General features: G+C 35.5%; 2 protein-coding genes and 1 pseudogene across 15 annotated transcripts; all 3 read left to right on the top strand.

Annotated features, from left to right (window-relative positions):
* Nucleotides 1-5,953: 5,953 nt before the first annotated feature.
* LOC147382793 (uncharacterized) lies at nucleotides 5,954-10,356 on the top strand (annotated as a pseudogene).
* Nucleotides 10,357-19,348: 8,992 nt separating this feature from the next.
* LOC147382794 (inosine triphosphate pyrophosphatase-like) lies at nucleotides 19,349-23,392 on the top strand. The gene is made up of 8 exons (XM_086427979.1): nucleotides 19,349-19,436; nucleotides 19,594-19,658; nucleotides 19,794-19,857; nucleotides 19,963-19,972; nucleotides 21,637-21,668; nucleotides 21,788-21,900; nucleotides 22,822-22,898; nucleotides 22,998-23,392. The coding sequence occupies exons 1-8, from the start codon at nucleotides 19,382-19,384 to the stop codon at nucleotides 23,116-23,118; spliced, it is 537 nt and encodes a 178-aa protein (XP_086284105.1). The 5' UTR covers nucleotides 19,349-19,381; the 3' UTR covers nucleotides 23,119-23,392.
* Nucleotides 23,393-34,707: 11,315 nt separating this feature from the next.
* Nucleotides 34,708-51,960, top strand: LOC147382795 (uncharacterized). Of its 14 annotated transcripts, none has more exons than XM_086427984.1 (8): nucleotides 34,708-34,785; nucleotides 34,922-34,985; nucleotides 41,831-41,925; nucleotides 43,988-46,642; nucleotides 47,078-50,482; nucleotides 51,041-51,108; nucleotides 51,208-51,402; nucleotides 51,504-51,960. In XM_086427984.1, the coding sequence occupies exons 5-8, from the start codon at nucleotides 50,404-50,406 to the stop codon at nucleotides 51,591-51,593; spliced, it is 432 nt and encodes a 143-aa protein (XP_086284110.1). In that variant the 5' UTR covers nucleotides 34,708-34,785; nucleotides 34,922-34,985; nucleotides 41,831-41,925; nucleotides 43,988-46,642; nucleotides 47,078-50,403; the 3' UTR covers nucleotides 51,594-51,960. The 14 variants fall into 14 exon arrangements, 11 of the variants coding, with proteins under 11 accessions (XP_086284110.1, XP_086284112.1, XP_086284119.1 ...); XM_086427986.1 differs by having other exon boundaries at nucleotides 44,000-46,642; XM_086427993.1 differs by lacking the exon at nucleotides 43,988-46,642.
* The last annotated feature ends 20,129 nt before the right edge of the window (nucleotides 51,961-72,089 follow it).

Genomic DNA, 72,089 nt, shown 5'->3' on the forward strand with positions numbered 1-72,089 from the left:
GAATTTCTAAAAATATAAAATTCTTTTTGTTAATTTAAATTCATGCAAGAACTTGTATGTTTGATATATTTAACTGTATTTTATAATAAAAATATACGTGGGTAGGATATCTTACTAGGTTATTTCCGTCAATTGAGTCCTGTGAATCACTCGGATCTCGTTTTGATCTAAGTTTTGATATTTTTTTCAATGTTATTGATAAAAATGAATTTAATAGTTGAAAAAATGATTTTAATATTCAGTGAACTCAAATTGATCTGATGAGTATCAGAAAGTGGATATTTTGTTTGAAAGATTGAAAATTATAAAAAAAAAATCGAAAAAAGGGAAAAAGAGTATGAAACGGTAAAATGTAAGACTCACACTCGATGGGTGATGTCTGTATTTTACATTATTATGTTATGTGTAGGTTGGTGAATGGATATTTAGGGATAATGTTACTGGTTACATGTTTATTTATTTTCTGTTAGTGCGAGGCGCTGTTTACTTTTCCGTTCTGTTATTTATTTTAGGCCGCTTGACTACATTTGCATGGTAGGAAACTGGATATCCATTCTCAACCTTGTATTGTTAATTTATCTTTTGTTTTCAAATGAAATATATATATATATATATATATATATATATATATATATATATATATATATATAGCTATTTTGTGAACTGTTAAAGAGTTTGTGAATGCCTGAAGGGATAATGCGTTATATCATCTGGAGTAGTGTACTATCCAGGGATGTACGGTATGGAGCACCAAGCTCATACATGGTATGGAATACGTATGAGAGTGGAGTCACAACTGAAATCCGGGTTTATTCCTTTCTATCTTTACTAGTGAATTTGTACTGTAAAGGTGGTCGTATATGAATGGTTTGTATATTTGAGAATCGCATGTACGCCTGATATGCATAGACGAAGAAGATTAGTCAGTGATCACCAACAATCTATAGTAGTCGAACGTTCTGACACATCGACAAAAGACCCATTGCTTATGGTCATGTCAAACGGCCAGCCTGAGCCAGATAAATGGTCAACCAAACGTGGTAAATGCAGCGACCGACCACAAAATCAGGAACTAAAAGCTAGTAAAGAATTGTAACATCATGTCCTGACTGGGAGCGATCCAATTGTGAATCCCAACTCTTTAATTTTACTACTCTACCATGTGTATTATGTGTATGTTGCCCTATTTTAATATATAAAATGAAATGCAAGTTTAATGTTTCCATTTGATCAATTAGATTTGTATAAAAAGAAAATGTTATAGTGAGTACTATTGGTTGATGTAATATCTGTATTAAAATGTTTAGTTACTCATTTTTGACTATATGTACTAGTTAATCGTAGTTTCTTCTGTAAAATTTTGTATATTTTAAAATGATTCAGTATGTTTATTCGTTCATGTTAGGAGAGGTTATTGACAGAAATTGTTTGCTTCCCTATTGGGTAACTATTGTTACTCACCCTTTTCTTCTCCATTTTTTTAGTTTCAAATCCGAAGCTTGGTGAGGCAGGTACAGTGCACGAGTGAGAATCATCTGGTGGGTCAAATAGATTGTCAGAGTTCATCACTTGGTGAGTATTGGGGTTATAGCCCCTAGTGGTGTCGATTATCTAAAAGTAATAGATTTTGTTCTGAACGTTAGGACTTTTGTTAGAGTGAGAAATATTTGTATAATCCTGTATTCTGATTATTCTTCTGCACTCTGATCTTTCGTACGTTATTAGATGTATATAGGCTTCCGCTAGTATTATATTTTTTATATGTATATATGCAAGATTGTATGTTGTTTATTAGGTGCACGTTGAATCGCCTTGCAATGCTAACATAAATAGAGGGGACTATGCCGAAATTTTGAGGTGCCAACTAATACCTTGAGATCTGACATGGGGATTTGTAAGCATTTGGCGGGGCGCCACATGGAGGCAAATCTTCTCACATTTTGCCTAGATTTTATGTTTCGCTCAATCATCTTACTTAGTTTTTTTCCTGAACGTGCAAAATGGAGGCAAATCTTTTCAAAATCATAAATTACACTATTGCACACACGTGCACATTCATTACATTTGCATTAGTTAAGGAGAATTTTTCAAAATTCAAAGATCTAACACCGTCAACGAAAACTTATGCTCAAGGACCTGACAAACTTTTAGTTCGGGGAGAGTTTTATCTTTAGAGATTTGAACATCCCAACGAATTGTTAAATCAAGCTACAAAATGAACTATCACTAACTTTGGCATTTAGATATCGCACTATCTACCAAAGTAGATTTGCTATCTAGTTTACTTCAACCCTCTACTAAAGAAGGGTATCTATAAACACCCCATTTTTGCATTCTCCTGCTTAATCAACTTGTCAACCCGATTGCGACGATTCCTAATGATGGATGAATATTTCAATGTTTTTTATTTATTACTAGATGTGTTTCTAAAGTTCGAATAAAATATTTCAAGCAAGCAAAGCTTTAGTAACGACGCTACGTTAGGAAAATATGACCCAAAAACATAGAAATCATCATTTTGATACTAAAAGAATCTTTACGAGAAAAAATCATAAAAAATGACCAAATTATCAAAATACCTTGACATTAAAACATCATTGGAGTCTACATTACGCTTAGAAAAACTCTTTCAAATATATAAAACAATAAACTAAAATCAAATAAACTATTTTGTCAATGTCCACAAAATTTGACAAAATTATGAAAATACCCTCATAGGGTATACGATCATTTCATGCAAAAAACCCATAAGTGACAAAAATCAATACTCTCATTAAAATCCTTACAAAAAATTAATTTTAAAACATTCCAAAACCTCAGAAAATAACTTCTCAACTCAAAAACCCTATTTAAAGGCAACACGATAAATTTTCAAACCCTAAAAATAAAAAATATGAAACTAATAATTAAAATATTAATTAACATAAAGTGAAATCATAATAAATTAAATTAAAAATTTTGAACAGATAAAATCAATTAATTAAGCCCACGGGTCAAATTTTAAATAGTGACCCATTTACTTAAGTGGGGCCTACATGATATTTATTAAAGAACCCTCTACTAGGAGTCCCAAAGAATTAAAAATACAATTTAATAAAATATCCTCCATTGGTGATTCTCCAAAAACTAAAAAATTATCATTCAACGTAAGCCAAAATTTAAAATTCAAAAATTGTAATTGAAACAACTTAGCCTTATCTCTAAGAGACCAAATCAAAACCCTAATCTCCTAAAAAGCTCTTTAAAAATGAGCCACCACCTATATTAGAAGGTCAAGAAAAAATCTAGAAAAGAGAGGTCAAAAACTCTTCCAAGACTTTTCAAAATCCTAAATCTGAAGCCCTAAGTCCCTACCTAACACCCGAACCCTATTTTTTTTACCTAAAAAATACTTAGAAATTTTCAAAACACCTTGAAAAATAAAAAAAATATTCAAATCTAGGAAGAGAAAACCTCATCTCAGAGCTCAAAAACAGATCAAACGATGGAGACAAAAGCCGAAGTTTCATATGAGGATCGCTCTCTGCCAGTTCTGAGGGAATCAACTGTCGCAATCACATAGATAAAGAAAGTAATTTTTTTTTATTTAGGTATTTTTTTATTGCAATGTAAAATTTCTAGAACAAGTAGAAACCAACGTTTGTCCGGTGAGATTGGTGCCTAACACCTTCTAATCCCGTAACGTGATCCTCGAACCCATTTTTTCGTGATTCAGTACCGTTTATCTGTTTAGAGTCAGTTTTTGATTCCTAGACCATAAAATTAGATGGCGACTCCCAGAGAAATAAAAGCGGATCCGCACCTGCGGGTCGAGGGCACTTTCACATATATCTATAAATAAAGTTATCTCATTTTTCAAATATTATCTTTCCCAATAAAAAGAAGAGAAAAATCTATTATAAAGAAGTAAGTCTATGTCTTCTAATCCTTCCAAAATGTCTAGCAGACTTTGATTTCATTGCATTAGATTCTAAAAGCATGTCACTCATGATTTTGACTAGAAGACCTTTGTACGAAATTTGACTCTTTCAAATCCTAGAGAAAAAAAATTAAAAAAATGGGATGACTTTTACGACATTTATCAAGATAAATTAATCAAAGTATTAGAGTTTATTCATTTCCTGAGGACCTACGCTTCCTCAGGCATGGTCTTGTGCATTATCTTCATTTTCCAACTATAATATATTCATTTTGTGTATCTTAAGAAAACCTATCCAGTGGCGAGGTTGAAAGAAAAAATATGAATTGTAGACCTTCATGTTCACAAACATGCCTATGTCTATGGGCTCGGAGAGCTGTTCCACTATGTTCTGAATGTCCCTGTTACATGAATATCCCCTTCACAAGATAATTCCAGACCTTCATATATAAAAGAAGATACGACCAAAGTCTCAAATCAGGATTGGATCCCAGAAAGATCCAAGACTTTGATAAATAAAAGAACCAAGCTTGATAAATAAATTTGACTAGCTTGAGTCAGTCTTGAACTTAGCCTCTCTGTCACTTTTATGCCAAGTTAATTCAAGTAACAATTGGGGGGTCGCGTGGAATCCTTATTATGGGCATGAGCTAAGTTGCCGAGCAAAATAATCACTCCGTACAATAGTTGGTCCCCTATCATTTTTATAGTTATACAAGTTCAAAATATGGGTTTTGTTTACATTAAAATTATGCATGGGCATTGCATCAAAACGAATCATTTCACCCTTTTGTATACTTTTCCAAAATTGTGGGTTTCAATATACATCAATTATTGATGTGCATATCCCACACCTTACTCACCCCTCCTACCTTTTGTTTATCATGTGGCTTTCATTCACATCAAAGTTGATGTGGTACAAGACACACAATTTATTCCACTTCCATGATTTTTAAGGTTTTGTTTAGCTTACCACAATGCACATCTAACCTGACGTTCATTGATACACCTCAAAACTTTTTTCCTCTTTAATTTGACTTTCACACTTTATGAACACAGCAATAAGATTTTTAATAGATTTGAATTTAATACAAATGAGTCTTGATCTTGATGAAAAACATCTATGGTTTATATACACTTTCCCATCAAGATGTGGGATGAGAGGTACAATCTTGAGCTCACTCTAGCATTATTCAATATAAACACCTTCTCTTACCTTCCATTACATGTGCGGTCATTGGTTCCTTCTTCTGTATGAAATTGCATCATACAAAACCTCCGACCCCATCACAGTGTGCACACCATTCCACCATTGTGTATGAAATTGCATCATTTTGCTTTGAATTATAAAACACCTTCTCTGCCACACATAACCCTTTGGGGGCATCCTGTCTTGATGGAGACAAGCCTTATCGTATCACTGCCTTTAGGCCAGCACTAATGCTTGTTGTAATGAAGCCCTGTATATATCCACTTTTTACCAACATCAAAATGGAAGTTTTTGTGTCAAACACTTGATTCCATATCTTTTCAAGTTCATATTTAATTTACAAACATAAACACTGGGTTTTTAGTGTTTCGAACTCCTTACTTTCACAAGTTAGGACTTCAAGTCCCAACTCTATTAAATTGGCATTTTACCCTTACACCTTACCAAAAGATCAAAATACCCTAAACCTTGTTAGGTTTATCTTGGGAGTTGTTACCTAGACTTGAAATCTTGTACGTAATATATAGTATAGACAATTTTACACAAAACTTCTTATTGAAGCTTACCTCGTCATTTTTACACGCATCTTCCTTCTCCATGAAACTTCGGCTGTAGGTATTTTGTTCTCTCCTTCATTTTTATGCCTTTAAGCTATTGGTATATTGGTCGTCCCCCCATTTCTACACACATAACAGTAATGAAGCTCTATTTTTACATAACGAAGCTTCTGGTATTAGTTCCAACCTCATACTTTATATCCATTTGTCTCATCTTCCACATAGTAAAAACTGTAATAATAAAAAGTAAATAATGTTATGATACACATGGCGTCTCAACATGGTACGACGATATACACATGACACTTTTATAAAGTCTGATATCATTAGACAATGTGTTGCGTTATAAATAAATTACGTTATAGTACAAAAGTAATACACTTAGTTATAAAGGCTCTTTCCAATTTTTCAATTACATCTTCTTCTTCGTACCCGTGTTTTCAATCTTTTTATGAAATCTCTTCTCCATCTGAAATCTTCATCTTCATTTTCTTCAACTATTTTGATGAAAACTTCAACGAAAATGATAGTAAGACGAGAAAAATATAATATATTTATGAACAAGTGTAATAATTAAACCTCCAAAGAAAACAATTTCACATCTGAAAAGATGTGTGACGGCTCAGCTTGGCACGATGATATATACATAACGCCTTTGTAAAGTCTTATGTCATTAGATAATGCACTATTGTAAAATACTTATTTTTAATTAAATTACATAGCTTTCATGATTTACTTTTTGGGATAAGACATTAACAATGTTGATCTAAAAAATCTTTTAGTAAGAAAAACTTTATCGGCCAACGAAGAAAATAAGCAATATCGTTATTACTCGTCAAACATGGGTCTTCCCATTACTCCGATAACGACCCTGAGTCTGATAGAAGATGATGACTTTTGTAGTCTTTAGAGTGTCAAGTACTCTACTTTATTGCATTATGAATATCCTTATTTTTCATCTAAATTAATCACATAATTACCATTATTTTATTTGATTATTAAATATTTTTTAATTGGGTATATCTTACTTTTATTAACTTTACCAATCTTAACATGATGGAGAACTAAAGTATCTACAAAGACCCAAGCCAACCAAGTTGCCATGGAAGACCCAAGATAGGGTGATTTTTTACATAGCTCTCATGATTGTATTGAATATAGGAGATACCCCTTATGTTTTCAAATTTATGTAATACCCATGGATTTTAGTCTTCTTGTAAGTACCCAAAAAAATAAAAAAAGTTAAATGGGCAAAAATTCTCTAATTTTTCTCCCACAAATCCATTAGTACACTTTGAGCTCTTTCAAATAAATGTTTTTTTTAACCCAAAAAGTCTCTCATCTTTTTCAAAAAGAATTGTGATAATATGACAGTTCTGTGAATGGAGCGTATTAAAAAAGAGTGTTAAATTATCACCACTCTTTCAAAAATTATAATCTTGTTCTTGACGTTTAAAAAGAAATTTAAGCATGGAATTGCAAGTGACAGATTTGGGGGATAAGAAAAACATTTTGGATCATTTTCTCTTAGTCTCTCAGGAGATACCTAGGCCAAAGTAGTATATGTATTACCAAAGAATTATAAGGGTAGTTATATAATTTCAATTTAAGGAACAAACACCAGTAAAAGAAGTTTTTTACACGAGAGACATGTTGTAACGCTGTTGCCGTCAAACATGGGAGACTCGTACAGTCAAACAAGAGAGACACGTTGTAAGTCCAGTCAAACATGAGAGTCACGTTGTGCTTTGTTTTCTTGATGGGGTACACATTGCTGTCTTCCATTCCATTCCATGTAATAATTTTTCACTGATAAGTCATCAAATAACATTAATTTTAATAAAGAGAAGAAGATGATGTTGAAGAAAAGGACTATCTTCTTTGTCTCTCTGTTTTTTGCTTTTGTTCTTATAATAATTCAACAAGAAGGAGCATCAGCATCAGCATCATCAGCAGCAGAAGCTTTGCTCAAATGGAAAAGGACTTTGATCTCTCACTCTCACCAACACCACCACCACCTCCAGTACTCTGTGCAATTGGACTGGAATTACATGTGACAAATACTTCCAGAGCATCATCGACTTCATGGAACTCTTGATGCATTCGACTTCTCGGCCTTCCCCAATCTCACCTCCCTAAACCTCGCCTACAATCAATTGTCTGGAGAAATCCCAACTCAAATTGGGTCTCTTTCAAAACTCATTTCTCTTTATCTGGATGACAACTATTTCACAGGTATGATCCCTTCTGAGATAGGAAACCTCTTACATCTCCAGTACTTTGATCTGAGTAGCAACAATTTCACAGGTATGATCCCTTCTGAGATAGGAAACCTTTTACATCTCCGATTTCTATCTCTTCAATTCAATAACCTAGCTGGTGCGATTCCACATGAGCTTAGTAATTTAAAAAACTTACAGATGCTCTATCTTGATGGAAACCATCTAACGAATCCAGACCCTATTCAGTTTAAGGGCATGGCATCACTGACAGAGCTCTCACTCTTTCGTAACTCATTGGGACGTGAGGTTCCCCCATTCATCTTTCACTGCCCCAAACTCCAAGAGCTGGATCTGGGAATGAACAAGATCAATGGCAAGATACCCCACGAAATTGGTCTTCTAACTAACCTCAAATCCCTTGATTTATCTAATAACCCGTTTACTAGTGGGCCCATACCATCTTCCATAGGTAACCTTAGGATGCTCAACGCCTTATATCTCTCGGATACAAGCTTGAATTCCATCATTCCCCACGAAATTGGTCTTCTAACTAACCTCACATACCTTCGTTTATCTAATAACCCGTTTACTAGTAGGCCCATACCATCTTGGATAGGTAGCCTTAGGATGCTCCACTCCCTATCTCTCTCGAATACAAGCTTGAACTCCAAAATTCCCCACGAAATTGGTCTTCTGACTAACCTCAAATACCTTGATTTATCTAATAACCCGTTTACGAGTGGGCCCATACCATCTTGGATAGGTAACCTTAGGATGCTTCGCTCCCTACATCTCTCGAATACAAGCTTGAATTCCAGAATTCCCCGCGAAATTGGTCTTCTAACCAACCTCACATACCTTGATTTATCTAATAACCCGTTTACTAGTGGGCCCATACCATCTTCCATAGGTAACCTTCGGCCGCTTTGGATGCTAGATCTCTTCAAATACAAGCTTGCATTCCAGCATTCCCAATGAGCTTGGATTTTGCACCAACCTTACTCATCTTGACCTGTCATCAACAACCTCTCTGGCCCTTTGCCTCTTTCCATGCCTCTCTAACTCAACTCCGATCTTGCAACTCAATAATAACCAACTATCTGGTCAAATCTACCCACATTTTATGTCCAATTGGACCCAACTCCTTTTGTTGCAACTCAATAACAATAACTTCACTGGAATAATTCCTCATGAGATTGGCAATTGCAAAAACTTAACATTCTTGCAACTCAATGATAATGATTTAAATGGAGAAATTCCTGGATCAATTTGCAATTTGAGTTCTCTGAAGATCTTTCAAGCCTCTCGTAATCAATTGGAAGGATTTTTTCCAAGATGTTTGACTAATCTGAGTTCTCTAGAAATTCTAGACATTGGAAACAATAAATTACATGATACCTTCCCCTTCTGGCTAGAGTCATTGCAATCATTGAAGGTCCTTATATTGAAATCCAACATATTCTATGGTCCCATTGGAAATACTCTAACCAATTCTGGTTTTCAAAACTTGCACGTCCTAGATATTTCTTCCAATAGATTTACGGGACCTTTGCCTGCAAAATACTTCCAAAGTTGGAAAGCGATGATGACACCACAACAAAATGAACTTATGGTGGGGGAAAAGTCCCCAATGTACATTGGAGAGCAACAATATGGATATTATAATCTCTCAATTATCCTCTCGTACAAATGACAAGAAAGGGTACTAGAGAAGATCTTGACCACCCTTGTCTCTGTAGATCTCTCCAACAACATATTCCAAGGTGAAATTCCAAAAGTGATAGGAGATCTCAAATCTCTTATTCTACTAAATTTGTCTCGCAATGACCTCATAGGTCCCATCCCATCCTCATTGGGGAACTTGAGACGGCTCGAGTCATTGGATCTCTCGCAAAATAAGCTTTCAGGGGATATTCCTCAGCAACTCCTTCTTCTTACATTCCTTGCATTGTTGAACCTTACACAAAACCATCTTGAAGGAAGCATACCACGAGGTAAACAATTTGATACGTTTTCAGATGCTTCTTATGAGGGTAATCCACGATTATGTGGAATCCCATTGTCAAAGCTATGTCAAGATGTCAATGCGATTTCACACCAACGACATTCCAACAACGCAAGGATTCAACATCTACAAGTGACCTTGATTGGAAAATATTTATGTTGATAGGATATGGATGTGGAGTGGTTATTGGCATTGCAATTGGATATACCATATTTTGGAATGAAAATGGATGGCTCACGAGGATGTTTGACGGGGAAAGATGCAAGCAGGTCAAAAGGTCGAAGAGGATCAATAGACTCCAAGTAAATCAAAGAGAATAAAGGTGGTCCAAAACAAACTTTAGTTTAAATATAAACGATGTTACCAATGTGTTTGATGAAAGTTTGTATAAACTATTGTAATCGGTACCATATATCTATAAATAAAGTCATCTCATTTTCAAATATTATCTTTCCCAAGAAAATGAAGAGAAAAATCTATCATAAAGAAGCAAGTCTATGTCTTCTAATCCTTCCAAAATGTCTAGTAGACTTTGATTTCATTGCATTAGATTGTAAAAGCATGTCACTCATAATTTTGACTAGAAGACCCTTGTACCAAATTTAACTCATTCAAGTCCAGAGAAAAAAATTAAAAAAAAAATTGGCATGACTTTTACGGCATTTATCAAGATAAATTAATCAAAGTATTAGAGTTTATTCTTTTTTTGAGGACCTATGCTTCCTCAGGCATGGTCCTGTGCATTGTGTTCATTTTGCAACTATAATATATTCATTTTGTGTATCTTAAGAAGACCTATCCAGTGGCGAGGTTGAAAGAAAAAAAAATGGAAAGTATGAATTGTAGAGGTTTTTTTATTCACCTCGAAATCTACAACTCCTATAAAGATACACCAATAAATTATTAAAATAATTGAAAATACAAAAAAGAACGCCAAAGAATTTTTTATGTGGTTCGCAAACATACCTATGTCCATGGGCTCGGAGAGCCATTTCACTATGTTCTGAATCTCCTTGTTACATAAATATCCCCTTCACTAGATAACTCCAAACCTAAGTCTCAAATTGGGCTTGGATCCCAGAAAGATCCAAGAATTTGATAAATAAAAAACTAAGCTTGAGCTTTTTCTATCACCTACTCTTGGAAAGAGTAGGGGCTCAGTTCCCTTAATGAACCGAGCTTAACCATAACATTTTTTTCTTGCACCCCCTTGAGAACAAAGCTCGGATCATTAAATCGATCATAACCTTTGCCTTTTGCCCTGTTCTCCCTCGAGAGTAAGGCTCAGTTCATTGAGCCAACCTTAACCCTTACTTTTTGCCTTATTCCCCCTCCAGAGCAAGGCTCGGTTTCGTTGAATCGACCTTAACCTTACTTTTTGCCTTGCTCCCCCTTGAGAGCAAGGCTCGGTTCCCTTATCGAACTAACCTGTAAAACTTGAACAAACATAAGTCAATATGATTTATTGAAAGATACTTTTAATAATACATGTTCATAAAATAATCTTGGTTTTCCTTCTAAATTTGAAAAGATATCAAGTACACTTTTTCTATCTTAATGAAATTTTAAAGAAAACAATTCTTATTAAAATCTTAATGAAAGTACATTTTTATATAACCCCGAGTCCGAGTCCTCGATTATACTTGGGCCGAGCTCCCAAAAGAAATTAATCATTATACCTCACAGTCCGAGTTTAAATTGAGCCTCTCTCCCCCCCCCCCCCCCAAGTAGATCATGATGAGTTAGAAATTGAGAAATAAGTTGAACCTCTCAACTCAACGAAGCCCTTAGACTCGATCAAGTTGTGCACTTGATTAGTCCCCAACCTCATTTCTCAAGCTGACCCAACAAAAGAAAAAAAATTAGCTTAAATTGATTAAGCCCCCATGCAATTTAAATGACTCAGCAAGGTACACTAGTTCATCAAAATCTCAAGCAATAAACTTGATTCGATGGAGTCTTGGGACTCGACATTTAAATAAAATATACCTTATTGTGTAGTAAGAGATTTTTTATTGAACTAACATTTTTATATGCAACTCGATAAGTTGGGCTCCATTAAACAACCAATTTCTAACGTTTTACCCTATCAAACTCCTAATAAATAAATTTGACTACCTTGAGTCAGTCTTGAACTTAGCCTCTCCGTCACTTTTATGCCGAGTTAATTTAAATAACAATTAGGGGGTAACGTGGAATCCCTATGTATGAAATCGCATCATACAAAACCTTCGACCCCATCACAGTGTGCACACCATTCCACCATTGTATATGACATTGCATCATTTTTCTTTGAATTATAAAACACCTTCTCTGCCACACATACCTCATTATAACCCCTTTTTTTCACTTTTGTCAGCATATCATAACCCTTTGGGGGCATCCTGTCTTGATGAAGACAAGCCTTGTTGTATCACTGCCTTTAGGCCGGCATTAATGCTTGTTGTAATTACGCCCTCTTTGTATCCACTTTTTACCAACATCAAAATGGAAGTTTGTGTCAAACACTTAGTAGGTGTTTGGATAGGACTCCTTGGTTACTTCTGACTCTTGCGGGGAGTTAGAAGTCGTTTGGATGCGTTTGGATAAACAACTTCTTCAAAGAGTTACTCCACGCAAGAGCAATAAATTACTCTTTGTGAAGAAGTCGAGAAAACCTATTTCTCAAAACTCATCTTGTGGGGAGTCAAAATTTAATGGTTCGTTTTACCAAAATACCCTTAACTTTATTAATTTTCTATGAAATATTCCTAATTCATTTGCCCTTAAATCAAATGAAAGAAACATTTATAATATTAATTTTTATTTTTTATTTTGAGTATAATGGATTTAAACACATTATATTAAATTTAATATTTAAAATTTATATTATATTATATAATATTTATAGTTAAACACATTATATTACACAAATATAAAATCTTATTTTTACATAACGAAGCTTCTGGTATTAGCTCCAACCTCCATTCTTTATATCCATTTGTCTTATCTTCAACATAGTAAAAACTGTAATAATAAAAAGTAAATAAGCTTACGATACACATGAAAACTCAATATGATACGACGATATACACACAATGTCTTTATAAAGTCTGATATCATTAGATAGTGTGTTGCGTTACAAATAAATTACGTTACGATACAAAAGTAATGCACTTAGTTATAAAGGCTCTTTCCAATTTTTTAGTTACATCTTCTTCACCGTTTGAAATCTTCTTCTTCGTATATGTGTTTTCAATCTTCTTATGAAATCTTTTCTCCGTCTGAAATCTTCATCTCCATCTTCTTCGACTATTCAGATGAAAGTTTCAACAAAAATGACAGTGACGTGAGAAAAATATAATTTATTTTGAAAAAGTGTAATAATTAAACCTCCAAAGAAAACAATTGCACATCTAAAAAGATGTGTGACGACTCAGCATGGTGAGGTGATATACACATGATGCCTTTATAATGTCTAATATCATTAGATAATGCACTGCGTCACAAATAAATTATGTTACAGTACAAAGGTAAATAAACTTTGTTATAATGGCATTTTCCCATTTTTCAATTACATCTTCTTTGTTTGAAATATTCTTTTTCTTTATATCTGTGTTTTCAATCTTCTTCTAAAACCTTTTATTTATCTGGAATTTTTTTATACATCATCTGGAATCTTCTTCTTCATCTTCTTCAACTATTCCGATGAAAGCTTCAATGAAAATGGTGGAGAGGTGAGAGAAATATATTATATTATATTATAAAAAGTGTAATAATTCCACAAGCAAAGGACGGTAGTAGTAGGTTTAGCGTCAAATAAGAGTAAAGGGCATATTGGGCATGAAAATATACTTTTTGTTGATGTTGCAACTTTTAAGGGTAAACTCCCACGCCAGAAGAGATGAGACCTAAACTCCTAACTTTTGAAAGTTAGGAGCATAAAACACTAAAAACGCCCAAAATTCTCACATCAAATATGATGTATAGATTATACATCGAATCTAACCCCTTTATACCATGTTTGCATTAATCAAAGTACACCACAAAAACAAAAACAAGTAACCTAATCAGATTGTCCTTGCATGGGGCAAGATGGATGATTTCTTGATGAGCAGGTTGTGTCTAAATAGATTATTGAGGACTTTTTTATATTTGGATTTATTATTTTCATTGAAATTTCAAAAAAGGAATTAAGTTATTCCAAAGTTTTTTATTTTTTTGATACAAATAGTCATCAAGAAGATTTGTGAATCAGAGTAGAGTAGTATATAATAGAGAAAAGTTTCAATATGAGTGGTCTTCATGTTATTTTCTTTGCAAAAAGAAAGTTTTGCAAGATCCATTACAATAAAATTTGTTGAAAGATATTGCAAGAAATCCCTCATATCTACTATATATTTTTTTCTAATAAAAAATGAGTAGTTTTAATGAAATTACTATGATGGTGCATTATGTATCGGTTAGCCCTTTATAATCTTTAGACTCAAATAAATACAAAAAAAAAAAAAGAAAAAAAAAAGTGAATTTGTTGTTAGAATTTTAAAATTATTATTAAAATATCTTTATATTAATAAAATATGTCCACGTGCACGTGAACTTCCCTAGTTTAAAAAATGCCACTTGAAGTGGTATTTTTGGTTTGTATCGGTAATTTTGACAAAATTAATACCTTTTTGTTAAATAATTATTCTCACTGATTTTTTTGTTGTTGAAAATTTCCCCTTTGTTTTACAATGGTTCAAAAGATATAACTATAGTAACACCCTTTCCTTACTAACATAGAAAGATTTTGAGCCTCACTAACGGTTGTTTTGCTCAAATGGATTACCACATCACACCACCGCCTTCCAAGTTTCATCGAAAAACTTAGATTAAAAAAAAAAAAAAAAAAAAAAAAAAAAAAAGAAAGAGAAGATTTCAAAAAACAATTTCTTTTGAACTAGATACAAAGTTTTGAAAATGGACAGCTACCGAACTTCCACGCAGTTCCCAAACTTAAAAATGAAATTCAGTTGTAAAAAATAACTTCTTCTTTTAAATTTTTTTTTACTAAAGCCATAGAATTTCGTTTTCTACAACCTGGAAGCACTGATCATGTTTTTGGATGCCAAGAGGTGAGTCGAAGGACTCTTAATAAGGGTGAAATCCTTACTAATTTAATAAGGCTAGGTTGGCTCACAAATAGACTAAAATGGTCTGTTTGATTGTAGGGGAATTCATTTTTAAGAAAATATGGATTCTTGGGAGATATTTAATATTTAAAATTTTAATATATTTTTAGGGTCTATGTTTTTGTCAATATTAGAGGTATCCCCTGTGTTTTCAAGCTGATGACATGCCCCCCTTGACCTAGGTTTTGTGTTTGAAACTAATCAAAAATTACTTAAATGCCATTGTCTTCCATCTCTAAATGATTTACTCCCCTAGACCTAGACCAGTCATGTTCAATTTAGATTTTCTCATCAAAATCAATCATATTCAATAGTTAATGTCTTTTACCCTTTTTGTAAAGCTTAAGATTCTTTTTTCTTGAACATTCAAGTTATAAGAATAAAACATGATATTTTGAAGATCAATGGAATTTTTCGTAAAAAATCAAGGCAATCCAATCAAACGATGTTGAATAGCTTAAAAAACAATGATTTTAGGGTTTAAGAACTTGAAAATTGAAGTTTTTAAAAAGGAGTATTGGATAAGTAGAAAATAAATCGAATTTTGGGTTGAAAAATCAGGGTATCCACATGGCATTGAAGAAGAGATTGAATAGATAAAAAATAGTTAGCCTTAAAGGTTAATAGCTTTTAGATTGAAGATTTTTCGCTTTCTTCCTCAAACCTAAGAATGTATCTTCTTCAACCTTCAAACCCTAAGAATAAGATAGGATTTTGGGAGGAGAAAGACAAATTCTTGGGTAGATAAATTAAGGAATTTTTGCAATTTATTGAAGAAATGGATTGAAAACATAGGGGTATCTCTAATATCGACCAAAGTGTGGGGAGGATGTCTAAATCACCCCTTTTTTATTCATTTGCGTCTTAACTTGAGTTGTCAACTTCCACTCGAATTATTGAATTCACTAGTTTTAAAAACTATTATATTTTAAGTGGGTGGGAGCAACTATCAACGAATATTAGTAGGACTTCCTCGCGAGGTGGGATGGGAATCCATTAGTTACGGATAGTTTGATTTTTTACTATTGAGGTTTGCATAATAATATGACCAATAATAATAATACATATCTCAATTTTACTCACATTCAAAGAACGACTTCATATGATTAACAATCATAATCTTAAAAAATATGAAGGTTGAATTAATGGATTCTTTATCATTGCTACTTGCAAGATATTGTGTAATTTCTTCTCTTTTGACTTCACGCTTGATTGATCGTTGTGATTGATGTTTTGCTTTGTTTATAGGGAATGACTTTGATCTATTTGTTCTATTTTTTTTTTTTTTTTTTTTTTTTTTTTTTTGAGGTTGGTGCAGCTTTTCTATTACTATGTTTCATGTTTTATCGATTGAAAAATAGAACAATATTCTCTCAAGAAAGGTTTGCAAGACTTTATCTTTCAATTTTAGTAGTTTTAGGCATCTTTTAGCAGATCCTACCCATCTCCTTGGATGTGGAGCATACGACCATGATATTTAATTAGTGGTCCAATGTATCTTCACTTATTCTTTTAAGAAAAAATTACTTAAAGGACCTTGGCAGAGGGACTTTTTTCTATATAAACTTCTCTTAATAGTTCATTTAGTAAAACTTTTCTTTCTAATGAGTCCTTGAACCTCACTCCTTGCAGTTGAAATGTCGAATGTGTCCTAACCATTCGATCTCATCATTTTCATCCAAAAAATTGGATTTTAGGCATCCAATTGAGTTTAGGAGACTCCATTTTGATGTTAGGGATTTGAAAAGGAATAAGAAGTCATTTTCAAGAATTTTGTAGAAGTAGGTAGAAAATTAAGATTTTTTTAATTTTTTTTTATGAAAGTTAATCAAATATGGTTCTTTTTTGTTTGAAATCATCTAGACAAGTCGTTATGTCAAGTTTTTAGTCGATCATTTCATGTATTTTAGTCAAAAAATCTCGAAAAAATGAAAACAAGGGATTTTTATACCGTACTTCGTCAATTTTTAAAATTGTCAATCTCAACAATAAAAAGCAGTGACCTCGACAATAAATAATAAGTGCTGAGCTTGACATCAATACCAACTGGTGAGTTCGACAATAAAAATGTTGACCTCAACAATAAATAAAAAGTGGTGACCTTGACAACATTGATGGGCCATTAAGAAAAAAATGTTTACTAAATGGACTATCAAGCTACCACCTAGAATTCAAGGACTATTAAAAAAGAAAATCCTTCGCAAAGGTCCTTTAAGTAATTTTTTCTTTTTTTAATCAATCCATTCTGGTGGGTTTACTCATCTTTTTATGGGCCAATCCACGTAAATGAGTGTACGAGTCTAAGACCTGGTATTCATCCCTTGGACATGTACAAACCATGGATTTTATTTGTGGAAACCCAAGTTTAAGTCATGAATGGTCTATTCAAAGCCTATGGGTCCCATTAATATATGTGATCTATCATCAATACTTCAAACTTTCTCGTTATTCGCAAAGGGTATAGAAAACTTTTTACAATTTTGATATCTAAACAATCTTGATGACTGACATTTCCTACATATATATATATTCAATGGTTAACTTTTTGGCAAAACATTTTTCAAAACATGGGTTAGAAGTTTTGGAATAGGCTGATTTTTGGTGAGGATGATCTCTACGGTGAGGAGATCATCAGCACAAAAAATCAACGCATTCCAAAACTTCTAACCCCATAAAAAATGGTCTACAAGAAATGGATGGTCCACGATTTTTCAACTTGAAAACATGGGGCTAGAAGTTTTGGAATGGGCTGATTTTTGATGAGGATGATCTCCTCACCATAGAGATCATCCCCACCAAAAATCAGCCAATTCCCAAACTTCTAACACATGTAGGACAAAAATGGTTGGCTAAAATGTTGGCCAAAATGTTTGGTGCTGAACGGGACCCTATATATGTATATACACATACACATGAGTTTGCTTGGCTTTGGGGTTAAGCTTAAAGGGGTAAAATAGGAAAAATAATGAAATTGGATATGTCTTCGTGGTTTCAAAACTCGTCTGAGACTGAGACGTATCACTCGAGTCGTCTCGGTATTAGGCATGGACGAGATGGATGGATAAATCAATTTTTTGGACGAGATATTGAACCAATGGGGATTTTTCATTTTTTTGAACGAGACATCTCAAACATATCAAAAAACTCGCTTGAGATGACTTGGTATCTAGCATGGATGAGATGAGACGTGAAAGCGAGTTTTAAAACCATGGATGTATTATGAAAAAAGGGAAAGAAGAGGAAAGCCAATAACATTGGATGGGTAACATTGAAAAAAAGGTAGAAGAAGAAATATAATAAAATGGGAAGTTATATTGACATGCCACTCACTTCTAAGGACGTGCCAAAGTTAAAAACAAAACTTCAAAATTTTGATTTTAACATGGAGTGTCCAAAATAATATTTTAATTTTTAGAGGTGCCCTTAACAATACAAGGGCCTTAGAATTGTTTGGCATTTTAATAAAATTTTAGAGGTATTTTTGAAAAGAGGAATAAGAGAGAAGGTAAAAAACCGTAAAACTTCTCCTTATGGGTATAAATCTTGAGACAAAGAGAGTGGGATCAACCGTTGTTAAAACTTCTCCTTACATGGTGAGTGATTTTTTTATACTTATTTATAAATCAATTGTATTATACAAAAGATTGATCTTGGATCAAGGATGTTAACCCATTTATGTTCAGAATTTGCTTCAACCCAATGAAAACCATTACTACTTCGTCTAGTCAAAATGGGACAGCTTTGAGTCTTGGAACCAAATTTTGCATGGGGTAGCGTTATAAGCACTCCAATTATTACTAAGGGCACCTCACACCATAGCCAAATTGTCTTGTCTTTAAGAGTTAATAGTGTCTGAATGAGCTGATTTTTCATGTTGAGTTGATCATCCTCACTAAAAATCAGTCCATTGCAAAACTTCTAACCCCATCAAAATAAGTTGAAGAACCGTAAATTATCCAATTCTTTTGTAAATCATTTTAATGGGATAAAAAGTTTCGGAATAGGTTGACTTTTGGTGAGCATGATTTACTCACAAAAAAATTGCTCATTCAGAATGTTTTAACCCATATAAGAAAACAAAAATTGGCCATGGTGTGGGGGGCGCCCTTGATAATAATTGGGGTGTCTTTTAACCCTACCCCATGGGAAATTTGAGTTAACTCGGATGAGTAAACTCAAAACCATGCCAAAGTACAAACCCTATAAGGTTTATTCTGTTTTTAAGATTATCATGTGTGACGTTGGGTTTCATTTTACAAATCGAACAAGTGTTCTTAGTGATTCTGATTTTGTATTTTCTTTTTTAGAGTCGATAATGGCTGCAACGAGGGGATTGGTGGCGTTGGCGCGTCCAGTGACCTTCGTTACTGGTAACCCTAAAAAGCTGGAGGAAGTTCGCTCCATTTTAGGCCAATCCATACCCTTCCACTCTCTTAAACTCGACCGTAATCTCTCTCTCTCTCTCTCTCTCTCTCTCTCTCTGTGTTTGTGTGTAACAAATTTTCTTATTATATTTTTCTCTTACAGTTCCAGAATTACAAGGAGAGCCTGAAGAAATCAGCAAAGAAAAAGCTCGATTAGCTGCAATTCAGGTACCTTTTTTAAATATAAAAAAACTTTTTAATTAAGATTTAAGACTTGTTTTTGTTTAAATTTTGAATTTTTTGAATTTTTTTTTCCATAATTTTTTAAAAGAATGTTTTTTTTTCCCCCCCATTTTCTGGAAGGTAAATGGGCCTGTACTGGTTGAAGATACTTGCCTCTGTTTTAATGCCCTTAAAGGTCTCCCAGGTATCTTTCAAATCATTAATCCACAATTTATATGCTAATATTAGTTTTTTTATTTTGATTTTGTATAATAATCTTTGGGTTCTGTTTTAAATGATTGCAATGCAGGACCTTACATGTAAGTTCTCTTTCCGTCTTGTTCTTCAGTATGAGGTGAAATTATCTTTTTGTTTGTTTGTTTGCAATTTATTTATTTTTGGTTCAAGAAGGAAATAAGCAAGAAATAATAGATTGTTGGTCCATAACTTACTATTTTGTGGCCTAGAATTTTTTTTTTTTTTTTTTTTTAGCATGTGATACCCAACCCATATGAAACTTGCAGATTATGGTTCCATTTCTTTGTTTCTTACTCACAATTAATCTCCATGTAGACTGTTCTTGAACCCTTTGACCCATAAGTGATTTTTTCATTTAGAATTTTTTTCTCTAATTTATAGATGTAAGAAGATTTCATTAAAGAATCAAATAATGTACATAGGCCTTAGATGTCGAGAAGAGCTACTAAAGCAATAGAAAAAAGAGAAAAGCAAGCATAACTATTGCTCAAATGTGAAAAGCATGCTTAGCAATTAGGCTAATACCCATTTTGAGGCACACCTCATCTTTTAGCAAGTTGGAGTTGTTTTGTGGTTCACGTGTCTTAATGATGTGGAATAGTACCCGTAAATGTGGTCGGTGCTTCAAATGTAACACCAATCATGTTTTATTGGTTCCGTTCTAAAACATTCCATTTTGCTACCATATTCATTATTACCTTTGTTGCTGTTTTTAAAGTTAAACTTTTGCTTAGAAGAGACGGCAACATAACTTAGTCTCACTTTGGAGAATATACCTATTGGGGATACACATGTGATCCAGCTCAAATGAAGTTGTGATCCTGCAAAACATGGTGCTAGGGTATTCATCTGAGATGCTTCTATAGGATGCCAATAATTACTATCATTAGATTGAAGGATGAATTTTAGGAGATCTCATGTTCTATTTTCTCGAAATGCCCCCTAATTTTAGCGAAACAATGTATTAGGCTAATAATTCCCAATTACATGATTCAACAAAATCTTTCATGATCTTCAATATTCTAGTCCCAGATCGGTTGATCATCAAATGAACTGAACTTGAGTCTACTATTCATATCACCCAAGTTCCTTTTCTTCTACTTTGCTTCTCATACTACTAAGCTTATCATTCATGTTTTTTTTTTTTTCTTCCAAAGAATCAAAGTAAGAGGTCTGTTCCCAAGTTACAAATAGAGGATTGGAAGACTACAATTTTTGAGTATATAGGTTAATTTTTACTGTAATTGTGGTTAGTGAAGTTTTTAGCACTCTTTTTTCCTGGAAGAAATTGTAGAGTTCTTTAGGAGATAGCATCCTAGTCTAAATTTCTCCTCTCCATCACTTTTCCTAAATTAATTGTGCATGTTTTATATCATTATCTAGTTCTAGTTGGTTTTCACCATATGACCAGTCAGATGCCCAATTAGTTGTTTTCTTGTCGATGAATTAATTCTATAATAATCATGCCTGAAGTATCCAATGGAACTGAATAAATGGATTCAGTCCTGGTTCTCCTGTAGAATCACAAACATTGAAAAGTTGCACATTAGCCATACCAATATGATCAGTATATATATATATATATATATATATATATATATATATATATATATATGTATTTTCATATCTTCACCACTTTTCAGATACTTGTTAACATGTACTAATGTTTTCATTAATTTGCTGTCTCCAATGGCCACTATTCAACTGGAAATATGAAATAGACCAGCAAGTGGTTTTTGCAGAAGATTGGCCATGAAGGTTGTACTTTACAATCTCTCTCTATTTTCTTTTTTAATCTTTTTTTTTTTTTCCGATTCTTTATCATCTGAAAATCTCCAAACTGCTACTTACTCTGATGCTTCCATGTCCCTTTTCAGGTCTGAATAATTTACTGATGGCTTATGAGGACAAATCAGCTTATGCTTTGTGTGTATTTTCCCTAGCTCTTGGGCCAAACGAGGAGCCAGTAACATTTCTTGGAAAAACTCTGGTATGTTGTTCTAATATGCTTTCTACCCTGTACGAAATATCCGATTTTATCATTTTAATATTCTGATAAGGAATGCTATTATTCTGTTTGAGCTGTGTGCAATTGACAAACAGCTTAGGTTCAAATTCATTGGCTGGTACTATATTGTTTAAACATAGTAAAACTCATGAAATAAAAAATGACTAATGATAATCTGACGCTCTTTTTTCAGACTCCCCCTGAGCTGGTAGTTACAGAACCATAAATCTTTTTATTGTGTATCCTGAAGCAAAGGATCTACGGTTCTGAGATGGGGGTGTCTGAAAAAAGAGCGTCAGATTAGCATCTCATAAAAAATACCAAGTTTGGATGAGCTGCAACTTACTTGCGGCGTGAAAACCAATCACTTTGTTGGGCTCATGGTTCTTTCCCTGTATGTATATGGGTAACACACTTATCTTTGTACCTCTGAAAATGGACCCGTACAAATATGTTGATGACACTAAATATACCTAAATTGATATTAATTCCCTCCTAATTTTGCTTCAAACTGAAGTGGATGCTGACACTTGAAATGCTTTTCTGATGATTTTTGATGGTAGTCTTTGCCCTAGATTCTTAAATAAGCTGTGGCATAGTGACATAGTACTTAACAAATATGACCTTATAATTGTGATCCTCTAGGCCTCTCGACATCCTTGATGTACTCAATTGGTTTGTTTGCACCTTATCTATACATTAAACATTAATGGAAAATCTGTGTGTAATCTTTCCTACTGTCTTCTACTTATCATGAATTGGAACTTCTATCAACCATTTATTCTCTACAATGCTACAATATCAATGGATAAAAGAAGAAATGAAAAGCACGTACCACACAACTTTATAAATTCATTAGTGTTCAAGCTAGTTGTTCTAACATGTTTGTGGCTGTTGTTTTAGGGGAAGATAGTTCCTTCAAGGGGGCCCACTGATTTTGGATGGGATTCTATCTTTCAACCCGATGGCTATGAGCAGACGTAAATCATTCTTTCTAATAACATTGGCTACGTCCATTTCTCCCTTCTATGCTTGGTGTCATAAAATCTCAGTTACATTGGGTTTAATGTGTCTTGCAGTTATGCAGAAATGCCCAAGGAAGAAAAGAACAAGATTTCCCACCGTTCTAAGGCTCTTGCCATGGTGAAGTCCCACTTTGCTGAGGTGGTGTATGCGTTGGAGACACATCCATCTATCTGACGAGAGAGAATTATATACAGAATATACGCAATGACATGGTGGAACAAAGAGAAACTCGAATTCCTAACCAACATTCAAGCAAGAGATTAAGAAACTGGTGCAATTTTATGTTCAATGGAATTTTGTACTTCCTAAGTTCTATTTTTCCTCTTAATTATTTGAGTACATTGGCAAGTTGGTTGGAATCATTATCAGAAGGAAGTAAATGTAGAAGTAAAGTTGTCAACATCTATTCCTAATATTGGAGAGTATGATTGTGTATTTTTCTTGATAATCATTTTCCTTCCTAAAGCAATTTTCCACTCTGGGAGGTAATGCATTTTTCCATCTCAACCCATTTGAAAATGATCTTTTCCATCTCAACCCATTTGAAAATGATCTTTTGACAGTGGAAAGAACTATTTTTAAGCTTTATAATAATAATAATTATTATTATTTAAGTTCATAGAATTTTGTCCTCTACATCCCTATGGCGTCGGATCATGTTTTTAGACTCCACAAGGTGAGCTCAACGACCCTTAGTAAGATTCAAATCTTACAAAGTTAATAAGGCTAGCTTTACACTTTTCATAATGGAGGATTTCACATTCGCCGGGGGATGATTTTCCTCCTTATATTAATCCCTCATGATTAACCCGACTCCCAAAACTAAAAATTCAACTATCTTCTTAGGACGGAGGAATTTTCTTTCCCAATACACTCGTGTTCCAATAACCATTTTTCTAAGGAATTCATTTCCCTTAAAAATGAATTCTCTACCATCGTTATGCTTGTTCTGCAAATGAATTTTCTTGCTGGTTACTTACGGTGTTTGAGAAACGACAACCAGATTCAAATGTTTCGAGTCTGGGTTTAAATTAATCTGGAACGCTGCTGCCCATATACTTTCATATTGTTTGTGTTGTGTGTGTGGGGATCTCAACCGTAATATTACTATTTGTGCAGATTAATGCTTATATTTCTTAATTACTAGGTGTTTTACAGCATACCAATCGACATTTTAAAACAATATTATTCTTATTATTAGTTTATAAAGGAGGGATTGTCTACTTAATTTCCCGTTACAAAATATTTAGCTCGACATTGAGAAGATTTCAGAGGTACTATGAAATGGAAGGCTGGACATTGAGAAGTACTTAGAACATAAGTACTTTTTGAAGTACTGTCTGGAGTAGGTGGATAACTGTTGTGTGTTTGGATGCAGATTTTGAAAAGTACTGTCAGAAATACTTTTGATAGAGTTTGGTGTTTGAAAATTATTTTGGATTCTATTAAAATGATCAAAATGCCCTTATAAGTATCAGTTACTATTTTTAACATTATAACTCAACAAATTATTCTTCAAAAGAAATAAAAGTTATTGTTTATATCCATAAAAACTAATATAAACACTCAAAAATTATAAACAAATAGAAGATATTGTGAGCAAATATATATAAGCACTAAAAATATGAAGAAACTTTCACCACATCAATAGATAGTAAATTTGTGTGTAAGTGGTCATATCAATCTTGCAATAAGAAAATTTCAACTATGGTTGGAATGCTTATGGATAAATCATTGAGTAAGCAATTGGGGGAGCTAGAACTCCAAATTCAAATGCTACACTAAAAGGCTACCACCATATCAATGGATAATAATAAAATATTATTTAATTGCATTTTTGAGGGTATGCTTGTAATTTTCAAAATTTATGAAGGGCACACTTGTCCTAAATGCTACACCAAAAAACTACCATCACATCAATGGATATTAATATAGTATTACTGTAATTACATTTTTAAGGGTATGTTTGTAATTTTTAAAATTTATGAGGGATATACTTGTCCCAAATGTTACACCAAAAGACTATCACCATATCAATCTCGTCATTTTGACAATATTTTGTGGCTCCACACAAGAGTAATTTAGAGAAGTAGCACCATCGGTACTCCGTGAAAAAGCACTAAAATGACTCCATAGTAAAGTAGCTCTTTCCAGGAGTTATTTATCCAAACACCTTTAAAGTGCTTTTGACTCCGCAAAAGTCAGAAGTACTTAGAAAAGTCAATCCACACAGGCCCTTAGTTTGAGAAAAGATCATATACTATCATGTCCGTATATCAAAATTTCTTCACAATTGAATCTGTCAACAAATCAAAAAGGAAATAATAAAAAAAAAAAACCAAACAAAAAAGAAGCTATAATAAATAAAACTGAATTCTACAAATAAAGAATATATATATATATAGGGTGGCGTTCAAGGGCCAACTTTTTGGCAAAACATTTTTCAAAACATGGGTTAGAGGTTTTGGAATGGGCTGATTTTTTGTGAGGATAATTTCTACGGTGAGGAGATCATCCTCACCAAAAAGCAGCCCATTCCAAAACTTCTAACCCATGTTTACAAATTGAAAAATCGTGGACCATCCATTTTTTATAAACTGTTTTTGATGGGGTTAGAAGTTTTGGAATGGGCTGATTTTTGGTGATGATGATCTCCTCATCGTAGAGATCATCCTCACCAAAAATCAGCCCATTCCAATACTTCTAACTCATGTTTTGAAAAATGTTTTGCCAAAAAGTTTGCCATTGAACGCTACCCATATATATATATATAAATACTGAAAGAGATTGGTTTGAGAATTGTAATTTTTTTCATCAATTTATTTGATAAATTTCTATGTTATGTAGAGAAGTGGTCCTAATTACACCTAGAATATATGTTTGCGAAACACAAATATATCGTACCATGTTTGCAATATTGCAATACTATCTTGCATCTTAATTTCTTACCAATCATCTTACCGTACCTTCAATTATAAAGAAAAAATAAATCAAATCATTCAAACATACCTTACACTCTATCATAGTCAAAATGGTGAGAGTTATTTCTTATTGGAGAATGAAAAGTAATCGATGCTTTTATTCTTTCTATTGATGATGCATTTATACAAACTAAATCCCTTGATAATAAGGATGGATACGATGAATAAAAAAATCAAATTTGGTTCACAACAGATTTGGATCAGATTTGGTCAAAATTAGATTCAGATAAAATACTAGATTCCATTCTCCAATACTCCCTCTCAAGTTGGCGTGTGAATGTCAAGAATACCTAACTTGGACTTAAGCTAAAGAAATTGATCCTTGCCAAGAGCTTTAGTGAATGTGTCAGCCCTTTGATTATTTGTCGAAACATAAGTATTATGTATTTGACCTTGTTGGATTTTATCACAAACCAAGTGACAATCTAATTCAATGTGTTTCGTTTTCTCATGAAACATAAGTACTATGCATTGTGTTCGTTTTGCAACTGTAATATATTCATTTTGTGTATCTTAAGAAGACCTATCCAATGGCGAGATTGAAAGAAAAAAATGAAAAATATGAATTGTAGAGGTTTTTTTTTATTCACCTCGAGATCTACAACTCCTATCAAGATATGCCAATAAATCATTAAAATATTTGAAAATAAAAAAAAGAACGTCAAATAATTTTTTAAGTGGTTCGCAAACTTGCCTACGTCCATAGGCTCGAAGAGCCGTTTCACTATGTTCTGAATCTCCCTGTTACATGAATATCCCCTTCACCAGATAAATCCAAACCTTCATATATAAAATAACATCCGACCAAAGTCTCAAATCGGGCTTGGATCCCAGAAAGATCAAAGAATTTGATAAATAAAATAACTAAGCTTGAACTTTTTACTTCATCTACTCTTGGAAAGAGTAGGGGCTTAGTTCCCTTAACAAACCGTGCTTAACCTTAACATTTTTTTCCTACACCCCCTTGAGAACAAAGCTTGGATCATTAAATCGATCTTAATCTTTGCCTTTTGCTCTATTTTCCCTCGAGAGTAAAGCTCAGTTCATTGAGCCAACCTTAACCCTTGCCTTTTGCCCTATTCGCCCTCCAGAGTAAGGCTTGGTTCGTTGAACCGACCTTAACCGTACTTTTTACCTTGCTCCCCCTCGAGAGCAAGGCTTGGTTCCCTTATCGAACTAATCTAAAAAACTTGAACAAACAGAGGTCAATATGATTTATTGAAAGATACTTTTAATAGCACATGTTCATAAAATAATCTTGGTTTTCCTTCTAAATTTGAAAAGATATCAAGTACACTTTTTCTACCTTAATGAAATTTTTAAAGAAAACAATTCTTATTAAAAATACATTTTTATGTTACCCTGAGTTCGAGTCCTCGATTATACTTGGGCCAAGCTCCCAATAGAAATTAATCATTATACCTCACAGTCCAAGCTTAAATTGAGCCTCTCCCCCCCCCCCCCCCCCCAAGAAGATCACGATGGGTTAGAAATTGAGAAATAAATTGAACCTCTCAACCCAACTCAGTCCCTAGACTCGATCGAGTTGGGCACTTGGTCAGTCCCCAACCTCATTTCTCATTCTGACCCAACAAAAGAAAAATAATTAGCTTAATTTGATTAAGCCCCCGTGCAATTTAAATGACTTAGCAAGGTACACTAGTTGATCAAAATCTTGAGCAATAAACTTGATTCGACGGAGTCTTGGGATTCAACAAGTTTTTTATTTAAATAAAATATACCTTATTGTGTAGTAAGAGATTTTTTATTGAACTAACATTTTTATATGCAACTCGATAAGTTGGGCTCCATTAAACCCCCAATTTCTAACGTTTTACATGTCAAACTCCTAATAAATAAATTTGACTAGCTTGAGTCAGTCTTAAACTTAGCCTCTCCATCACTTTTATGCCAAGTTAATTCAAGTAACAATTGGGGGGTCACGAGCAAAATAATAACTCCGTTCAATAATTGGGGGGGTTTGGTTTACTTAAAAATTATGCATGGGCATCGCATCAAAACGAATCATTTCACCCTTTTGTATACTTTTCCAAAATTGTGGGTTTCAATATACATCAATTATTGATGTGCATATCCCACACCTGATTTTTAAGGTTTTGTTTAGCTTACCAAAATGCACATCTAACCTGACGTTCATTGATACACCTCAAAACTTTTTCCTCTTTAATTTTACTTTCACACTTTATGAACACAATATAAGATTTTTAATAGATTTGAATTTAATACAAAGGAGTCTTGATCTCGATGAAAAACATTTATGGGTCATATACACTGTCACGTCAGGACGTGGGATACGAGATACAATCTTGAGCTCACTCTAGCGTTATTCAATATAAACACCTTCTCTCACCTTCCATTACATGTGTGGACATTGGTTCCTTCCTCTGTATGAAATCGCATCATACGAAACCTCCGACCCAATCACAGTGTGCACACCATTCCACCATTGTATATGAAATTGCATCATTTTTCTTTGAATTATAAAACATCTTCTCTGCCACACATACCTCATTATAACCTCTTTTTTCACTTTTGTCGGCATATCATAACCCTTTGGGGGCATCCTGTCTTGTCGGAGACAAGCCTTGTTGTATCACTGCCATGTTTACAAGCTGAAAAATCATGGACCATCTATTTTTTGTAAACTGTTTTTGATGGGGTTAGAAGTTTTGGAATGGGCTGATTTTTGGTGATGATGATCTCCTCACCGTAGAGATCATCCTCACCAAAAATCAGCCCATTCCAAAACCTCTAACTCATGTTTTGAAAAATGTTTTGCCAAAAAGTTTGCTAAAAAGTTTGCCATTGAACGCTAGAGCTTCATAGTCTATTTAGTAAAACTTTTCTTTCTAATGAGTCCTTGAACATCACTCCTTGCAGTGTCGAATGTGTCCTAACCGTTCGATCTCATCATTTTCATCCAAAATATTGGATTTTAGGCATCCAATTGAGTTTAGGAGACTCCATTTTGATGTCAAGGATTTGAAAAGGAATAAGAAGTCATTTTCAAGAATTTTGAAGAAGTATGTAGAAAATTAAGGTTTTTTTAATTTTTTTGATGAAAATTGATCAAATATGGTTCTTTTTTGTTTGAAATCATCTAGACAAGTTGTTATGTCAAGTTTTTAGTCGATCATTTCATGTATTTTAGTCGAAAAATCTTGAAAAAATGAAAACAAGGGAGTTTGATACCGTACTTCGTCAATTTTTAAAATTGTCAATCTCAACAATCAAAAGCGGTGACCTTGACAAAAATAATAAGTGTTGAGCGTGACATCAATACCAAGTGGTGAATTCGACAATAAAAGTGTTGACCTCGATAATAAATAAAAAGTGGTGACCTTGACAACATTGAGGGGCCGTTAAGAAAAAAAAGTTTACTAAATGGACTATCAAGCTACCACCCGGAATTCAAGGACTATTAAGAAAGAAAATCCTTCGCAAAGGTCCTTTAAGTAATTTTTCCTTTTTTTAATCAATCCATTCTGGTGGGTTTACTCGTCTTTTTATGGGCCAATCCACGTAAATGAGTGTACGAGTCTAAGACTTGGTATTCATCCCTTTGACATGTACAAACCATGGATTTTATTTGTGGAAATCCAAGTTTAAGTCATGAATGGTCTATTCAAAGCCTATGGGTCCCATTAATATATGTGATCTATCATCAATACTACAAACTTTCTCGTTGTTTGCAAAGGGTATAGAAACCTTTTTACAATTTTGATATCTAAACAATCTTGATGACTGACATTTCTTAAAATAAGTTTCATTTGCAATTAATTGGGAGTATATATATATACACACACATACACATGAGTTGCTTGGCTTTGGGGTTAAGCTTAAAGGGGTAAAATAGGAAAAATAATGAAATTGGACATGTCTTCATGGTTTCAAAACTCGTCTGAGACTGAGACGTATCACCCGAGTCATCTCGGTATTAGGCATGGACGAGATGAATGGACAAGTCAATTTTTCGGATGAGATATTGAACCAACGGGGATTTTTCATTTTTTTGAACGAGACGTCTCAAACATATCAGAAAACTCGCCCGAGACGACTCAATATCTGGCATGGACGAGATGAGACATGAAAGCGAGTTTTAAAACCATGGATGTATTATGAAAAAAGGGAAAGAAGAGGAAAGACAATAACAGTGGATGGTAACATTGAAAAAACGGTGGAAGAAGAAATATAATAAAATGGGAAGTTCTATTGACACACCACTCACTTCTAAGGACGAGCCAAAGTTAAAAACAAAACTTCAAAATTTTGATTTTAACATGGAGTGTCCAAAATAATATTTTAATTTTTAGAGGTGCCCTTAAAAATACGAGGGCCTTAGAATTGTTTGGCGTTTTAATAAAATTTTAGAGGTATTTTTGAAAAGAGGAATAAGAGAGAAGGTAAAAAACCGTAAAACTTCTCCTTATGGGTATAAATCTTGAGACAAAGAGAGTGGAATCAACCGTTGTTAAAACTTCTCCTTACATGGTGAGTGATTTTTTTATACTTATTTATAAATCAATTGTATTATATAAAAGATTGATCTTGGATCAAGGATGTTAACCCATTTATGTTCAGAATTTGCTTCAACCCAATGAAAACCATAACTACTTCGTCTAGTCAAAATGGGACGGCTTTGAGTCTTGGAACCAAATTTTGCATGGGGTAGCATTATAAGCACTCCAATTATTACCAAGGGCACCTCACATCATAGCCAAATTGTTTTGTCTTATACGAGTTAATAGTTTCTGAATGAGCAGATTTTTCATGGTGAGTTGATCATCCTCACAAAAAATCAGCTCATTCCAAACTTCTAACCCCATCAAAATAAGTTGAAGAATCATAAATTGTCCAATTTTTTGGTAAATCATTTTGATGGGGTTAGAAATTTTGGAATGGACTGACTTTTGGTGAGGATGATCTACTGACAAAAAATTTGCATTTGCCCATTTAGAAAGTTTTAACCCATATAAGAAAAGAAGAAAAAAATTTGCCAGGTTGTGGGGCGCCCTTAATAATAATTGGGGTGCCTTTAACCCTACCCTATGTGAAATTTGAGTTAATGCGGATGAGTCAACTCAAACCATATCGAAAATGAATAAAAAGTGGTGACCTTGACAATATCGAGGGGATATTAGGGAAATTTTTTTTTTTTATTAAATGAACTATCAAGCTACCACCCAAAATTCAAGGACTATTAAGAAAGAAAACCCTTCGCGAAGGTCCTTTAAGTAATTTTTCCTTTTTTTAATCAATCCATTCTGGTGGGTTTACTCGCCCGAGACTGAGACGTATCGCCCAAGTTGTCTCGGTATCAGGCATGGACGAGATGGACAAACAAAGTTAATTTTTTGGATGAGATATTTAACCCACGTTCATTTTTCATTTTTTTGAATGACACGTCTCAAACATATCAAAAAACTCGTTTGAGACGATTTGGTATCTTACATGGACGAGATGAGACGTGAACTCGAGTTTTAAAACCATGGATGTATCATGATAAAAAGGGGGAGACGAGGAAAGATAATAAAATTGGTTGGATAACATTGAAAAAATGGTGGAAGAAGAAATACAATAAAATGGGAAGTTATATTGACACACCATTCACTACTAAGGGTGGACCAAAGTTGAAAACAAAACTTCAAAATTTTGATTTTAACATGGAGTGTCCAAAATAATATTTTAATTTTTAGAGGTGCCCTTAAAAATATGAGGGCTCTTACAATTTTTTGATGTTTTAATAAAATTTTAGAGGTATTTTTGAAAAGAGAAAAGACATAGAAGGTAAAAAATCGTAAAACTTCTCCTTATAAGTATAAATCTTGAGACAAAGAGAATGAGATCAACCGTTATAATTCTCAAATCTCAATTATTTATTTTGTCTTAGACTTAAAGGTTGACTGATATTTTTATACTTATTTATAAATCAATTGAACCAAATTTTGCATGGGGTAGCATTATAAGCACCCCTATTATTACTAAAGTACCTCACACCATAGTCAAATTATTTTATCTTATATGAGTTAATAGTTTCTGAATGAACTGAGTTTTGATGGTGAGAAGATCATTCTCACTAAAAATCAACCCATTTCAAAACGTCTAACCCCATCAAAATAAGTTGAAGAACCATAAATTATCCAATTCTTTTGTTAATCATTTTAATGGGTGTAGACACCTCAATTTGAACGGGCCACTACTCGAAAGGGCCCAAAAATATCGATTTTCCTAATAAATGGGCCAACGGGCCTTAAGGGTCCAAGTCATTGAAAAGTGACATTTTGACCAAACCGAGGCTCCTAAGACCTCTCAATGGTTTAGAAGGCCCACCAAAAGGACTCGACATGCTCCCGTCTACCATGCTCCACTCAAAACATCGATTTTTCGACAAAATTGACCAACGGGCTTCAAAAGCCCAAATCGCTAAAAAGTGATGTCTTAATCGAACCGAGGCCCCTAAAACCTTTCAATGGTCCAAAGGACCCACCAAAGGGTTTGACCTATCCTCCACTTGTCCAACCCTCACCGCTCCCCCTTCGTATCCAAGAATACCCGAATACTCGATAAAATTCTCCCACGGGCCTAAAAAGTCCGATTTGCCAACACGTGACATTTTTTTTTTATCAAATCAATGATTGTCAAAAATCTCAAAAAAATTAAATAAATTAAAAAAATGTGAGACTTGGGATGCCTACCCCTCCTCTACTTCCACCACTTTACCTCCGAATCCGCAAACACCTTAAGCCCATAAGCCCTCAACTCTTTCCCAAATTAATTTCTCACCTTACCCTCAACCTAAAATCGATCTCATATCACCTAAACCCTAAAATGAACCTACCCCCAAAAATCCAACACAAAACAAATCCCATCCAATCCCTAAAACCCAAAACCATTTCTAAAATCCAAGCCCAACACTATAAAGCCCATAAATCATTAACCATATCCAATTCATTATCCAACCCACAACCCTAACCCATAAATCACAACCCACATCAACCAATCACTCTTTTATCAGAAAAAGATGACACATGTCATCACCCCATCTCACCTCCCTCACCTAACTACCTACCCCATTAATTTTATTTAAACATCATCTACCCACACATCAACCTATCACCTTTTCTCTCAAATCAAACACATCTACCCACACCCCTAACCTATACCTCCCCTAATCTACCCTCATCATTCCCTACAAAACCCACATCTACAACCTAAACCTACACCCATCCTCTCAAGTCAAACACTCAACCTCTCCCATCAACCTATCTCAATCCTTCATTCTCACCCACTTTGCCTCATGGCATCATCTCCCTCACCTTCCCAAAATATCATCAACCACCTTTTTAAATTCTTCATTCTCTTAAAATCAAATACCATTTAATCACAACCACTATTTTAAACTCACCTTACCAAACACTCCACCCAAATGGGTTGGGTAGGATCCAAACCATTTGGGTCAAAACTCACCTATTTAACCCCCTTCCCTAAATACCCTCCAATCTCCTCTAAATTACACCTACTTCTCTCTCAAACTCATAACCATTCTATCATTTTTTTTACTTCACCCCATTATATCCCTAAAATAACTCCTCAACATCTATAAATACCTTCATCCTCTTCCCAAAAATTCCCCCAACTTTCACTACAAAATTTCTCCCCAATTCTCTCTCTATTAACAATTATCACCCTTCTCACTAAGAAAAATCTTATCAATTCCCTAACACTAATCCTCCCTAAATCTCACAATAAAAAAAATCACATACTACACTCATCTCTCTCATCATCTCTTCTCTACTCCTTCAACAAAAAAAGAATTGTATTTTCTTAAAATACTAAGGACTCAAGACGACTCAAAGAAGAAGAAGATACAAGATGGGTGCAACAAAAATAATCCCCATCTCTTTTACACCCTCTCCCCCTCCCTCTTCTATCATCCCCCTCCTCTCTTCTCAAGGCAAAGGTTCATAATGATCATCCCCTTCAATGGGATGATCCTATAATCAAGCCAAAAATAAATCCCTACTTTGGGTACACATTATCAACACGTGGCACATCGTTTTTATTATTGTATTTTTGATTAAAATAACAGAGTTGAGTTGAGGTTACCACTATTTAGTGGGGAGAAAAGAGTGCCTAACACCTCCTCTTTTCTCTAACCGAGCCACTTACCCCGAATCTCAAGGTTCAATTAGTTCCTATCCATCGAGAGTCACTAAACGCTAAAAATGTCACATTTTCAAAAAAATGCACATCGGGTGACCATTCACACCCACTTACAAAAATGAATGGTGGCGACTCCTAACCTTAGTAGATGTGACCGTCGTAATGGAGAAATCACATGTCTACAATGGGATTAGAAGTTTCGGAATATGTTGACTTTAGGTGAGGATGATCTACTCACAAAAAAATTGCCCATTCACAAAGTTTTAACCCATATAAGAAAACAAAAATTGGCCATGGTGTGGGGGCGCCATTGGTAATAATTGGGGTGCCTTTTTAACCCTACCCTATGTGAAATTTGAGTTAAATCGGATGAGTCAACTCAAATCATGCCAAAGTACAAACCCTAGTTAGTTTTATTCTGTTTTTAAGATAATCATGTGTGACGTTGGGTTTCATTTTACAAATCGAACTAGTGTTCTTAGTGATTCTGATTTTGTATTTTATTTTAGAGTTGATAATGGCTGCAACGAGGGGTCTGGTGGCGTTGGCGCGTCCAGTGACCTTCGTTACTGGTAACCCTAAAAAGCTGGAGGAAGTTCGCTCCATTTTAGGCCAATCCATACAAGGAGAGCCTGAAGAAATCAGCAAAGAAAAAGCTCGATTAGCTGCAATTCAGGTACTTTTTTTATTTTTAAACTTTTTAATTAAGATTTAAGACTTGTTTTTGTTTAAATTTTGAATTTTTTTTTATTTTTAATTTTCTTCCATAATTTTTTAAAAGAATGTTTTTTTTCCACCCCATTTTCTGGAAGGTAAATGGGCCTGTACTGGTTGAAGATACTTGCCTCTGTTTTAATGCCCTTAAAGGTCTCCCAGGTATCTTTCAAATCATTAATCCCCAATTATATGCTAATATTTGTTCTCTGTGACTCAGTGTCTGTGTGTGGGTGGCAATTTCTTTTTTATTTTTTTTATTTTGATTTTCTATAATAATCTTTGGGTTCTATTTTTAAATGATTACAAAAATATATCGTACCGTGTTTGCAATATTGCAATACTATTGTGCAAATTAATTTCTAACCAATCATTGTACCGTACCTTCAATTATAAAGAGAAAATAAATCAAATCATTCTAACATACCTTGCACTCTATCATAGTCAAAATGGTGAGAGTTATTTCTTATTGGAGAAGGAAAAGTAATCGATGCTTTTATTCTTTCAATTGATGATGCATTTATACAAACTAAATCCCTTAAATAATAAGGATGGATACGAAAAAACAAATCAAATTTGATTCACAACAGATTCGGATCAGATTTGGTCAAAATTAGATTCGGATAAAATACCAGATTCCAGTCTCCAATACTCCCTCTCAACTTGGAGTGTGAATGTCAAGAATACCCAACTTGGATGTAAGATAAAGAAATCGATCCTTACCAAGAGCTTTAGTGAATATATCAGCCCTTCGATTATTTGTCGAAACATAAGTAATATGTATTTGACCTTGTTGGATTTTATTACGAACCAAGTGACAATCTAATTCAATGTGTTCCGTTTTCTCATGAAACATCGGATTAGCAGCAATGTGAAGAGCAGCTTGATTGTCACAACTCATGATATAACGTCATTGGGGACGAATGAAAGATGCCAAGGTCGGCTAAATGGAATTTTAGCCAAGTTAGTTCACAACTTGCAACAACCATTGAGCGGTATTCAGCTTTTGCCGAAGAGCTAGAAACAGTCGTTTGCCTTTTGCTAGTTGATGCAAGTAATATACCTTGACCAGGGGTACCCTTAAGATATCGAAGTACATGAATAGTAACATCTAAGTGCGATTTGTGTGGTTGGCTCATAAATTGACTCAAAATGTGCACATCAAAAATAATTTCAAGCCTAGTGATGGTCAAGTAGATTAATCTACCAATCAATCCATGATAAGATGTTGCATCTTGAAGAAGAGGACCATCAGTATTGTTAAGCCCTAAGTTTTGTTCCATAGGGAATGTAACTGGTTGAGAACCAAGCAAACCCATATCTTGTAAGAGTTCAAGGGTATACTTCCTTTGTGAAAGGAAATGCCTTTGCTGGAATGGACAACCTCTTTTCTCAAAAAATATTTAAGAGATTCCAAATCTTTTATATTGAACCGGTGATGTAGAAAGGATTTGATTGATGAAACAGTAAAATCACAATTGTCAATGATAATAATGTCATCTACATACACAAGCATGAAAGTTTGAGTTTGGCCTTAAATATGTGTACACAAACAATAATCTTCCTTGGATAGCTTATAGTCAGCCTCCAAAAGTGCGGAAGAGAATTTAGCAAACCAATTCCAGGAAGTTTGTTTTAAGCCATAAAGAGATTTGTTAAGTTTACAAACGTGATTCTCCCCCTTATGAGAAAATCCAAGTGGAATTTGCATGAATACTTCTACATTGAGATCCCTGTGTAGGAATGCATTTTGAACATCAAGTTGGTTTAAGGACCAACCATGGATAGAAGCTATTGACAAGAAGACATCACACAGTCACAAGCTTCGGAACTGGGGCAAAGGTTTCATGATAGTCAAGGCCTTCTTGTTGAGTGAATCCCTTGGTAACGAGAAGGGCTTTGTAGCGCTAAATATTACCATCAGATTTGTACTTAATTTTATAGACCCATCTACAACCAATGGGGTGCTTGCTAGCGGGTAAAGTAGTCAAGGTACAGTATTATTAGCCTCTAAAGCATTGATTTCTTTAAACATAGCATCACGCCAATGTGGGTCTTTACTAGCTACTGTAAAGGTAGTAGGTTCTGAGGTAGTGGAGACAACTGCAACAAGGATTTATGGGAAGATGAAAGGTTAGAATAAAAAACAACAGAGTTAAGAGGATAGGGATTACCTTTTCATGAAGTTGACGATGAGGATGGAGAAGGAAGCATGGCATCACAATGGTAATCATGGAGATATGTAGGTGGGTGTTTTGCCTGGGATGAACAACATGTTGAGGGGACTGTGGTGATGGAAGGGACAATAGTGGGTTCAGTTTTGGTCATGGGGTTGGAATGAGAAATAGGTAAGGGGGGTGAGGCATGTGATGAATGAGAAGAAGAAGTAGGACATATAGTGGGAATGTTTGGGATAGGAAGATGTAAGACAATAGTGGATTAAGTAGAAAGTTGAGGGTTAACAACAAATGGGAAGATAGTTTCATGAAATAGAACATCACGACTTGTGAAAATGGCATGAGTTTCTAAGTCATAGACACAATAAGCTTTTTGGCCATATGGAAAATCAAGGAATATGCATGGACGAGATTGAGTATAAAATTTGTGGCAATAATGAATGTGATGAGCATAACGAAGGCAACAAAAAATCCTTAGATGAGGATATGATGGTGGTTTGTGAAATAAAAGTTCATAGGGACTCTTGCCTTTAAATATGGAACTGGGTAAGTGATTAATCACAAGTAGGCAACATGTAGCACAAAATGTCCTCAAAACTTAAGAGGTAAGCTTTCTTGAAAATAAAGAGCTCAAGCTATTTCGAGTCCATGCTGATGTTTTTATTCTGCAACGACATTTTGTTGTGGTGTTGCTACACAAGAATGTTGATGAATAACACCATTATCGTGAAAAAAGGATTGAATTTCCCGTTGAAAAAATTCAGTTCCTTTATCACTTCAGAAAACATTGATGGAACATTGGAACTGAGCCTTAACCATTGAAAAAAAAAAAAAGAGACTTAAGATGTAGTTTGGTTTCAGATTTATGATTCATAAGATAAACCCATGTAGAACGGGTAAAATCATCAACCAAAGTTAGAAAATATCCAGCACCAAAAATTGAAGGAGTGAAATATGCTCCCCATAAATCAAAATGAATAAGTTGAAATGCATTAGTACTAGAAATTGAACTAAAAATAAATGGTAGTCAAGTTTTCTTGGTCTGAGGACAAATACTACATGACAAGGAGTAGAAAAAATTCTTGAATCAATGATAATTAAGGAGCGTAGCTTTGCAGTTGAAGGATGTTCCAAATGCCAATGCCAGAGATTTAGAGGAGGTGTTCGAAAAACTGAAGATGCATGGATGGGTGAAGTTGATGCTAGAAAAAGGTATAAGCCACCATGTTCCTCAGCCACTCCAATCGTCTTCTTCGAGAACAGGTCTGGAAAAATATATTTGTCAGGAATAAATGTGACTGAGCATTGAAGATTCTTAGTGATTTGGCTAACAGACATGATGTTATATTGAAAATAAAGAACATAAAAAAACATTTTGTAAAGTTATTTTATCAAAAAGCATAACAGAATTAGCAGAAGAAATGTTCACAAAAAGATCAGTAGGAAGCTTGATAGGATTAGAGGAAGTGGAAATACAAGTAGATGATAAAAGAGAGTGAGAATATGTTATATGATCCGAAGCATCACTATCCACTATCCAATATTTAAGTGAGGTGGAGCAAGAAACACTACCTGCAAGATTAGCCACAAGAGTTGAGCGACAGTAGAAGAGGTAGAATCAACATTAGAAGGCATGAGTTGCTGTTGCATGTTGTCAGTCTTGGAGGAAGATTGTCTTGCATCTTGAGGGATAACGAATCGACTTTTGCAGCGGTCTTTGGTGTGCCAAAGCTGTGACAGTAGGAGCATTGTTGGTTGGAATGTGTAGCAGAAAAAATAGTATCTTCTGCCAGTGGGATGATGGTATGGAGCTTGCGTTTTGTTTTCTTCTTGCAGAAGTAGAGCATAAGCTTTATTAATAGAGGGTAAGGGATCCATTAAGAAGATCTGATGTCTAACAGTGGTGAAGGAGTCATTCAAGCCCAAGAGAAATTGCATAAGGTGTTTTTGTTGTTAATATTATGTGAGATTCTTCAAAGCACCACAAGAGCAAGGAGTGAAAGATTGATTCGAGGCAAGCTTGTCCCAAAAGTTCTTCATCTTGGTTAAGTAAGCAGAAACATAAATCTGTTCTTGTGGAAAAGTAGCAATAAGCTTTTTTAACTGAAATATGTGTGGAGCATTTTGCTGGGCTTAACGATCTTTAAGATCATTCCAAACTTCACAAGCACTAGTGGTGTAACACCACTATTTGTTAGTCTTAAACAAAAAAATTAAAATAATTAATACAAAGATTTTTTGACAAGGTTTGTTGCACAATCTGACTACGTCTTCGGGCTCTTGCAAACCGATCTACTAATTTCAAATTTAGATATTACATGACAACCTCTTACACATATACATAATTAAACACAAAAAATAAAAAATAAAAATAAAAATTATTTTAAAATTGAATTTCTACATGTTGATCGATTGTGTCCAATATATTTGCAACGACTACCACATAATGTTTACATATCTTGAATGCTGATCTTCTTTCTAATAACTTTTGGATGATCAGGTCGACGTTGAGTCATTGACGATAAAATTATTCTTCTCATTGTGGAGGATTTTTCAACTTATATGGAATTGAAATGCTTTCTATAGAAGTCGCATGACACTATCTATACCTTTCAATAGTGGATTCGTAAGGAAAAAAATAATACTTATCACATATCTTAATATCATATGTTTTATTGCATGTTGGTATGAAATAAGTGTTAGGTTAACTTTCCACATATACAATGTTTACGATCCATTTGAAGTACATGAGTTCTTGATTTTGTACGATCATAAATCTCGTATTATTAATAGTTAAAAGTTCACAACTAATTGTCTATTGTATTCTTTTTCGAGTTTTATTTTTCATCTTTGGAATTAATTGAAAATAAGACTTTTTAATTTATGTCTATTATATAATTTAATTATTTTACCCTAATATTTTATAATAATTTGATTATTGGTTTTATACGTAATTTCTTAATCCATGAATTAAAACTTTTATTTACATTTGATCTTATAATTCTAGAACGAAGAATGAGAAAATGTTTTATTGTTCAATTAACCAATGCACATGTCAGATCTTGTTCAGATATAATCCAATTACATATTTCAATTTTTTTTACTCTTAATTAATTCTAATTTGATTTTCCAATCAATTTCAATGTATGTTTTAGCCATCTTTTCTAAAAATTTACAAAATAATTCCGATTTATAAATTCTTTTTAATTTTTTTTGAAAATGTTAAATATAAAAAAAATGTTATGGTGAAGGAAAATATTTATTAACAATAAGTATTAGTCCTTTTTGTTTATCTGAAATAAATTAAACTTTGATCAAATTATAAAAAAAATAATTTAAAAATTATTCTCAGGTATATTTATTTTCTTGTTTGACTATTGAATATGTAAGTGAAAAATTATTATAATTTGGGTTGTGAATAATCGCATTAAGCATTATTCCTTAGTTTTTATCCTTAAAAAATATATCATCTAATCTTACAATAGGCAAACATCCATTTTTAAAATCATCTATACATATTTTAAAGAAAATAAAAATGCATTGAAAATGATTATTTTGACTAATTTTAAGAAAATAAAAGTTTCCGAGATTTATTTCTAAAATGGTTTAGCAAAAAATATTCAATGTGTCCATATGCCTTAATTTTACAATCATATATTTTACGATATACTTTTTTGTTTTGCTTTCCAAACTTTCATATATGTGATATGTACATTATATTTATCTTTCATATCAGAAACTATGGATTAAGAAGAATAAAATTGATTATTCTTTAAACGAGTTAAAATTTTATCATTTGTTTAGTTATTATTGACTTGAGGATGAGGTCGTGAGTCCATTCTATACATACACGTGTAAGTTGTGTTAAAATTATGTACGACAAATGAATCACTGTTTGGAATATTTTTAACATATACATACCACTCACAATTTGAAACATAACATTTGACTATAACTTTTTCTCTATTATTAATAACATAATTTATAGAAAATTATTTGTAGTTGCAAATAAATTATTATTTATTTTAATTGAACTTCGTTGTTGTAAATTTTATCAATATAAATATCGGATATATTTTCGTCGTCAAACGACAAACTTAAATTTTTATCAATAAATATATCTAACTCATTATCAAAATCATTTTGTAGTACAACATTAGGCTCAGGGAACCTACACAATAAGATTATGGTCGGTATTTAAATATTGAATTGATAATTAGGCCCACCTTAACCATAAATTAATTGATACGTTTTAATATTTTCATGTTGTATTACAAAAATAATTTTAAATTTTTATTGATTTCTAATATATATTCCCAAGTTCCTTAGTTAAAAATATCAATTAAAATTTTTTCATTATTTAATGTAATAACCGACCTTATTGAAAATTATTATCAAATATTATAAATTTAAAGAATCTGGGCTTATAACTCCAAATCTATAATCTCTGATGAAATCGATAAAATTTACGTATTTCCACAAATATATATATTATCTTCAACGTAATCTCCACATCGACAAATAATTGCTCTTAAAGACATCTTGAATTGAATTCAATTATGAAAATATAATAAATAAAAATGACGAGAGAATTAATATCAATTAGAGAGATAAGAGTTGAGAAATATGATGGCAAAAATTGAGGGGTTGTATGTGAATACATATATGAGAGTACCTTATTTTAAAATTATTTATTACCTATTACCTATTATTATATAATAAGAAGATTGTTTGGTATAATTTTTTTCATTGACAAAAATACCCTCATTTTGACCTATGAAAAAAAAAAAAAAAAACATCGTCTCCTTCACATCTTTACCTTCTCTACAGATGCAAGAGGATTCAGTGCAACAACTTTGAAATAACACTCAGAGAATTTCAAGGAATTTAAAGCCTCTCAATTCAAAATCTACAAATGATTGAAGGTATTTATCTTCTTTTTAGCTTTTTGAATTCTATTTTACTTAAAAGATGCGAGTTGAGAACTGCGATTGTACATTTTTGAGCTTTGAGAGAAGAATTACATACATAGATCATGTTTAAACTATTATAATTTATATATGAGAAGAAAATAACAATTTGATGTTATCTTTTAATTCAGATATCTATCACCCTCTCTCTCCTCTAATGTCGTTATTTGTAACTTGAAAAACCCTAATTTCTTTTTGCAAGAACTATGGATTTCTATTTGGTTCTTCTGAGGAAGGTAGCTCTACTCTTGTTTATATACCAAATGTTTGATAAAATGTCCAAGAGAAATTTTTACTTAATGCTAAACATTTTTTTTTTCCCGTAATTTTCAATTTGTATCTGCCCAGAAATCCGGAGCTCATAAGCATTAGTTTCTTATTATTAATTTTTTTTTTTTTTAATCATTCACATTTTGGGTGTCATAAAATTTTGGATTTTCATCCTCTCATATTATCAATCTTAGGTCTGTTGTTTTTATGGTCAATGGTGTACAAGGAGTTTAGGGGTCTAATTTAGAGCCTCTCTATTTGTGGTTAATCTTTGGTTTTTGTTGGGAGTTACTTGCTACTATACATTTTTAAGGTCTTTCTTTTTAGTTATTTTTATTCTGATTTCTATTATTTATTTATTTTTTAGTTTCTGATTTAAAAATATTTAGGAAAATCTACATAGTTGGGAGTGGTTTAATTTTCCCCGCAATCAAATCTATTCGCTTCATTTCCAAGAATCTTTTGGGTATGCTGTTTGATTTAATCTTAATTCTTGATTTATATGAAAGTTGCATCATACAAGTAGGTTAATGGAAGACAGTCCGACCAAATTGAACCCAGATTGGACCTTGGTTTAACCAATTGAGCAAAAAAATCGATCTGAATATTAGATAGGTTTTTAAAACATTGTTCTAGACTTAGTTGTAGTCTATTTGTTCAATCCACCATTGGATTGAAACCAAACCCAACGATTGTAAAATGTTGTAAAAATAGTTGTCCCCCAAGAGTGCCTCAAAAATATAATATAAAACTGTTATAGATTTTATAATTAAAAAAAAAAATAGATATTTTCAATAGCTGTCAAAAGTTATAACGGTCACTTTTTTTGAATTTTTGACTATTATGAAATATAAAATGGGGATTTAATTAGAGTAACATTGTAAGCAGGAAGCCTAGCTGAATGTGTTTTATTTTGGTATGTGAGGGTAAGTTTGTTTGATTGTTCAAAATTTAGGACCTTTTTCTTCCCTTTTCCCCCCTTACAAATATGTTACTTACTTGAAAGAGGAGAAAACAATTTGGTATATTCACTCGGCATATGTTTATTTGTTGGATGGTAGACCCTTGAGGTAAGCACATGGTTCAATCTCTTTTGGGTTAAATGAGAATGTGACAACTTAGTTTTCATATTGATTCTTTTTTGGAGATTTTGTTTGCAAAGCATGCTTTGAGTCACAAAGTATTGTCAGACATGGTTGAAAAATATGGTAAGAGAAATTAAATTTTTAGGATTTGGGGCTATTGATTTGGGGATTCTCTCTAGCCATATATTGTGAGGAAGCTTGCTTTAATTTTACTGAAAGTAGTTGTGTTTTATTAGTCTAGTCATGCAACAATCCAAATTGTTTATACTTGTTTGACATTGGCATCCAAGCTTATACAAGGCATACCAAATTATACAATACATGCATGCATATGCCTTTATTTTTGTTGCTTCATTTTTTGGGTTCTGTTTATATGTTGGAAATGACAAAAATTGATCACCTCTTCAAATTCTTTGAAACTAAATCCTGGAATTAGTCATATTGTTAAAGTTGTATCGGATGAAAAGATTATATTTTTTAGACCAAACTTTGAGACTGATACAGGTTGAAAGGAATGTATTCAAATCACGGCTTACAGTCTCAAAGGCATCCTTGGAGTGGATCTTCAAGTGATTAACACCCCTTGGCATGGACAAAAAGAAACTTATGTTTTTTTACCCTATCCCCCTTTGATAAGATAGCATTAGTAAAATTTTGAGTAGATTTTTTTGCAGCTCGATGAGTTCGAGGTTCAAGGCTCCAACTAGAGATGGGTTTGTGTAGGATTTCTCCTTGGGAAGGAAGAAAACCTTTGTTGAGATGAGTTTGTATAAGGCTTAGTTTCCAAATATTCTGGTTCAAGGCTCTGAACAAAGATTGGTTTGTGTAGGGTTTCTCTTTGATTTTGTTGTTGAACCCGCAATGAAATATTTGTCTTATTTAAGTCAATTTCTTGGTTGGATTGTCTTTGATTTTGATAACAATGAAAATTTTGTCATGTTGATTTCAATTTCTTAGTTGATTTGTCTTTTATTTTGGATTACAATGAAAATTTTGTATGTTGGTTTTAATTTCTTAATTGGATTGTCTTTGATTTTGGATATAATTGTGAAGAGGATTTTTGTTTTAGGCCAATTTCATGGTTTGTGAAATCTGATATGAAATTATTTTTTCCCAGTTTGATGATTCTGATGTATAGTTTTGTAATAGTGTATATGAATCATGGGTGGTGTGTGTTGATGAATCACAAGCCAAAATTTATTTGGCTCCTATTGACCAAATCATATCAATCAACTTTTTTTAATTTTGAACCCCTATTCCTAAATTCCCCAAACAGGCTACTTTGATTTCATCTTGTCAATTTGGGACTAGAAACTTCCTATATTAGACCCATTGAACAATGGTTCTGTAGGATACCCTGCTTTTGCACCATCCACTAAGTGATCATAAACATGTGGAAGTGCATCTCATGGTTGGTGATGAATTATTGCATCATGCACAAAGAAGCGTTAATGTTCAGAAACTACACATGGTAAGGAACAGTTTTTTAACCTTTATCATTAAAAAAAAGTTCTTTAGAATTTTCATAGGTAGGATATGGAATTGAAATTATCAAATGAAAGGATAGGGTCTACAATGTCTTCATTGCAGCTAGATGTTTACAATTTTTTTTTTAAGGTTTTGCAAATGATGTTAGCTGCTGCGAGCATCCTGGCAAGTACCAAATAACCTTTTAGTGAAGTTGAGTAAAGATGGAGTTCAACTCTTGAAGTTGAAATTTTTGCAATTCTAGCTTTAAAAAGCTCACTGATCTGATACTTCATAATCTGGCAATGATCTTTCTTCCCCAAGATTCTTGTAGGTTTACTGATTTAGGTCCTAATTTCTACCATCTTATCACATAAATTTTGATCAGCACAGAGACATACAATCATAATCTGCAATTGATGTGAAAATACCCCTGATTTTTTTAACAAAAACTTTAAGTTCCTCAGAGATATGTTGTTGGTAATCATTTATTCATTGCAAATCACAGGTACATCTCACTCTATAATTTTATAGGTATTTTATTTGTTTGGGGTAAAAATTTGTACTGCATCCCGTGTTGAGGGTAAAAATCTGATTTTTTTTCCTCTTACCCTCTACCATATCAATAAGTAAGAATGTCTCTTCAAAATGAAATGTGCATGAATTGAAGAGCAACTATTTTAATTGGTCTTTCAAGTCTTCTTGCATTCCTCCGTCAATGCTAAAACTTAAAAAAAAAAATTAAATTGAATACTTTTGAACGATGAGACAACATCCATCCCCATTGTGCTTTTATCCATTTCTTCAAAGTGGTTTACACCACTCAATATCAAGACTGTCATCCATGATTAAAAACAGGAAATTCCTTACAAGGCTGCATTTTACAATTGCTGAAAATTGGTTGAAAATAATGTTGGATTCAATTAAAAGAGAGAATGAACTATTCAATCCACACTATGTTACTAGAACATTCTTTTTATTAGAATTGAAAATGACATCTTCTTAACAGTGAAGGGCCTAAAGTATGACCCCAAAATCTAACTACCCATTTGGACTACAATGTTGATTGAAACTCCATACTGGACATTTGGATTATCATGACATTCTTTTAAATTTTTTTTGCCTTATTAGCAAGCATTGGAAATAATGTTTTTCTATCTTTTCTATTCTATTATTTTTATGCAAGGACGTTTACGCCCATTCACTCTTTTGTTAATATATATATTTGCCAAGCTCTCAGTATGAGACTTAACAATTACTTTTCCATAATTTTTCTTGGTATCAAAACACTAGAGGACCCATTGACCCCCCTCCCCTGGGTTTTTCCTCTTTGACTCTTGGGATCTTGAGGTATCTTCTTCTTTCCTCACAACCTTCCTGAGCTTGAAGACCTAATAACCTAGTGAGAGCCAGTGCTAGGGTTCCCTTTGTCAGTATTAGACTGATTTGTGGCCTGCGACAACAGCTAAATCTGCTTGGGTGGCCTACAACTGCAAGGAAATTTGTTTGTGGCTATTTGGGGGCTTGCGACCTGCTTGGTAGCTGTACGGTGACCTACGACAGTAGCTACTACTGTTTTGATGACCTATGATCAGTGTTTGTGGCTGTTTGGTGACCCAAGATTGCAAGAGGGGGCCTGCGATCTGTGTTTGTGGTTGGTTGGTGACCCACGACTACAAGGCACTTTGGTGACCTACGATTATTTTTTGTGGCTGTTTGGTGACCCACAACTGCAAGAGGGGGATTGTGATATGTGTTTATGGTTGTTTGGTGACCCACGACTGCAAGAGAAAGCTGTCTGGGGCCTGCGACTGCTACTGATGGCTGTTTGGGAGACTGCGACCTGTTTGGTAACTTTTTGATATTTGCGAAAGTACTACTGCTCGATCAGAAACCTTTTTTTTTATTTAGATTCTCTGGTTTAGATGGCTACCCCTTTTACCTTGTGGTTCATTCCACCTTAGGTTGAGACTATGGGAGATCTCCCTTCGATCCAAAGTTTCTTTTTTCTTGTTCATAGTAAGCGATGACTACAAATTAAGAGGCCAAGGATTCAAACATTACTCTTGGGACAAATTCCTCAGCCCAAGGAATTAATAATGTTTTTCTATTTTTTCTATTCTATTACTTTTATGTAAGGGCATTTACGTTCATTCACTCTTTTGTTAATATATATATATATATATATATATATATATATATATATCTACGAAGCTCTCATTATGAGACTTGACAATTACTTTTCCATAATTCTTCTTATGTTATTTTTTTATATTTTGTTGCAGGTTTGCATTTGGAATGACAGATCATGGTGTTGTCGGCTCAATGGATGAATGACATATATGTGGACTATGTTACTTGCCACTAGATATTCAAACTACAGGAATTGTAATTTCACTACTATATATCAAGTATTATAAAATGGTCAAAATCATTATAATGTAGATCTTCACTCACATGACTGTTGGTGACTGTCAAGATTGGGTGAATTTAAATGAGTTGATACAAATTGGTCTCTTATCTCACAATACTTTGTTAGTGACTGCCAAGATTGGGTGTTTTTTTGTTAAGCCCAAGAAAATTTCTGGTTGCATTTGTTATTTATGCATTTGATTCAGTGCATTTTAACCCCATAAATATTGGGAGATATTTTCTAGCTTAGGTTTCAGATTTTTATTGAAAGGCACCCCTTGGAGGTCGATGTATTGCAGAAGATCGAAAGACGATTAACTCATGGCATGAATATCAAGGTTTTTGAGATAGTATTATGAGATAGATAGTAGGTCACAAATTCACATGACTTTATTGTAGTACGGTATTATGTAACATTTTCAGGTTTTTGGTGTTATATAATAGAGAGGTTTTTGCTTACAAATCAAAAGTTTGTTCTCTCTTTTGTTGCCCTTGCTCATTGATAATGATGGAAATAACCACTATTTGTAATGTTTAATATGAATGTCATATGTGTATTGCTTCTTCTTTTTCATCCAAAAGCAGAGGACACAAATTAATGAAATTTCTTCGTCTCTTCCTAGTGTCTTCTCATTATCTCATCTTTGATTCTACAAATTAATGGATTTTATTATAAGTTGAATCTATGGTGGTTGGCTGCAGGTGGTTAAGATTAGGCTGCAAATCCAGGTAATGGTGTTTACATGAGGAATTTTCCATAAGTCACCAAAATCCAGTCCTTTAACTTATAATTCACATTTACAACGAAAAATTTCTTTAACAACTGTTCCCTTCTATTTTGTATCTAAATAAATTATTGAGGACTTTTTTATATTTGGACTTATTATTTTCATTGAAATTTCAAAAAAAAAAAGAATTAAGTTATTCCAAAGTTTGTTTTTTTTTTTTTTTCTTTTTGATACAAATAGTCATCAAGAAGATTTGTGAATCAGAGTAGAGTAGTATATAAGGGAGTCGTTTCGGCACGAGCTAAAATACCATATGTTTTACCAAATATTTTATAACCGTTGGATAAGAAGCGTTCGGACGGCACAGATTGAAAGTTAGTCGAAGTTGCATTTAACTTACAAATTATCTGTTATTTACAGTGCCATCCTTAAACTTTTAAGGATTTAGTGCTACCTCCCCTCAACTTAAAAATCGAAGAACAATAAGAGTTAGTTCTCTCTTCTCTTTCTCTATCTCGTTGCTCGACCCTTGACCCTCTCTCTCTCATCTCCTTCTCCCTGATCTCTCTCTCGTCTTTTCCCCCCACGCATGAAACAAACAAACAAAAAAAAAAAAAACTGTTGAGTTGCAACTTTTCTTCTCTACAACTCTCTCTGTCGAAGTTGCCTTGGAGCTCGTTGCGACTCTCTCTCTCTCTCCCCCTCTTTCAAGACTGAAGGAGGATCACCCCTTTTCTTTTTCATGGCCTCACGACTGAACGCTTCCCACGAAAAGCTACCTGCAACTCTTTCTCTCTACAACTTTCTCTCAAATCCTCCTCCTCTTATCGAGTGAGTTAAAAGTAATTTATGCCCTTATTTCACTCTCTATTTGTTAGGATTTTTGGGTTCAAGTCTGTTTTCGTTAACAATGGTCGGATTTGGAGGAATTGTGGGGGATGAAGGAGTTAATGAGAGTAAGATTAGGGTTCTTGATGTGGTTCTAGTCTAAGCTAATCATTTCAACCAAAATAAAATGAGATTTGTTTTCAGATTTTAGGGCTCCTGTTGTGGTTCCTGATTTGGATTCCATCGTCAAACAGATTGTAGAAGAGAAGATAGAGTTTGAGTTCGAACCATGGCCTGAAATCTCAGAAAACGCCGAAGTTGATATGGACAAGAATCGAGGAAGCTTTTCAAAAGAACTTAATCCGAAACAGCTTTCAGATTGATATACTAAGGCTGCCGAGCGATTATTTGTTGAAAGGTTGCCAAGTATTCCCGTTAACGAAGTGCAAGTTGCCTGGATTGGACTGTGTTTTATTTGTTAAAGGTTCGCAACCTCATGTAATTGAGTAAGGTGACCAGTCTCCAAAGGAGATAATTGAAAGTCGCAAATGTGCTGAGGCAGTTCTTCGAGGTGCTTAGGTATTATATATTACTTATTTTGAATGTTTCAATTTCCATAATTTGCAATGGAAATGGTTTGCCATGAATGATTTACTATTGCTTGGTAACCATTGGAAAATCTCTTGTGAATCTTTTTTTGCGATTGGTTGATTTTTGTAATAAAATTTTTCATTGTAATTTTGCAAATTAGGTGTGATTCATGCAAATTTTTTGCAATGCAAATCATTTGCATTGTGTTACCAAGCACCAATAAAATTGATTTCAGAAAATTATTTGCATTTACAAATGATTTGTGGTATACCAAGCATTCTTTTTGCCATGGTGGTCTGTAGGTATTTGTTCCTTGTGCATTGACTTGCAGTGCTCACGTTGAGAAATGGGACATAGTGGCAGTTTCCATTGCTGTGGAGCAACCTGGTCTTGATAATGGATGGGGTCTTGGTATAACACGTGGGATTGTTCTACATCGATTGGAGACAGGCAACTAGTTGTATTTTTATTACAACCATTTAACAACAATTATCGTAAAATAATTTAGATCTTTGGGCCATTTTGTAATTAGGTTCTTCATTTGTTAAAAAGAGCCGAGTGCCTATTGTAAGGACTGGTGATTGGAGTGTTAACATTCGACGAATAAAGTTCATTTGTGTGTTAACTATTTAATCTTGATCTGCTTTGCCCCTCTAGAGATCTTGATTGGGCAGAGAGACATAGTTCATTACAAGAAGTGGCTTATATATTATTTGAATTAATTATGATCCTACGATGTGTTCTTTTCTTAATCTTATTCTATGGCTTTGCAATTGGAATGACAAAGAGAGTATTTAACCTGCCTTCCTTTCATGGTAATGATTTTTTGAGTCTTATTATTGTTTGAAGTTACATTGTTATTTCCCTTCTTGTTGTTCGTTCTAAGTACTTTAAAGCAGTTATATGAGAGTTTCATTTCCCCCAATTTCCATTTCTATTCACCTCTATGTTCTTTTGTCTTGGGATTGGCAACTCATGTTTATTTTGTGTCCACTTTATAATATTTAACTCCTATTTTATACTCTTGAGAAAGTATAAATTGTTATTACTTTATGGTTTTGTTTCCAGATGTGCTTGAGGGAGAAATATTTATCCAAAACTTGACCAACATTATCACTGCATATGCCTTAGGTATCTATTGCAGCTTCTTTAGTCCCTTTCTTGTGTTTCTCATCTATTATTGCCTGTTAATTTTCCTCATTCATAGTAGTACTTTATAGTTTGTACTCGGTAGTTGTGGGTTCTTTATTTCCCGTTCATTTTTGTAGCTGTAGCATTGGACATAATGAATGTTTTTTTAATTGCTAGATTAGATAGTGGCATAGAATATGAGATCACTTCACAATTTAAACAATAAGTTGGGAAAATCTGAAAAGGGGAAATACTAAACTAATAAATAATATTGCTGGGTGCATAACCTATTAAGAGAGAAGTGAATAGTGGATGGTTTTACAACCATTTGTAGTCCCCACTAGTCTCTATCATCATGCATCTATTAAATTTCCTTTTTCTTATATCTTTCTGTTTAACAGCCATTTGTAGTCCCCACTAGTCTCATTCTGCAAAAGCGAATCAGGCCTTACCCACTCACAGAAGATTCCATGATCCTTTCATCTTTCTTTACCTAGAATTAGTTCTGTTTCTGTTCTAAGAACTTACGAGGATTTGAATTTTTTTATTTGTTTTCAGGTACATTGACTAGTATTGTCATCCCCCATCCAAAACCAAATAGCGAACCTTCTCCAGGGGTTGGGAAGGTTTTACACTTTTCATTCTCTTATTTTCATACTGAAAATACGTTTACTTGCATTCAAAATGAATTTTTAACTGATCTATGTTATGATACTTTTCGGCAGGTGTTCTTGGAATATATTGATACGAATGGGGCTTCCAAGGTGTGGGTAAGGCTGAATGGAAGAAGCATCTTAGCATATTTTACTACTGGTGTAAATGCTCAAAATGATCTAGAGATTGTTGAGGATCTTCAGTCATTGCTCGTCTCACCTTTGCTTAAGAGAATGGGAAAGGTGGAACTTCAAATGGAGGATAATCAGTAGAGAATTAATTTCCACTAATACTGAATTCTATGCCTTTGTAAGAATGATTTTTTTTACCCATTTTAAATGTTTGATGATATTACATCTCATGAATGCAGATGAAGATTGTTTTCAACTGCTTTTATGAGATTTCATCTCAAATCGGCAAAAAGGGTTGTGAGCACTACGCGATTCAAATGAATTAATCTCAATTTCATTTTATAGGAGTTTCTATGAACCAAGGAGTCACATGATACTATTTGTGAGGTTTCAAATTCTGGTATCCTAACTTGGTGACTATGTTTATTTTAAGCCTTGCCATTTTAAGTCTTGTATCCTAACTTAGTGACTCTATTTAGTAATACCTCACTTAGTTTGATAAATTATTTGTAGGGGTTTCTATTCATCCAGATCAATGTATAGAACCTGATAATCATGAGGTTCCTACTCTGTATTTCTCATTAATTAGGAATAAGCAAATTGAACAATAAGGGATTGTATTTGTTGAATTTGTTATTCAGTTTTGTCTTAGCTTGTTTGATTTTCATAAATAGAACAATTATATTTGAATGATTTTCAAAGTGCACGGAGATCGCGCGAGTTAACTTATTCGATCATATTTAGTGTACTGGACTTGGAATTTTGAATGGTGATAATATTCGAGTGTTTGGTGAAAAGGTTCCAAATGGCGATAATATTAGAGTGTTTGGTGAAATTGAATATACGACGCATTTTTTTTCTACATGAGCTGAAACAAATGGGTACATTTTCATCCTATAATCTCAAAATTTTGGTCTTCCTTAGTGTTCACAAAAATGAATCTGAGACTTTTAACTTTTGAGTTCAATAGGAAGCTATAACCCATCCCCAAACGATGTGTCAAATGCAACCTAATCATCCAAGTCATTTGCCACTAAGTCCAGTTCCATACCCAAGTGGATATGAACACACTTGACATTGAATGGAAAAACAGGCGTTCAGACCCACATACTTTTGGTACAAGTGTTTATGATTAATGGCTGCAAGATAAAGAAACTAAGTGAAGTTCTTATCATACAAAGGCAATGGTCCATTAATATAACACAAATGAGTTTATACTCATCGATATAGCATGAACACGATCATCAAACCTACGCCTGTTTATTAGCAAACATGTAGACTTTCATTCAAATAAAGAAAAATTAGAATTTGTTACTATAAAGATCAACAATGAGGAAATCATAATTTGCAGCTAGTTGTGACAAGTGTCTGTGCTCAACTCCTATTGTGACCTCATAATACAAGTCACTGATGACGGATTTTCCTAGATATCAAACTTCAATGGAGTCCGGGTCAAAACCAATGGGCCATTGTAGAAAAAAGTAAGTGCAGATCCTGTGTAAACCAAGCACCTATTGTGGGACACATATTGGTATATAATGCCATATAGGCACTGCTTGAGGCCCGTGACATTGAATGTTTCAATGAACTTCATATTGGTGACCCATGCTTTGAAATTGATAAACTGCTGGTACTCCTCCAATATAGAAGACAGACACCAATTCTACAATTTCCTTAGGCAAATTATATATATTTAGGGTCCCGTTTGGCACCCAACAATTTGCCCAACATGTTTTATCTTACATGGGTTAGAAGTTTTGGAATAGGCTGATTTTTGGTGAGAATGATCTCTATGGTGAGGAGATCATCCTCACCAAAAATCAGCCCATTCCAAAACTTTCAACCCCATCACAAATGGTTTACACAAAATGGATGGTCCACGATTTTTCAACTTGTAAACATGGGGTTAGAAGTTTTGGAATGGGCTGATAGAGATCATCCTCACCAAAAATCAGCCCATTCCGAAACTTCTAACCCATGTAAGACAAAACATGTTGGGTGCTGAATATTTCCCATATATATATATGGGAAATGTTCAACATCCTAAGTTTTACCACACACTTTAACAATGTTTTTTGTCCTACATGGGTTAGAAGTTTTGGAATGGGCTGATTTTTAGTGAGGATGATCTCTATGATTAGAAGATCATCCTCCCCAAAAATCAGCCCATTCCGAATGTTTAGCCCCATGTTTACACGTTGAAAATCGTGGACCATCCATTTTTTGGAAACCATTTTTGATAGGGTTAGAAGTTTTGGAATGAGCTGATTTTTGGTGAGGATGATCTCCTCACCATAGAGATCATCCTCACCAAAAATCAGCCCATTCCAAAACTTCTAACCCATGTAAGACAAAACACGTTTGTTAAAGTGTGTGGTAAAGCTTAGGGTGCTGAACGGGACCCTATAATATATATTCATTTTTAAGAAAAGGAAGATACATTTCCAAATTTAATTTTGTTGTCATGGACAACCCAAACCACTATTTATTTTAAAATTCTTTAAGTCCTAAAAAAAAAATGTATATATCTTTTATACGTGCCTAATACGAGTCTTGTCCCATACTCCAGTGGTGACTTAGAAAGAAAATGATGACATTTTTATACTTCTTTTAATAATTTGAATGCCAAATACACTTTTTTATTGCACTATTGTAAAATCCTTATTTTTAATTAAATTACATAGCTTTCATGATCTACTTTTTGGGATAAGATATTAACAATGCTATCTAAATATCTCCTAGTTAGAAAAACTTCATTGGTTAAAGAAGAAAATAAGAAATATCCTTATTATTCGTCAAACATGGGTTTTCGCATTACTCCGATAACGACCCTGAGCTTGATAGAAGATGATGGCTTTTGTAGTCTTTAGAGTGTTAAGTACTCTACTTTATTGTATTATGAACATTCATATTTTTCATCTAAATTACATAATTACAATTATTTTATTTTATTATTAAATATTTTTTAATTAAATATATCTTACTTTTATTAACTTTACCAGTCTTGACATGATGGAGACCTAGAGTATTTACAAAGACACAAGCCACCATGTTGCAATGGATGACCCAAACCATTATTTATTTTAAAAATTCTTTAAGTCCTCGAAGAAAAAAATAATATCTTTTTTACGTGCTTGCTACGGGCCTTGTCCCATACTCCAATGGTGACCTAGAAAGAAAATGATGACATTTTGTACTTTTTATTATAATTTGAGTGTCAAATACATCTTTTTATTTGATTATTGTAAAATTCTTATTTTTATTTAAATTACATAAGTTCCATTATTTACTTTCAGGATATGACATTAACAATGTTGATCTAAAAAATCTTTTAGTAAGAAAACTTTATTGGCCAATGAAGAAAATAAGCAATATCCTTATTATTCGTCAAACACGGATCTTCCCATTACTTCGATAACGACCCTAAGTCTGATAGAAGATGATGACTTTTGTAGTCTTTAGAGTGTCAAGTACTCTACTTTATTGCATTATAAACATCCTTATTTTTCATCTAAATTACATAATTATCATTATTTTATTTGAATATTAAATATTTTTTAATTAGATATATCTTATTTATATTAACTTTACCAATTTTAACATGACGGAGAACTAAAGTATCTACAAAGACCCAAGCCAACTAGGTTACCATGGAAGACCCAAGATAGGGTGATTTTTTACATAGTTCTCATGATTGTATTGAATATAGGGGATACCCCTTATGTTTTTAAATTTATGTAATACCCATGGATTTTAATCTTCTTGGAAGTACCCAAAAAAATAGAAAAAGTTAAATGGGCAAAAATACTCTGATTTTTCTCCCATAAATCCATTAGTGCACTTTGAGCCCTTTCAAATAAATGTTTTTTTAACCCAAAAAATCTCTCATCCTTCAGTTTTCAAAAAGATTGGTGATAATATGACAGCTCTGTGAATGGAGCGTATAAAAAAACGTGTTAGATTATCACCACTCTTCCAAAAATTATAATCTTGATCTTGACATTTGTTTTCTTGGTGGGGTACACATTGCTGTCTTCCATTCCATTCCATGTAATAATTTTACTATAAATATAAGATGAATTTTCACTGATAAGTCATCAAATAACATTAATTTTAATAAAGAAAAGAAGATGATGATGAAGAACAAGACTTTCTTCTTTGTCTCTCTGTTTTTTTCTTTTGTTCTTATAATAATCATACAACAAGAAGGAGCATCAGCATCTTCAGCAGCAGAAGCTTTGGTGGAATGGAAAAAGAGTTTGATCTCTTACCCTCACTTTCTTCGTGATGATTCATGGTCTGATGATCTCACCAACACCACCATCACCACCTCTAGTACTCCTTGCAATTGGACTGGAATTACATGCGACAACTACTTCGGCAGCATCATCAAGATCGACCTCGGAGGTTTTCAACTCAATGGAACTCTTGATGAATTCAACTTCTCGGCCTTCCCCAATCTCACCTCCCTAGACCTCACCGACAATCAATTGTCAGGAGAAATCCCAACTCAAATTGGATCTTTTTCAAAACTCATTTCTCTCGATCTGGGTATAAACTATTTCACAGGTATGATCCCTTCTGAGATAGGAAACCTCTAACATCTCCGATTTCTATCTCTTCAATCCAATAACCTAGATGGTGCGATTCCACATGAGCTTAGTAATTTACAAAACTTACTGAGTCTCCGTCTTGCTGGAAACCATCTAACGAATCTAGACCCTATTCAGTTTAAGGGCATGGCTTCATTGACAGAGCTCTCACTCTTTGGTAACTCATTGGGACAAGAGGTTCCCCCATTCATCTTTCTATGCCCCAAACTCCAACTGCTGGATCTGAGTATGAACAAGTTCAATGGCAAGACACCCACGAAATTGGTCTTCTAACTAACCTCATAATCCTTGATTTATCTAATAACCCATTTACTAGTGGGCCCATACCATCTTGGATAGGTAACCTTAGGATGCTTTGGATCCTATCTCTCTCTCGAATACAAGCTTGAATTCCAGAATTCCCCACGAAATTGGTCTTATAACTAACCTCACATTCCTTGATTTATCTAATAACCCGTTTAGGAGTGGGCCCATACCATCTTCCATAGGTAACCTTAGGATGCTCGACTCCCTATATCTCTAGAATACAAGCTTGCATTCCAGCATTCCTAATGAGCTTGGATTTTGCATCAACCTTATGTATCTTGACCTGTCACTCGACAACCTCTCTGGTCCTTTGCCTCTTTCCATGGTCTCTCTAACTCAACTCCATTCCTTGCAACTCAATAATAACCAACTATTTGGTAATATCTACCCACATTTGCTGTCCAATTGGACCCAACTCCCTTTCTTGCAACTCAATAACAATAACTTCACTGGAATAATTCCTCATGAGATTGGTGATAGCAAAAAACTTAACATTCTTGCAACTCAATGATAATGATTTAAATGGTGAAATTCTTGAATCAATTTGCAATTTGAGTTCTCTGAATATCTTTCAAGTCTCCCGTAATCGACTGGAAGGATCTTTTCCAAGATGTTTGACTAATTTGAGTTATCTAGAAATTCTAGACCTTGAAAAACGATAAATTACATGATACCTTCCCCTTCTGGCTAGAGTCATTGCAATCATTGAAGGTCCTTATATTGAATCCAACATATTCTATGGTCCCGTTGAAATCCTCTAACTAATTCCGATTTTCAAAAGTTGCATGTCCTTGATATTTCTTCCAATGGGTTTACGAGACCTTTGCCTACAAAATACTTTCAGAGTTGGAAAGCGATGATGACACCACAACAAAATGAACTTATGGTGGGGGAAAAGTCCCCAATGTACATTGGAGAGCAACAATATGGATATTATAATCTCTCAATTATCCTCTCGTACAAAGGACAAGAAAGGCCACTAGAAATGATCTTGACCACCTTTGTCTATGTAGATTTCTCCAACAACAGATTCCAAGGTTAAATTCCAAAAGTAATAGGAAATCTCAAATCTCTTATTCTACTAAATTTGTCTCACAATGACCTCATAGGTCTCATCCCATCCTCATTGGGGAACTTGAGACAGCTTGAGTCATTGGATCTCTCGCAAAATAAGCTTTCAGGGGAGATTCCTCAGCAACTACTTCTTCTTACATTCCTTGCATTGTTGAACCTTACACAGAACTATCTTGAAGGAAGCATACCATGAGGTAAACAATTTGATACGTTTTTAGATACTTCTTACGAGGGTAATCCATGATTATGTGGAATTTCATTGTCAAAGCTATGTCAAGATGTCAATGCGATTTCACCACCACCAACATTCCAACAATGCAAGGATTCAACATCTCTAAGGAACCTTGATTGGAAAATATTTACGTTGATAGGATATGGATGTAGAGTGATAATTGGCATTGCAATTGGATATACCATATTTTGGAATGAAAATGCATGGCTCACGAGAATGTTTGACGGGGAAAAAAGCAGGCAGGTCAAAAGGTCTAAGAGGATCAATAGACTCCAAGTAAATCGAAGAGAATAAAGGTGGTCCAAAACAAACTTAGTTTAAATATAAACAATGTTACCAATGTGTTTGATGAAAGTTTTTATGGACTATTGTAATCGGTACCATGCATATATTTATAAAGAAAGACATCTCATTTTTCAAATATTATCTTTCCCAAGAAAACGAAGAGAAAAATCTATCATAAAGAAGCAAGTTTGTGTCTTCTGATCCTTCCAAAATTTCTAGTAGACTTTGATTTCATTGCATTAGATTCTAAAAGCATGTCACTCATGATTTTGACTAGAAGACCTTTGTACCAAATTTAACTCTTTCAAGTCCTAAAGAAAAAAAATGGCATGACTTTTACGGCATTTATCAAGATAAAGTAATCGAAGTATTAGAGTTTATTCCTTTCTTGAGGGCCTATGCTTCCTCAGGCATGGTCCTGTGCATTGTGTTCATTTTGCAACTATAATATATTCATTTTGTTTTATCTTAAGAAGACCTATCCAGTGGCGAGGTTGAAAGAAAAAAATGAAAAAAAAAATATGAATTGTAGAGGTTTTTTTATTCACTCAAGATCTACAACTCCTATCAAGATACACCAATAAATCATTAAAATAATTGAAAATACAAAAAAGAACGCCAAAGAATTTTTTATGTGGTTTTCAAACATGCCTACGTCCATAGGCTCGGAGAGCCATTTCACTATGTTCTGAATCTCCCTGTTACATGAATATGCCCTTCACTAGATAACTCCAAACCTTTATATATAAAAGAAGATCCGACCAAAGTCTCAAATCGGGCTTGGATTCCAAAAAGATCCAAGAATTTGATAAATAAAAGAACTAAGCTTGAACTTTTTCCTTCACTTACTCTTGGAAAGAGTAGAGGCTCAGTTCCCTTAACGAATCGAGCTTAACCTTAGCATTTTTTTCCTACACCCCCTTGAGAACAAAGTTTGGATCATTAAATCGATCTTAACCTTTACCTTTAGCCTTGTTCTCCCTTGAAAGTAAGGCTTAGTTCATTGAGCCAACCTTAACCCTTGCCTTTTACCTTATTCCCCCACCAGAGCTAGGCTCAGTTCGTTGAACCGACCTTAACCTCAATTTTTGCCTTGCTCTCCCTTGAGAGCAAGGCTCGTTCCCTTATTGAACTAACCTGAAAAACTTGAACAAACAGAGGTCAATATGATTTATTGAAATATACTTTAATAACATATGTTCATAAAATAATGTTGATTTTCCTTCTAAATTTGAAAAGATATCGAGTACACTTTTTCTACCTAATGAAATTAAAAAGAAAAAAAAACAATTCTTATTAAAATCTTAATGAATACATTTTTATGTAACCCTGATTCCGAGTCCTCGATTATACTTGGGCCGAGCGCCCAATAGAAATTAATCATTACACCTCACAATCCGAACTTAAATTGAGCCTCTTCCTCCCCCCCCCCCAGTAGATCATGATGGGTTAGAAATTGAGAAATAAATTGAACCTCTCAACTCAACGAAGTCCCTAGACTCGATCGAGTTGGGCACTTGATTAGTCCTCAACTTCATTTCTGAAGCCGACCCAACAAAAGAAAAAAAATTAGCTTAAATTGATTAAACCCCCGTGCAATTCAAATGACTCAGCAAGGTACACTAGTTGAGCAAAATCTCAAGCAATATACTTGATTCGACGGAGTCTTTGACTTGACAAGTTTTTTATTTAAATAAAATATACCTTATTGTGTAGTAAGAGAATTTTTTATTGAACTAATATTTTTATATGCCAACTCGATAAGTTGGGCTCCATTAAACCCCCAATTTATAATGTTTTACCCTGTCAAACTCCTAATAAATAAATTTGACTAGCTGGAGTCAGTCTTGAACTTAGCCTCTCCGTCACTTTTATGCCGAGTTAATTCAAGTAACAATTGGGGGTTCACGTGGAAATCCTTATTATGGGCATGAGCTAAACCGCCGAGCAAAATAATAATCCGTACAATAGTTGGTCCCTTATCATTTTTATAGCTATACAAATTCAAAATTTGGGTTTGGTTTACATTAAAATTATGCATGGGCATCACATCAAAACGAATCATTTCACCCTTTTGTATACTTTTCCAAAATTTTGGGTGTAGACACCCCAATTTGCACGAACCCATAGGAAAATCCAAATTTTCTCGAATTAATTTCGATTTAGAACTCAAGTTCTTTGACGGACCCATATTGCTATTTTGCATCATTTTCATGCCTACATGCATCATCTCATATCATTGCATGCCCATGCCTTGTCCCTAATCCACTTAAACCTATGCCCATCACCCAAACCCCAACCCAAATCCAAATCCATATCCCAATCCAAATCCAAATCCAAGTCCATGTCCTAACCCAAAACCAAGTCCATCCTAAGCCCAAACCCAAGTCCACATCCCTAACCCAAAACCAAGTCCATCCTAAGCCCAAATCCAAGTCCATATCCCAAACCCAAACCCAAGTCCATTCTCTCACCCCTTATATGATGACACATGTTGATACCTCATAAGCCCCCAATACCCAATGCATCATCTAATTGGAGGGTCAACTTTCCCTTTGTGAAAACTCAAGAATGCCCTTCTCAAAAGGTTTAGTCAAACCAAAAAAGGTTGTTTGGTCTTTGGTAATAATCCATAAAGGTGAGGGAACTTCCCATTATACCCTCAAAAGGTGGGAATCTTCAAGTACATACATGGAGTTCTCCCATTGGTCCATTTCAAAATTATCTTCTACCCTTACTTTATTTGTTATTTACAAATGAACCAAAGTCTACTTTTCACCTACCACTTCACCTTTACACATGTCATCCTCCTATTCACCCTCCCAAATGTGCTTTTGTTTTCCCATTGGTCCATTTCAAAACTACACTTCCACCCTTGCTTTATGAGTTATTTACAAATAAACCAAGATCTACTTTTTACCTACCACTCCACCTTTACACATGTCACTCCCCCATTCACCCTCCCAAAAGTACTTTTGTTCTCTCACCTCTATTTACCAAAAAACCAAGGATCAAAGCATGCTTTTAGGGTTTCTTCACAAATGTCATCTTTACCCCCATACAAATGAAAAATTCAAAAAGAAATAACCTAAATCTCATGTCCATTTTCTTCATTTTTAGGGTTGGACCACTTTATCCCAAAAGTCTTCCAAAAACTCTATAAATACCCTCAATTTCCATGAACAACTCATGCTCTCAAGCCCCCATCTCTCAACCTAAAACTCTACCCAAATTTCCTACTCACTCTCTCATCTTCTAAACTTCAACTCACTCAACCTTCAACACCTCACTCATCTCTCAAGCTCACCTCTCAAGATCAAGTTCATTCAAACATCAAGGGACAAGGTAGGGTTTAAGATGTAGTCTACTATTTTCAAAGTTTGCATCTTCTTCTTCTAACCTTCTATTTTATTTTATTTTTAGAAAGCCTTAGGATGTAATGTATACCCTCTCCCATCCCCGGTAGATTGGACTAAGGTTCGATCGAAAGGATGGGGGTTGAAGCCCTTTTCACCTCAATCTCATGCATCATATTGTACACAATGCACACACTCACCTATGCATGGCAATGATGAAGAAATGTGTCACCCTCTTGATGGGGTGAAACACTAAGTTTCTAGCCATGCATACATGCATCATGGTTGTGGCCTTAAGGGAACTCCATCATGGAGTCTCTCTAAAAGTTCAAACCTACATTCATATTCATAAATTTAATGTGGCTACATGGGTCATTCTTTTCCATAGAATGCCCCTAATGTCATGTTAAAAATCAAAACCCTTTGTTAAGGGAATATTCCACTTAATGCACACACCACTCTTACCATACATTCTCATGCATTTTAATATTTGTTTTCTTGAGTTTTTTACAAAATAAAATGGCCAAGCAAGGTAACCACCTTTGGTGGAGAGGATGGGGTGCCTAACACCTTCCCCATCCTCTAATCGGACCTCCTTACCTAGATCTTAGGTAGACCTTGCCCTTTCCAACAAATGAGAGTCACTACAATGCCATGGAAAAAATGGTTTTCAAAAAATCAATTCGGGTGCCCATTCACACCCATTTCAAAAAAGAATGGTGGCGACTCCAAACAATGTAGTATTGAGGTTCATTGTGAACATTTCATGTCTACAACTTGGCGACTCCACTGGGGAACTTGTGGGTCCAAACCAATTTGACTTGGCCATTTTCTTTCAAAAAAAAAAAATATATTCAACTTTATTTCTTAGTTTATTTTTGTTACTAACATATTTGTTGGTTGATTCACTTTATTGTGCTTATGATGTTCTCTTCTTTGTGGGAATGCATGTAATATTTATTTTGTTTGTACTTGTTCAAGGTTGTAAGGGTTGATACACATTTGTAATGCACTTGTGCACATTCGATTCATATCTCATTGCACAAACCACCTTCTCCTATTTTAAAAATCTAACCCCGGATGCCGGTACTCTCAAGCCCCCTAGATCGTTCATTTGGGGAGGCGGGGAGGAGAACATCCACCTCAATCACCAACCTAAGAAGTGTACATTTCAATGTGCATGGAGGTTTGAAGATTGAGTAACCTCAAACCACCTATAGCCGCATGCATCAAAATACGATTAGAGGCATAGGACACAAATGTCAAGATGTATCAACCCTTGGGTATCTTGTAATGTTCTTTTTTAGCCCTTGAAGGCAAGGTTGTAATGTCCAAAGGGGCAAAGTTGTATAGATTTTAGGTTTTTTTTTTTTCCTTTATTTTCTTACATGTCCCCCTAGGTAAAGGGGGAAATCTCTATATATTTTTATGCTTTGCATCATAAAAAAAAAAAAAATTTGTACCCCAAGCCAAAAAACAGAGGCTATGTGCCTCAAAATCTCAAAAAAAAAAATTAAAAAAAAAAAAAAAAAAAAAAAAAAAATTTTTTTTTTGCAAAAATTAAGGTTCTGGTCCGTTTTTAAAGAGCGGACCAGTACAAAAGCTCTTCGGTCCGTTCATTAAAAACGGACCCAAAAAAAAAAAAAAAAAAAATTTTTTTTTTTGCTCATTTTGTTCCTTACATCAGTCTTGACAACTTTTCTCTTGGACTTTATTTTTCTTTTAAGTTTTAGGGCTTGAAAATGATTAAATAAACCATTACTTCGTTAAACTTAGGGTCTACCCCTCGCCACTTTGTGTTTGACCCAAATGGAGCTCGCCTCCACTCTACCTATCAAGGTTGATCCGGACCCAATATGACACACTATCAACCTTATCCATAACCATATCCAAATGGGTCCATGACCCATACCCACTTCCAATTGGGTCCACGACCCATATCCACTTCTAGATGGGTCCACGACCCATATCATATCCAAATGGGTCCATGACCCATATCCACTTCCAATTGGGTCCACGACCCATACCATATCCAAATGGGTCCATGACCCATATCCACTTCCAATTGGGTCCACGACCCATACCATATCCAAATGGGCTCACAACCCATATCCACTTCCAATTGGGTCCACGACCCATATCCACTTCTAGATGGGTCCACGACCCATACCATATCCAAATGGGTCCATGACCCATATCCACTTCCAATTGGGTCCACGACCCATACCATATCCAAATGGGCCTACAACCCATATCCACTTCCAATTGGGTCCACGACCCATATCCACTTCTAGATGGGTCCACGACCCATACCATATCCAAATGGGCCCACGACCCATACCATATCCAAATGGGTCCACGACCCATATCCACTTCCAATTGGTTCCACGACCCATACCATATCCAAATGGGCCCACAACCCATATCCACTTCCAATTGGGTAAACGACCCATATCCATACCCAGAGGGGGTCCACAACCTATATCTATTCCAAATGGATTCACGATCCATATCCACTTCAAATGATTTTACGACCCATATCCATTTCAAGCGAGGTCCACGACCCATACCCACTTTTAGATGGATCCATGGCCCACGTATATTTCGAGTCAGGACCACAACTCGTACCCAACCTAAATCAGAGCTATTAGTTAATCTACCTTTACAAAATGCCTTTTTAAATCCATGTTGATAAACCTCCGGTTCCGTGCTAATGAACCTCCAGCTCCGTGCTGACAAACCTCCGGCTCCGTGCTGATGAACCTTCGGCTTAGTGCTGATAAACCCCCAGCTCCGTGCTGACAACCTTTGGCTCCGCGCCAACAAACCTCCAGCTCCGTGCTGGCAAACCTCCGGCTCCGTGCCAACAAACCTTCGGCTTCGCGATAATAAGCCTCTAGCTCCGTGCTGATACCTTTGGCTCCGTGCTGATAAACCACCAGCTTAGTGCTGACAACCTTCGACTCCGCGCCAATAAACCTCCAGCTCCATGCTGGCAAACCTCCGGCTCCGTGCTGATGAACCTTCGGCTCCGTGCCGATGAACCCCTAGCTCCGTGCTGACAACCTTCGGCTCCGTGCCGATGAACCCCTAGCTCCGTGCTGGCAAACCTTCGGCTCCGTGCTGATGAACCTTCGGCTCCGTGCCAATAAACCTTCAGCTCCGTGCTGACAACTGTCGGCTCCGTGCCGATGAACCTCCAGTTCCATGCTGACAAACCTCCGGCTCCGTGCTGATGAACCTTCGGCTCAGTGCCGATAAACCCCCAGCTCCGTGCTTACAACCTCCGGCTCCGCGCCGATAAACCTCCGGCTCCGTGTCGATGAACCTCCAGCTCCGTGCTGACAAACCTTCAATCTATGCCGATGAACCCCAACTCCGTGCTGACAAAAAATCCAACCTCAATCAAATTCAAGATTTTCTTAATGCAACTTTACCAATTAAACCGATCTGACCTAATAAATCATCATGCATCTTCATTATGTAAATTATATATTAACGCCTAACCTCTTATTCACAGGTGGCCAAACGACCTAGAAAGAAGTACTTGCCACCTGACAATCCTCCATATTTTCTACGCTCGCAACCAATCATGAGTACTTCAGAGCAACCTCAACAGACAGTGACAGAAGTAATAACAGATCTCACCTCAAAGCTAGATATAGTAGTGAAGGCATTGGAAAAACATGATAAAATTTTAGATCTACTAATGGCGAATCCAAGCGTCATTCAAGCTGTACAACATCAGGCATCCGGTTCGAATCAGGCTATACCCGAACAACTGCAACAACAACTTCCGCAAGCACCGAATACCTTACCACCCACCGTCCCTACCAATCAAGGACCACCAATTCACATTCACTGCAATCAACCACGACATGAGGTCATTCAAGAGGAAGAATGTGAATTTAGGGCAGCTGAAGTAAGGAGTACCACAGAAGAGAAACTTGCCAACAAGCTTGAGGCAGTCGAGGAGGAAATTAGAAAGATGAAGGGTAAGGACTCCGTAAGTGGAATGAGGTTCAGAGACCTCTGCCTATACCCCAATGCACCATTACCACCAAAGTTCAAGTGTCCTGATTTCGAGAAGTATAACGGCATTGGATGCCCTCTATCACACTTGAAGCTTTATTGTGGATCCATGTGCCAATTTGGGGATGACGATAGGTTGTTGGTTCAACTCTTTCAAAGGAGTCTGACAGGGGCAGCTCTTTCATGGTTTTCACAATTGGATCACTCTCGAATCAAGAGCTGGCAGGATCTGGCTACGATTTTCTCAGAAGAGTACAAATTCAATACAGATATGGGATTGGACAGGAATGACATGGCAAAGATGACACGGAAGCCGAAAGAAAGTGTGAAAGAGTATGCGCAAAGGTGGCGGGAATCAGCTTCCAAAGTAAAACCACCTATGACTGAACAAGAGATGAATACTATATTCATCTCAACTTTGGGCCATTCATTCTATACACATCTAGTGGGACATACAACTGCAAGCTTCTCGTCATTGGTCCAAGTGGCGGATCGAGTTGAAGACGGTATTCGATCAGGTCTGATCTACGACTTGTCCAGTCTAGGGGCACCAACAGGGGGGTCCACTCAACGGAAACCGGTAGTCTTGAACAAGAAAAAAGAAGAGGCACAAGTTAACAATGTACAACCTGTTCAACCTTTTTTCATCTCGAACCAGAGGCCGCCAATACCTCAGGTCCCTTTCAAGGTGAACCCACCTCAAGCTGCACCGGCTCCACCAGTATTTCAGTTTGGTCAAAATCCAGTATTGGTCAGAACCCACAGTTCGCCCAGAACATCAAACCGAGCAGCGTAGACCAACAGAATCCCTCGAGTCTTCACTCGTCTGCCTATGACTCTATCCGAACTACTCCCAGCATTACTCAGGGGAGAATATCTCACTAAGAGGCAGCCAAACCCAGAGGCGATAAAAGGACCAGGGTATAATCCCAATCAATTCTGCGAATTCCATATGGGTGCGCCGAGGCATGCCACCGACCAATGTTGGAAACTCAAGCACCAAGTGCAGAATCTAATCGATAGGAAAACGATCATCTTGGATGGTCCGGCAACCCAAGCACCTCAGCAGAATATCAATCAGAACCCGCTACCGACGCATAATGGGGGAGGTAATGGGCCAACAGTCAATGCCATAGAGAGGGATGAACCAAGCTTCAACCCTTCAGTTTTGATAGCACCCATTGGCTCTAAAGTCAGAATCAATTTGAGGAAAGAACCAACATCATCGAGCATCAATGCATTACCACCAGATACAACCTACCAACCACTATCCCAACTTCCCGTCAATTTCGCCAATCTCACCATTCACTCTAACTCCCAAACGTCAAATCCTCCACGATCACCTCTCATTATACCCTACACATCACCAATTTCAAGCTCTACTATTCGTCCACCACTCATTATACCTTGCACCATACCAACGACAGGCCCTTCTTCCCGACCACCTCTCGTCATACCCTACGCTGCACCGACCCCTCAAACTTCAAGCTTTTCCTCCCGACCACCCCTCATCCTATCTTATACCAACCCACAAACCCCAAACACCCCTACATCAACCATCAAACCTAGTCCGCCACCTCTTATCCTCCATGTAAAGCCAGATCCTCAACCCATGACCATCATGTCCCCTAAATCCTTCCCATACTGCTCCAGCCAAACCGTCCCATGGAGTTATGAGACGCTGATCGTAACATCTGCAGGAATTGAGAAACCGAAAGAGGCCATGGTAACAGACATTGGTCATATGACCAGATCAGGAAGATGCTACAAAATACCAGAAAAAGAACAAAAAAGGCAGAACGAGGAAGATGATAGAAGAAAAGAAAAAGGGAAAGGAAAGCTGGTAGAGGAAGAACAAACACTTCAAGGGGAACCAGAAAAGAAGAAGAGTAGGGTAACTGACAAGGAGGCAACAGACCTCCTCAAGCTCATTCGAAAGAGTGAGTACAACATAGTAGAGCAGTTGAATAGAATGCCAGCTCAAATCAGTATCTTTGACTTACTTTTAAACTCAGAGCATCATCGGGAAGCACTACTCAAAGTCCTTAGTAATGCACATGTACCTGAGACCACCTCACCAGAAGAGTTGGAAAAGACAGTAGGTCAGATCATGGCCTCCAATCCGATCACCTTCACCGAGGATGAGCTTATTAGCGGAGGACGCGGACACATTGAACCATTGCACATTATGGTGATGTGCAAAGGTATGATGGTAGCAAGGGTACTGATCGACAATGGTTCGGCTCTTAATGTCTGTCCTCTGCAAACTGTGCACAAGTTAAACGCGGATTTATCTTACCTCCGGCCAACTAGAAGGACCGTAAGGGCTTTTGATAGTAGAAAAACTGAGTCATTAGGAGAACTGGATCTCCCAGTCACTATCGGATCATGTACTTTCGAAATAACATTCGAGATCTTGGACATACCCTCGGCATTCAATCTCCTTCTAGGAAGACCCTGGATCCACACCGCAGGGGCAGTCCCCTCTTCCTTGCACCAGCGAGTCAAATTCATCATGGGACAGCGAATGATATCGGTCCTCGCAGAAAATCTCATACCAGCCGATCGATCGCCGGATGTGCCTTATATCGATGTAGAAATGACCGGGGATAAAGAGGGGTTTCACGCCTTTCAGTTTACATCTATCAATCACATTCAAAGGGGAAAAGAGAAGACAAGGGCAAGGTGGTCAAAAGCAAACCTAATGGTCGGACGAGTGATGAAAAGGGCGGGATATCGTCCGAAACAAGGGTTAGGGCCTAAAGGAAAAGGCAGGGCCACGTTGATCAGCATACGAAAATACATTCCCTACTTTGGTCTTGGATTCAAGCCTACGAGGAAAGACATCTCTGATATGAAGGATAAGAAGAGGGAGCTTCGACTTGCACGAAGACAGAACCGAGAGCCTAATGTGGGGAACTTGGGCAAAGTACCACATATCAACATCAGCTTCCCACCATCCTTGAAAAAGTCAAATGACTCGGCAGAACTGCCACCGACAAGTCACACAGGAGAACCAAGTATCGTAAGTATCGAGCCTGTTCAATTACAAGAAGACTCATTCGTTGAGTCCCCGCATTCCTTTACAGATGGCATGGACATCTTGTTCGGAGGGGATTCCGAATGGAGTCAAGAGGAAGAAGAAAGAGAGCCCGCCAAGGCGGAAGTCGCAACATGCGAAGAAGAAAAATCACCGTTCCCCTTTCAAATCGATTGGGGATCTGTCGTAATTCCACCCACCTTACAAATACCTACGCCGCCCGGATTTGACGACAGTCACTCGGAAGTGATGGTTATATCTGAACCATCAAGGGAGTCACTCTCCCAACTTATCCGCCCTGCACAAGAAGGGCAAGTTTTCAAGAATTGGGAGGAATACCCAATCACTTACGAGGCCGCCATGGGGTCCAGAATCCCTACGGCCTCCAAAAAAAAAACGTCATTAGCAAAATCTCATCTGCCCGAGGACCATAATGAGCCCTCGTCCTCGGAGCAAGACTGTTTTGGGGGCTCACCTTCGTTGCTAATGAATTTGCATGATTTTTCTTTATCGTGTTTCAGGAATACAGATAGTCCACAAAATCCAAAAAAATCAAAAAGTTTTCAAAATCCAAAAAAATCAAAAATCTTTCAAAACTCAAAAAAATCAAAAACTCTCCAAAATTCAAAAAAATCAAATATTCTCAAAAATTCAAAAAAATCAGAAATCTTCAAAATACCCAAGGTTTTCAAAGAATTTTCTCAGTTGAATGAGCCTTGTGACAGAACAGAGTATGAAAGAGAAGAATACGACTTTGACCTCGAGCTCGACTTTGATCTCATGGGGATTGAAGAAGAGTTAGAGGAAGAGGTTGAATATCCTCCAAGAGAAATCAAAGAACTCATAGAACGTCACGAGAAGGGTGTTCAGCCAAATATAGAGGATACAAACTCAGTGAACCTAGGCACCGAAGATGACCCACGGATCGTTAAAATCGGAGCCTTATTAACAATTGAGCAGAAAGAGGAGATGACAAAGTTCTTACAGCAGTACCAAGATGTCTTCGCATGGTCCTACCAAGACATGCCTGGTTTAGACACAGATCTAGTCGTTCACAAATTACCAATCAAAGCGGGAAGCAAGCCGATCAAACAGAAATTACGAAGGCTGAAACCAGAGTGGACACTTAAGGTCAAAGATGAAGTAATGAAGCAGTTCCAAGCAGGATTTCTCGCAGTATCCACTTACCCTGAGTGGCTCGCTAATGTCGTTCCTGTACCAAAGAAAGATGGAAAAGTACGTATGTGCGTGGACTACCGTGATCTGAATAAAGCCAGTCCTAAAGATGACTTTCCATTACCGCACATCGACACTCTGGTCGATAATACAGCAGGGCACGGTATGTTCTCGTTCATGGATGGATTCTCGGGTTACAACCAAATAAAAATGGCAGAAGAAGATCAAGAGAAGACTGCATTCATTACACCTTGGGGTACCTTTCACTATAAGGTCATGCCATTCGGTCTCAAGAACGCTGGGGCAACTTACCAACGAGCCATGACTGCCTTATTTCATGACATGATTCACAAGGAGATAGAGGTATATGTGGACGACATGATAGCCAAATCTAACCTCGATGAGGATCATCTGGTAAACTTGAAGAAATTGTTTGATCGATTAAGGAAGTACAGCTTAAGGCTTAATCCGGCAAAGTGTGTATTTGGGGCAACATCAGGGAAGTTATTGGGGTTCATTGTCAGTAGAAGAGGCATTGAAATCGATCCAGCTAAAACGAAGTACATCATAAATATGGAGCCACCCAAGTCAGAGAAAGAGATCAGGGGATTCTTAGGGAGAATTCAGTACATTAGTCGGTTCATCGCACAACTAACTCCGATCTGTGAGCCAGTATTCAAACTACTGAAAAAGAATGAGCCAAAAGAATGGAATGAAAACTGTCAAGAAGCTTTCGACAAGATTAAGAGATACTTGCTTAATCCGCCTGTTCTAGTTCCTCCTACATCAGGTCGACCTCTACTGATGTATCTTTCCGTGCAAGAAAACTCCATGGGCTGCGTACTGGGGCAACACGATGAAACAGGTCGAAAAGAGCAGGCCATTTATTACCTTAGCAAGAAGTTCACAAGTTACGAGGTGAATTATTCGACTCTCGAGAAAACATGTTGTGCCCTTGTCTGGGCATCACAACGGCTACGCCACTACTTGCTCAGTTACTCGACTATGCTCATTGCTCGGATGGATCCCTTGAAGTATCTCTTCGAGAAGCCGGCACTAACAGGACGCACCGCAAAATGGCAGCTACTATTATCTGAGTTCGACATCACCTATGTCACTCAAAAAGCCATCAAAGGACAAGCCATTGCTGACCACTTAGCGGAACACCCACTGCCCGACTATGAACCGCTAAAGACAAATTTTCCTGATGAAGCCATTTTGTTTGCTGAAGCCGAGAGCGACAATGAAGAATCTAGTTGGAAAATGTATTTCGATGGAGCAGTAAATCAAAAGGGAAATGGAATGGGGGCAGTGCTGGTTAAGCCAGACGGGACCCATATCCCCATTGCGGTTAGATTGAGGTTCCAATGTTCGAACAACGAAGCTGAATACGAAGCATGCATTATGGGGTTGAAAGCAGCAATCGACTTCGAAGTGGATGAAATAGATGTATTTGGAGACTCAAGTCTGGTAGTCTACCAGACAACAGGGGAATGGAAGACTCGAGAGCAGAGACTAGTGCCGTATCACGAGTATCTTGAAGATCTAAGTTCAAACTTCACCCGAATCTCCTTTACTTATATGCCAAGGGCTAAGAACCAGTTTGCAGATGCATTGGCTACTCTGGCTTCAATGATCAGCATCTCTGAAGATACCATAGTTGACCCTCTTGAGATTGGTATTCAAGACGAGCCTGCCTATTGCTTACCTGTGGAGATCGAAGAACCAGAGGAAAAACCATGGTACGCAGACATCAAGGCATTCTTAGAGGATCGAGCTTTCCCACCCGATGCTACAACGACGGACCGAAAGACTATTCAGAGATTGGCAGGACAGTTCTTCTTGAGTAGCGGAGTCTTATACAAAAAGTCGCATCACGAGGTCCTCCTCAGGTGTGTAACACAGACAGAAGCTCAACGCTTGATCGAGACCGTGCATGGAGGAGTATGTGGACCTCACATGAATGGACATATGCTCGCAAAGAAGATTATGAGAATGGGTTACTACTGGATGACTATGGAAAGTGATGGGTACCAACATGTTCGGAAGTGTCATTTGTGTCAAATCTACGCCAACAAAATCAATGCACCACCTTCAGAATTGCACAATATGACTTCTCCTTGGCCCTTCTCACTTTGGGGCATGGATGTCATCGGGCAGATCAATCCTCAAGCTTCCAATGGGCATCGCTTCATCTTAGTCGCCATAGACTACTTTACGAAATGGGTAGAAGCAGCATCTTACGCCAATGTTACTAGAGGCAATGTCTTGAAGTTTGTGAAGAACAACATCATATGTCGGTATGGCCTCCCAAACGGGATAGTAACCGATAACGCCAAAAATCTCAAGAACAAAGATATGTCCAAGATGTGCAAGGATTTTCAGATCACCCATCACAACTCAGTCATTTACAGACCAAAGATGAATGGAGCAGTTGAAGCCGCCAACAAAAACATCAAGAAGATCATTGAGAAAATGGCTGTTACTTACAAGGATTGGCATGAAATGTTGCCCTTCGCTCTACATGCTTATCGAACGTCAATCCGAACTTCGACTGGGGCAACACCCTACTCATTGGTATACGGAATGGAAGCAGTCTTGCCCGTTGAGGTCGAGATTCCCTCCCTCCGAATCTTAAAAGAAGTTGAATTGGATGAGGCAGAATGGGTCCAAGCCCGATTCGATCAGTTGAACTTAATAGAGGAGAA

This window comes from Akebia trifoliata, chromosome 16 (genome assembly GCF_017979445.1).
Source record: "Akebia trifoliata isolate Shusen 1 chromosome 16, ASM1797944v1, whole genome shotgun sequence".
NCBI lineage: Eukaryota > Viridiplantae > Streptophyta > Magnoliopsida > Ranunculales > Lardizabalaceae > Akebia > Akebia trifoliata.

Coding starts and splice junctions, on each gene's coding strand:
- LOC147382794 (XM_086427979.1), top strand. CDS start 19,382: ATGGCTGCAACGAGGGGATTGGTGGCGTTGGCGCGTCCAGTGACCTTC. Junction 21,669..21,787: donor GCAGAAGATTGGCCATGAAG/GTTGTACTTTAC, acceptor GTCCCTTTTCAG/GTCTGAATAATTTACTGATG. Junction 21,901..22,821: donor CATTTCTTGGAAAAACTCTG/GTATGTTGTTCT, acceptor CTGTTGTTTTAG/GGGAAGATAGTTCCTTCAAG.
- LOC147382795 (XM_086427984.1), top strand. CDS start 50,404: ATGGTTTTGTTTCCAGATGTGCTTGAGGGAGAAATATTTATCCAAAAC. Junction 50,483..51,040: donor TATCACTGCATATGCCTTAG/GTATCTATTGCA, acceptor ATTTGTTTTCAG/GTACATTGACTAGTATTGTC. Junction 51,403..51,503: donor AACTTCAAATGGAGGATAAT/CAGTAGAGAATT, acceptor ATCTCATGAATG/CAGATGAAGATTGTTTTCAA.